At 47.0% G+C, this 71,021-nt stretch overlaps 2 protein-coding genes and 1 long non-coding RNA gene across 8 annotated transcripts in view; 2 read left to right on the forward strand and 1 right to left on the reverse strand.

Moving 5' to 3' along the window:
• Positions 1-4,744, reverse strand: part of LOC309360174 (TLC domain-containing protein 4-like) — a 21,168-nt gene extending 16,424 nt beyond the window's left edge. Inside the window, exon 1 of the mRNA XM_081894804.1 lies at positions 4,560-4,744. The gene's annotated coding sequence lies outside the window, so the exon portion shown is untranslated. The remainder of the gene's footprint in view (positions 1-4,559) is intronic.
• Positions 4,745-10,543: 5,799 nt separating this feature from the next.
• On the forward strand, positions 10,544-24,486 carry ECSIT (ECSIT signaling integrator). 4 transcript variants are annotated; one of them, XM_081894470.1, is made up of 8 exons: positions 10,544-10,614; positions 12,961-13,179; positions 14,300-14,709; positions 16,735-16,958; positions 18,153-18,210; positions 19,954-20,102; positions 21,806-21,908; positions 23,551-24,486. In XM_081894470.1, the coding sequence occupies exons 2-8, from the start codon at positions 12,974-12,976 to the stop codon at positions 23,772-23,774; spliced, it is 1,374 nt and encodes a 457-aa protein (XP_081750596.1). In that variant the 5' UTR covers positions 10,544-10,614; positions 12,961-12,973; the 3' UTR covers positions 23,775-24,486. The 4 variants fall into 4 exon arrangements, with proteins under 4 accessions (XP_081750596.1, XP_081750597.1, XP_081750598.1 ...); XM_081894471.1 differs by having other exon boundaries at positions 10,577-10,605; XM_081894472.1 differs by having other exon boundaries at positions 10,599-10,618; positions 12,927-13,171; positions 14,295-14,709.
• A 5,112-nt stretch (positions 24,487-29,598) lies between these two features.
• Positions 29,599-38,280, forward strand: LOC309360414. Of its 3 annotated transcripts, none has more exons than XR_014164120.1 (4): positions 29,599-29,644; positions 30,872-30,938; positions 34,241-34,457; positions 38,024-38,280. It is a non-coding gene; the product is annotated as an uncharacterized lncRNA (long non-coding RNA). The 3 variants fall into 3 exon arrangements; XR_014164121.1 differs by having other exon boundaries at positions 34,245-34,457; XR_014164122.1 differs by lacking the exon at positions 34,241-34,457.
• Positions 38,281-71,021: the final 32,741 nt, after the last annotated feature.

The raw sequence follows: 71,021 nt of genomic DNA on the forward strand, positions 1-71,021 counted from the left end.
GAGGAGTTCTGAGCTAGTCAGAACTAATGGTCTAAGGCAGCTCCCTATGTTCATATGGCAAGTGTATTTGAGAACAACAAAATACTTGCCAGGTGTTCAAAAACACATGTTCATGTTGGAAACCAGAGGAACATGAAACTGCCTTGAAACCAACATGTGTGTTGCAGAATGAGGAAATGGGCATCTGCTCTTAATTCGCAGACTTCCAATGGCTGCAGGATTTCTAAACACTCCCCCCACATCCACATATGCAGAAGTCACACAACTGCACCTGGTCTCTGCACAGTTCTCAAGGGCATCTTGCACAGAGATCTGGATGCAGAGCAGAAATGTGTTTGGCTGGCTTTATTTCTGTGTTTGCTGGTCTGGACTGAATTGTTTGATCAAGGTGCATCCTGTTCAAAGCCCAGATTCCAGGAAGGAGTTGTAAAGGCCTGCCACAGGACAGGGCAGCTGGAGATTAAGCCTGCAACCTTGTGCACATTTAAAGAGTGACTACTCCAAAGTCCCATTGATTTCACTGGCGTTTACTCCCATACTAGAGGATTGTACCCTTAGTTGTTAGCAACTCTCATTTAATTCAGTGGGGCTGACTTCTGAATAAACAGACCCAGGATTAGCTCATACAGTTAGGTAAAGGTAAAGGGAGCCCTGACCATTAGGTCCAGTCGTGGCTGACTCTGGGGTTGCGGCGCTCATCTCGCTTTATTGAATGAGGGAGCTGGTGTACAGCTTCCGGGTCACGTGGCCAGCATGACTAAGCCGCTTCTGGAGAACCAGAGCAGCGCACGGAAACGCCGTTTACCTTCCCACCGGAGCGGTACCTATTTATCTACTTGCGCATTGACGTGCTTTCGAACTGCTAGGTTGGCAGGGGCAGGGACCGAGCAACGGGAGCTCACCCCGTCGCGGAGATTTGAACCGTCGACCTTCTGATGTCAAGTCCTAGGCTCTGTGGTTTAACCCACGCGCCACCCGCGTCCCGCTCGTACAGTTACTTTACGACAAATTTGTGAGCGTGATCACAATAAAAAACAACCTTGAACTGGTTCTAAAACAGTACAACAAGGTGTGCTGTTAACTACCCAACACATGTCTGTTCAATCTTTCTCTGGCTGTCCCTTCCTTGAAAAAAATTCAAGCAAGACCAACAGCTTCTCTAGGATATCTGTTCTGAACTGAACCCAAACCAACCTCCTTGTGATTCATGGCCATTGCTGCTGTTCACATAGGGAATGGCTGTTCCCTCTCTTCTTTCTGAAATCCTTTAAAATATTTCTGAACCAAACAGCCTAATTTTGCTCTCCTAATCTTCTTTCCTCCAGGCTAAACATTTCAGAGTGCCTTTGGTCCTTCTTTCACAGCAGGGCAGGTAGCAAGGTTTGGAACTGCTGAACTCCCTCAAGAGGCTCATGCCTGGGCCAAGGCTTCACTGCCATTCCCAAGGTATTCCATCCTGCTGCTGTTGCTCCTTCTTGCTGCCCGTTCCCCTGCCCTCATTGAGTGAATAGGCAGTGATGGATGCGCAAAAGGTCCTTGCTTTAATCCCTGGCATATGAAAGTACAGCTGAAGTGATGGTATGGCTTCATATACAGTGGTACCTCGCAAGACGAATGCCTCGTAAGACGAAAAACTCGCAAGACGAAAGAGTTTTCCGTTTTTTGAGTTGCTTCGCAAGACGAATTTCCCTATGGGCTTGCTTCGCAAGACGAAAACGTCTTGCAAGTTTCTTTCCTTTTTCTTAAAACCGTTAATACCCAGGGAATCCGTGCTTCGCAAGACGAAAAAACTCGCAGAACGAATTAATTTCGTCTTGCGAGGTACCGCTGTAAGGCAGTTTCTTAACTACTAATTTGTCAGCATCCTGCTTTGAGTTGTGTTGCTAGTACTGAATTTTGCAATAGATTTGTTCTGCTTCTCAAATGATTGCAATGAGGCTTCTGTTCATACAAGCTGACCACCACCACCTACGCATCTCCCAAAAGGTTTTACAGTTTTCTCTCTTTAACTGACACCTTCTGCGTGCAAAACACCTCTTCTACCACTAAGCCATGTCCCCTTCCAGTAGGAGGTATCTATGAATTTGAGTGGAGGAAATTGGTGTAGTGCTATGGCAATCATTCCATCAACAGAAGCTTTTTCAGCTTGCCATACAAAATTCTCCTCACTATTAGCCCTGTGTGCTGTTTTTTTTTTTTTTTTTTTGAGGGGGGGGTCTCCCTAGCACACACCCCCAGGACAATTTAGAGGAGCACAAGGGGAGAAGAGGAGAGAAAGCCCCACTGTGCCAGCAGAAGTTCTTGCATGAGCTTAACAATGTTTCTTAAATTTGGGTCTCCAGCTGTTGTTGAACTACAACTCCCATCATGCCTAGCCAGCAGGACCAGTGGTCAGGGATGATGGGAGTTGTAGCCCAACAACCATTTCGGCAAGTGTGACACTAGTCAAGCCCAAGGGATATGACAGGGACATTCTTATGTATATTACACCACATATGCAGGTCCCTATATCCTGGGGTGGTTTTGCTGTGATCTATTGACATGCGGAGCCATGCAGTTCCAAGAGACAGGTGGGATTGCAAGCATGGCTCTATGCCATATCCAAACCCACATGCCTTCCAGCTGCTGCTCAGGTGTGCCATAAACCCCTGCATGAAGATTTTTACAGGTGAGGGCCGGCTCTGCATACCACCTTCCCATGAAATAAAATCTAGTTTTAACTGAAGTACTGGTCTAACTACTTAATTGTGTAAACTGCTGCTGGTTTTTTTGTTTTAAACTGTTTTATCTGAATTGCTCAGCTCGGCCATGTACTGTTCCTAGGTTGCCGTTGTGTTTTTTTTTAATGGTTTGCTTTCAGTTATATTTTATGGTTTTGAATGTTTATGTAAGCCACTGTGGGAGAGCTTTGCCATCAAAGGCTGCAGTCTATAGATATTGCAACAGAAATAAATAAATAAAAGCAAAGAGCACCTATTTTGGCTATGGCACTTCAACTGAGGAATTTCCTCCTTCAGTACCATGGCACATGCTAAGCCTGCGGTTCTCTAGTCAAAGAATCTCAGGAAGCAGGGTTGGGGAAAACGCATGTGCAAGGTTTCAGAGAGCTGCTGCCAATCAAGGTAGAATTCTTAGCATTATAGACAACTGCCTGACTCAGCAGAAGGTTTTTTTTTTATGTTCTTCGACACATCACAGTACCTATCACCTAATAACCTTTGGAATTTCTTCCAGTCTTACAGGTCTCAGATGGAAGTTTTAACCTATGAGATGAGCCTTCATATATACACTTCAACAGGTCAGCTTAAACTTGCTCAATCGTTGACATACAGTCCAATTCTGTGCATGCCAGCCCAGAAGTAAATCCCACTGAATTAAAAGGCTCTTACTCCCAGGAAAGTGTGTCTAGGACCACAGCTTAAAGCAGGCATGCTCAAAGTCTGTTCTGGGGGTCTAATCCAGACCACCGGCCCTAAAAACTTCAATCATAAAAAAAGCTCAACAACCTCAATCCTAAAAAAAAAGTCAACAACTTTGGTTGGCCCTTTGGATCTGGTCCTCTTTGAAAAAAGTTTGGACACCACTGGTTAAAGCTACCGTAAATATGTAGGCTTAAAACCACCTACACATGCTGCTGGCTGTGGCAAAGCAAGTGATCTCAGACTTATTTACATTTCCAAAGAATTCCACATACATAGTGAAAAGCATGTTCAACCGTACAACTGCAGCAGTTAAGTTATTTTGTCTAGAAAATATACTCCCTGTGCTTCTATAGGACTTTACTGGCTGGATTGCTCTATTAATGATGCTCTGAATCACACATGCAGGCAAAACATACTCTGGGCTTCTCCACCCTTTTTGAGGCTGCGGTTCCCTTTGCCATGGGGCGCGTCTCCCTCTTGCCACGTATTTGCCATAGTAATTCACCCCCAAGGTCCCAGTTTACCAGAAAGGTCGAGGAGCCAGTTCTCCGGCTTCTCTTCATTCAAACGGGATGGGGAGGTAGGAGATATTATCGCAGAACCAGAGAAATATGCCCCCGGGCCGGTGAAAGATCGTTAACTGGACTCCCTAAGAAGAGTGTGCTGGATGAGGCCAATGGCCCACCTAACCCACTGTTCTCACCGTGGCCAACCAAATGCCCGTTATGGGAAACCAGCGAACAGGATCCGAACCCGAGAGACCCTTCCCGCGGTTTCCAGCAACTGGTATTCAGACGCACAGCTGCCCGTGCGCCTCCAGCTGTGGAGGAGGCGGAGCGCACAGCCCCCCAACCAGCCACCGTGGCCACCGGGAGCCCCTCGACAGCCACGGAAACGCACAGCATGTCGCAGCAACGCTTTGCCTTCCTTGCGCAATAACGAGAAAACAAAATGTCCTTCGCTTTGGGGGAAAGGGGAGCTCCGCTTCAGCCTGGATTCCCCACTAAACGCTGCCCGTTCCAAGAGGGACCTTGGAGACGCTTCGTCCCCAAAGCAGGACGGTTGGCGACGGACAGAGCCTCTCCAAAAGCCGGTTCTGCTCGCGCCCCGCCGGGGCGAACAGCTCGCGGGACCCACCTGACACCCAGCCGAGCCCCTCCAGCTCCCGCTTGCCCGACGTCCGAGCTTCAGTCCGGCCGCTTGGAGGTCCCCGCCTGCCCGGGGTCTTGCGCCTCAGCCTCCGGCGCCGCCACGCGCAAAGGCGCACGCACCTCCCTCCGGCCGCGCCTGCTGCTTTGCGCAGGGACACCGAGACGCCCGCGACGCGGCGGGGGCCCCAGGCAGGCGACACTCCCCCCCTCCCGGGCTCCTCCTCCTCCTCCTCCAGCCGGACCACAGGAGGCCAGCACCGCCCGCTCCCCCGGCCTCCTCCAACCGGAGGCCTCCGCGCCGCCCTCGCTCCCGCCCAGATCCGCCCCGCGGACGCCGCGAAGGGGCGTGGGAAGCGGGCAGACCAAAGCGAGCGGGGGCGCGAGGTCGTTGCACCCGGCCGGGTGCGCGGTGCCACGAACCCGGAGGGAAAGCAGCTCCGAGGCCAGCCTAGTTAATCAGCTGAGGCTGGCGGTGTTTTATTTTACTTTACCAGCAAATAAGCCTCCCCACGCAGCTTGTTAGTAGTAAATCCACAGCATGAGTACCAATTATTATTATTATTATTATTATTATTATTATTATTATTATTATTATTATTATTATTAAATTTTATTTATACTTTTCAGATTTATACATTTCACTAATTTTACAGTCGTTTGAACATTTCAGAACTTCTGAAACAATTAACAGAAGTGGAATACAAAAAGGGAGGTGAGAGGAGGTCGATGAACCAAGGGAATGAAAGATAGAGTATTGAAATGGTATGATGTATGTTTTTAAACTGTTGTTGTTTTGTTTTGTTTAGTTTAATGTGTTAAGGTTGTGTTTTGTATTGTTTATATATTGTATTGTCTTTTTTTCTCTTTTGATTTTTCTTTTCGTCTTTTTTCTTCTCTTTTTTTCTTGTAAGCTTTAAAAGTAATAAATATTATTTTTTTAAAAAAATGAACATTTCAGAACTTCCAGTAGCACCTTAAAGACCAACTAAGTTAGTTCTTGGTATGAGCTTTCGTGTGCATGCACACTTCTTCAGATACACTGAAGTGTGCATGCACACGAAAGCTCATACCAAGAACTAACTTAGTTGGTCTTTAAGGTGCTACTGGAAGGAATTTTTTTTGTTTTGACTATGGCAGACCAACACGGCTACCTATCTGTAACTATTTCAGAACTTGACTTCCTTCCCCCTCTCTCTGCGGTTCCTTAAATTTATTTTTGATATCTTCTACATATCCAAGTTAACTTAATTTGTTCACTTATTCATCTACTTTCAAACTGCCGATAATCCTGCCCATGTTGTTATCTGCTTACAATTTATCTGTAAATATTTAATAAACCATTTCCATTCTTTTATATAAAAAAGTTTGTTATCTTGATTTCTTATTCTTCTGGTAAGTTTCGCCATTTCTGCATATTCTGTAAGTTTTTGTATCCATTCTTCCTTTGCTGGGACTTCTGCTTCTTTCCATTTTGGGGCAAGTAACATTCTTGCCACTGTACATGAATAAGTTTCTATACAGTTTCGGTAGTTCTGTCCCTATAATTCCCAAAAGAAAGGATTTTGGTTTGTTTTTCAAATGATAAAATGATATACAGTGGTACCTCGGGTTACATACGCTTCAGGTTACATACGCTTCAGGTTAAAGACTCTGCTAACCCAGAAATAGTGCTTCAGGTTAAGAACTTTGCTTCAGGATGAGAACAGAAATCGTGCTCCGGCAGCATGGCGCCGGCGGCAGGAGGCCCCATTAGCTAAAGTGGTGCTTCAGGTTAAGAACAGTTTCAGGTTGACTACGGACCTCGGGTACGAATTAAGTACTTAACCTGAGGTACCACTGTATAATGAATTGAAATGATAGATAATGAATGGGAAAGGATCTTTAAAATAGCATAAGTAGCAATTACAAGGAACGGGCTTAAGAAGTAAGGTAAACTGCTTAGTTCCCAACGAATCGTCTCCATTTGCTTTCATTGCATTGCATTGGCCTCTGATCTCATACGTAGACAATCTCCCTCAGGCATTTCTCTATTTATTTCATTACATACTGTACTAAATTACCTTTCCACCGAGAACCTCAAGGCGGCAGACATAGTCCTTCTCCTGCTCCTCCCCATTTTATCATCACGGCAACCTTGTGAGGGAGTTTGGGCTGGGAAGTGAGTGACAGGCCCAAGTTCACCCAGGAAGCTTCCCTGGGGCTGAGCAGATTTGAACCCGGGTCTCTCTCTCCCAGGCCCTAGTCCAACACTACACTGGCTCACCACACTGGCTGTTGTGGGGAATTTTATTATATATGCAGAGATTTATCAGCTGTCAGAACATGCTGACAAAGTGGGCCCCTGCTCCATGAAAGCTTGTGTCATTAAAACGTGCTTCTATTTCAAGGTAAAAGTTTAAGAAGTAGATGAGCAAGCCCCTTCGCATGCCAATTGCGCCCTCAGGCTCTCCCAAGCACCCCTGCTGCCTCAGCCCACGGGGCATAGGTGCTAACTCCCTGGGGACTTGGGTGCCTGAACACCCACAAAATTCCCCATGAAGGAGCTAAAGGTAAAGGGACCCCTGACCATTAGGTCCAGTCATGGCTGACTCTGGGGTTGCGGCGCTCATCTCGCTTTATTGGCCGGGTCATGTGGCCAGCATGACTAAGCTGCTTTTGGCGAACCAGAGCAGCGCACGAAAACACTGTTTACCTTCCCACCGGAGTGGTACTTATTTATCTACTTGCACTTTGATGTGCTTTCGAATTGCTAGGTTGGCAGGAGATGAAGGGGCTAGGCATCCACAAATTTTGGTGCAAGGGCCATGCAAACTGCATGGCACCCACGGCCCTGGGCACCCACGATCGCAGGGCCTAGTTGGCACTCTTGCCATGAGGGAATGAAGGCACTGATGCCCGGCCATATAAGCAGCTCAGCTATAGCTGCTCACTTCCCCCAAGGGCACCTGGCTTGCTGGGGTGGTGGAGAGGGAGATCATGTGCCCTGCATTACCCCTCCCTTCCTCTCTCCTTGGCATGGGCATAGCCAAGGCGGGGGGGGGCAAAGAGGGGCAGCTGTCCCCCATCAAGTAAAACGATAGAAATACTTAACTGACCAATCACAGTGGCTTTGCCCCCCACAAAGTCCTGATGATCCCCCCCCAAAAAAAATCCTGGTGACACCCCTACTCCCTGGGTGTCCTCACAGTGCCTTTGCAGCCTGGGAGCTGGTGGACACTGTGGAGGGGATCCCATTAACAGTGCACCCCTTTTTGAAGCATGACATTTAGACCAGGAATACACATGCAAAATAGATTTACACAAGCCATGTTTAATCATCATCATAATTTTTAATTTGTATACAGTACTGTCTTTCTAACTTACAATACTCAAGGCGGTTTACAAGCTGAAGAAACAAAAAATGTACATCTTGTAACAATCTAATGCAATACAAAAATGTGATAATAAAACATACAGTAACTTTAAAATAGGCAACCTACATAAAAAAGTAACAATCATTAGAATAGTATAAAATAATATCAACATATAAAAGTTAAACAGAAATCCACTCAACAGTTACAATAAATAATATCTAAACCATAATCAATAAAACAACGACAAGCCACAGTATATAAAACAATACAATACAATAGCTGGAGGACTAAAGCAGGAGTACTATTCCTAACAATAACACATTTTGAAAGCTTTCATTCTTCCTAAGAGCTAATGATAGCAAAACACTGGAGACAGGTAAACTGTAATTTAAGGGAAGAGTGGTGCGGACAACTTTGAGTGGTTGCCTTAATTACAGGGTCAGCAAAGCGAGGCCTTGGGCAGCTGGATCCACAGAGACAACAGATCTGGGCTGTAAGGAATTTATCTCCCACTGCCTCAGTTACTGCTACAGCCATAGAGACATCCACACAGTCTGTGGCACATTCAATGGAGGCTAGATCCACCTCCTCTTTGTAAGCGCCCCCCCCCCCGCACTTGCCATTGGCCTTTTGGCCAAGAGGAGCTGCTGCTGGTCTTTTCCCACCCTTATTCCCAATATAACAACAACAACAACAACAACATATTATTTATACCCCACCCAAGTGGCTGGGTTTCACCAGCCACTCTGGGCCGCTTCCAACGAAACACTAAAATACAATAACCTATTAAACATTAAAAGCTTCCCTAAACAAGGCTGCCTTCAGGTGTCTTCTAAAAATTTGGTAGTTATTTTTCTCTTTGACATCTGTTGGGAGGGCGTTCCACAGGGTGGATGCCACTACCGAGAAGGCCCTCTGCCTCGTTCCCTGTAACTTGGCTTCTCGCAGCGAGGGAACCGCCAGAAGGCCCTCAGAGCTGGATCTCAGTGTCTGGGCAGAACAATGGAGGTGGAGACGCTCCTTCAGGTATACTGGACTGAGGCCGAGTATAACTGTACTGCCCTTTATTCCTGGTGTAGATCTTCAGTCACCCCTTCTTCCCTGGTGGTGGGCCAACCTCAGGTGCCAAAATGTATTGGGCCAGCCCTGCCTCAATGGCCAAAATAACTTGACAAATGAGAGAAAGGAAAGGTCCATTTCTTTTTTTAAAGGACCCTTTTCCAAAGAAGTGTTTTATATCATACAAAGTTGGATTTGGGGTGTCAGCTTGTATTCCCAGTTTGAGTTATCCATTTATCAGTTGGGGGTTATAAAACTTACGTAAGCTCAACAATGTTGCCAAAGAGACCAGCTGGCTTGGAGAACTCGGAACATACCCTGGGAAGGAAGGAACACACCTGAAGGAATTGCTGACAAAATTTGCAAAGGGAAATGCCTGAAATCAGAACTTTTCAGAGACTTTACATTTTAACACTAACATTCGCAAGATTGTTCAAAACGTTTGCGCACGAAAACGTTTTCTTTTATAGTATTTGAGAAAGGCAGTCAAAGATAGTTGCATTACTTGTGATTGCAATTTAAAGTAAGTGGAGTGCTTTCCAGTTTTGTGATTGTCGTCTCCCCCCCCCTACAGGAAACCTGCTTTAGAAAGTGAAGTTAGCCATTTTGGGGGCTGAAGTTCATGTGCGTGCAAATAGTTAGCCTGGACTAGGGCGCAGTCACGAAATTAAAAGACTCCTGTTCCTTGCGAGAAAAGCAATGACAAACCTAGACCGCATCTTAAAAAGCAGAGACATCACCTTGCCAACAAAGGTCCGTATAGTTAAAACTATGGTTTTCCCAGTAGTGATGTACGGAAGTGAGAGATGGACCATAAAGAAGACTGATCGCCAAAGAATTGATGCTTTTGAATTCTGGTGCTGGAGGAGACTCTTGAGAGTCCCATGGACTGCAAAAAGATCAAACCTATCCATTCTTAAGGAAATCAGCCCTGAGTGCTCACTGGAAGGACAGATCCTGAAGCTGAGGCTCCAATACTTTGGGCACCTCATGAGAAGAGAAGACTCCCTGGAAAAGACCCTGATGTTGGGAAAGATGGAGGGCACAAGGAGAAGGGGACGACAGAGGACGAGATGGTTGGGCAGTGTTCTTGAAGCTACCAGCATGAGTTTGACCAAACTGCGGGAGGCAGTGGAAGACAGGAGTGCCTGGCGTGCTCTGGTCCAGGGGGTCACAAAGAGTCAGACACGACTAAACGACTAAACAACAACAGGATACCTGATTTTAGCCATTTTGAGGGGGAGAAGTTTGTGTGCGTGCAAATAGTTCGCCTGGACTGGGGCGCAAAATAGCGTGGGACCAGCACTGGGAGCGTCTTTCCTCCATCGCTAACCCGGCATCAGCGGCCGGCTTCCCGCCTTGCATGCACCTTGCGGGAAAGGCGAAGGGGTATCTTCCCGCAGCTGAATTGGGACCCCTTCGGATGCGGCGCGCGGGGCAGCACCGCCGACCGCGCAGGTCCTAAGGAACCCCAGATTTCGCCGCTCGCTCCCTCGCTCGCCTCGAACCAGCTGCTTCGTTCAGGGAGGAGCTTGAGGGCGGAGCCCCGCCCTCTCCCGCTGATTGGGCAGCTTGCGAAGTCTACGTCACGCGAAGAGCTTTTCAAGATGGCGCTGCCCGGTAAGGGAGGTCAGTTGTGGGTGAGCGGCTGCTGGGTAGGGGGGTGGCTCCGGGGAAGGAGAAAGCAGGAAGCTCCGAATAATTGACAGCCGTGGCGGTTATCCCCATAGATTGTGTCCTACCATGTCATTACCGGGTTGTTGGGGTTCGGTTTTTTTAAAGTAATGTGTGAATGTCAAACACGTGTTTGTGATCACGTGTGTTGCAGCGGCTTCGAATCCCCCTCGTATGTGGCAGCGCTTCTGCAGAAACTGATCTCAATACCCCGGTTTTAAAAATGAGAATAGTGGTCGATTGCCTTGCACAAGTGAAGACCAGCCTTTCTCAACCTTGGGGTCCTCCAAGTGGTTTTGGCTACCGACTCGCATCACCCCCAGATAGCAGGATAGTCAGGGATGGTGGGAGTTGTCATTCAATGATACGTGGGGAACCCAAAGTTGTGGGAGGCTGAGTTTATACAGACCTGTAAATGGATAAGTAATGATAACGGTGGGAGCTATTTAACTGTTTTTGAATATGCCTGTCTGCTTGGTTGCTTCCTCATATTATCTAACTTGGCCTGTGAATGCCCTGTGGCTCCACTCAGGAGGTAAGGGGAGGTAGGAAGGTAAATAAATGTTTGCCCCAGTTAGCTTTGTATAGTACACTAATGAATTCCAGCTGTCTTCTAGCAAGAAGAAAAACAATCTCTCAAAGGACCTGTTGATGGCATTTTCCCATTGTACTGTGGAGAGTGTATTAACTTATGGTCTGTGTGTGTGGTTTGGGAGCTGCATGGCCAGGGAAAAAACAACGCTGTCCAGGGTTGTAAAGACTGCGGAGAGAATAATTGGGTGCACTCTTCCCACCTTGGATCAAATCTGTGCTTCCAGGTGCCATAAGAAAGTTGCAGAGATAGCGCAGGATAGTGCACACCCCGGAAATTATCTTTTTCAGCTTCTGCCTTCTGGAAGAAGGTAAAGGTAAAGGTAAAGGTACCCCTGCCCGTACGGGCCAGTCTTGACAGACTCTGGGGTTGTGCGCCCATCTCACTTAAGAGGCCAGGGGCCAGCACTGTCCGAAGACACTTCCGGGTCACATGGCCAGTGTGACATCGCTGCTCTGGCGAGCCAGAGCTGCACACGGAAACGCCGTTTACCTTCCCGCTGGTAAGCGGTCCCTATTTATCTACTTGCACCCGGAGGTGCTTTCGAACTGCTAGGTTGGCAGGCGCTGGGACCGAGCAGCGGGAGCGCACCCCGCAGCAGGGATTCGAACCGCCGACCTTTCAGTCAGCAAGTCCTAGGCGCTGAGGCTTTAACCCACAGCGCCACCTGTGTCCCTTTCTGGAAGAAGGTAGAGGGTTATAAAGACTAGGACTATGCCGCCTGAGAAACAGTTTCTACCCAAATGCAATTCTGGCTTTAAATGCAGTATAAGGAGTCTCTGTAGGAGTATATTGTATTTTAAAATGGGGTTTCAGAGTTTTTAGGGGTTTTTGAATGTCTTATGTAGATTTTCAATTTCATTGTTCTGTATAGAACAATGACAATAAAGATATTGTATCGTATTGTAAGGTGCCTAACATATCAAGCTACCTACACGTGGCATGTTTAAAGAGGGGTGCATATCAGATGGGAAAGTTTTGTACATGTTGGGGGCTGGCATGCTGTCATAACATAATGTAGTCTAGCTCTAACTGTGGTTTGTTGTTTAGTCATGTCCGACTCTTTGTGACCCCATGGACCAGAGCACGCCAGGCACTTCTGTCTTCCACTGCCTCCCACAGTTTGGTCAAACTCATGCTGGTAGCTTCTTGCCATCTCATTTTTGACCACATCTAACTTACCCGGGTTCATGGTTCTTACATTCCAGGTTCCTATGCAATATTTTTCTTTACAGCATTACTTACATTCCAGGCATATCTGCAACTGAGCGTCCTTTCGGCTTTGACCCAGCCACTTCATCAGCTCTGAATCTACTTGTACTTGTCCTCCACTCTTCCTCAGTAGCATGTTGGACGCCTTCCGACCTGAGGGGCTCATCTTCCAGCGTCATAACTTTTATATGCCTGTTGTCTTTGTCCATGGAGTTTTCTTGGCAGGGATACTGGAGTGGTTTGCCGGTTCCTCCTCCAGGTGGATCACGTTTGGTCAAAACTCTCCACTATGACCTGTTCTTCTTGGGTGCCCTGCTCGGCATAGTTCATAGCTTCTCTGAGTTATTCAAGCCCCTTCGCCACGGCAAGGCAGTGATCCATGAAGGGGGTAACTGTGGTAGATGAGAGTAAAAGAAAGTTATTTTCCCAGTAATGTTTTTATCCTATGATCTCTGACACTGAGCAGATTCCTGTCCTTCCCAAACTCTGTGTTTCAGGTGTAGCTGATGGATGTGGGCTGTAGCTTTTTGCCAGAAGCAGCATTTTGCTGTATTTTGCTGCCCAGTTCAGGGAAGACAGGCTGCCGCCATGAACTGCTTGTGGACGTTATTGCTGGCCCAGAAGCTCTCTGCAGGAAGGGGCACTTTGCTGATGAAGGCTGCTTCTAAGAGGGATCTCCGACAGCTTCTGAGAAGCGACTGTCTCCAGGTAACAGTGTATCTAAGCAGTTCCCTTTTGCCTTCTTGACGGTATACTTCAGATTCACAGAAATCTGTGCCGCTTCCTAGGTTCTGGGTTAATTTGTTTGGGGTCTGATGCCTGTCATTCTGTGAAGTTTCCCGACTCATAATTCTTTGGCCTTATCCACACTTCCCTTTTGTCCTCGCTTTCTAGACACAGGTCTGCACTTTTAAGCTCAGTTTCTGAGTGCTCTTTTTTCTGCCTTGGAGGTTTCCCCACTAAAACCCGCTCTTTAAAGCTGAAGCACAACAAACAGCAATGCAGGTTTACTGCGGGTTGCTGCTTGCTCTGATTCAGGGGTAAAGAGGGGGTTTTCACAGGGAAGGTTTCAGAGCAAAAAAAACCCCAAACAAAGCACTCAGACATTGAAATTTTAAAGTGTGAATCGTGCCTGGAAAGCAGGGTGGATAAAAATCAATGCTTTTAAAAAAATAAATAAATAAATCAGATTTTTTTTTTTTAAATTTAAATTGGATTTTTAAAATAAAATGCTTTTGGAGGGAAAATCTTTCTAAAGATAGTTTTTAATTAAGTTAAATTATAGTCCAAAGCAATTCATCAGGAAATAATAATTTTTAAAAAGTTTTCCATGTGTGCTAAAAGTCTTAAGGTTTTTTTTTAAAATCATTTAACCACATCAGTTCACAAACATGGATACATATGCTATAATGTTATTGTTTTAGTTAAATAAATGTTTTAAATTATTATTAAGGAAATGATTAATTTTCTCCTTCCAATAAAATACAGCTGAGAAGTTGTCCAAATATAAACAGTTATTAAACCTCACAATAATTTCATAATTATCTGTCACTGGCTTTCTAATTGTATAACCAAATCAATAATTTTTGATATAACTGTAAAAACTACTCTGAAAATTTATTATTCCAAAAATGAAACCTTCGTCATATTAAGATTATACCAGCAAGAATGAGTCTTCCTGTTAAAAAAGAAGAAGATTTCAATCAAATCTTACTGACTAGTGATTTAAATCGTGATTTAAAACGATTTGGTTTAAATCAAATCCACTCTGCTAGAAAGCATGGAGGAAAGGTAAGTGTGGCTAAGCCCTTTGTTTGTTTCTCTTTCTTAGAACAGGTTGGGTACTGTGAGGAGCATTCAGGTAAGCACAGCACTTTGCACTACCACCCCTTCAAAGGGCGATGGAGACAATGACAAAGAATCCACCCAACGAGCCTTGGTGACTGTTGAAGATATCTTTGAGAGCACCACTGAAACTGCAAAGACTAAAGCCACGTTTCAGGAAGCTGTGGACATCTTCTGCAAGCGGGACATTCGCCACAGGGGGCACGTGGAATTCATCTATGCAGCGCTGAAGAAGATGCCAGAGTATGGGGTAGAGAAGGACATTAATGTCTACAACAAAATCTTGGATGTCTTCCCCAAGGAAGTATTTGTGCCTCGCAATTTCATCCAGAGGATGTTCAATCACTACCCTCGACAACAGGAGTGTGGTGTCCAGGTGCTTGAGCAGATGGAGACCTATGGTAGGCATGCAAGAGCATCAGTAGTTTCCAAGGGGTGTGTTAATAATAATAATGTGGTTGTTTAGTCGTGTCCAACTCTTCGTGACCCCATGAACCAGAGCCCGCCAGGCACTCCTGTCTCCCACTGCCTCCCACAGTTTGGTCAAACTCATGCTGGTAGCTTCGAGAACACTATCCAACCATCTCGTCCTCTGTCGTCCCCTTCTCCTTGTGCCCTCCATCTTTCCCAACATAAGGGTCTTTTCCAGGGAGTCTTCTCTTCTCATGAGGTGACCAAAGTATTGGAGCCTCAGCTTCAGGATCTGTCCTTCCAGTGAGCACTCAGGGCTAATTTCCTTAAGAATGGATAGGTTTGATCTTCTTGCAGTCCATGGGACTCTCAAGAGTCTCCTCCAGCACCATAATTCAAAAGCATCAATTCTTCGGCGATCAGCCTTCTTAATGGACCAGCTCTCACTTCCATACATCACTACTGGGAAAATCATAGCTTTAACTATATGGACCTATTATTATTATTATTATTATTATTATTATTATTATTATTATTATTAATTATTTATACCCCACCCATCTGGCTGAGTTTCCCCAGCCACCCCATTGAGTGTTAAAAACAATACAGCATTAAATATTAAAAACTTCCCTAAACAGGGCTGCCTTCAGATGTCTTTTAAAGATAGAATAGCTGTTTGTGATGTGATCAGCGTTTGAGACTCCTACGAGTTGGCTGAAGAACTTGGCAATAGTTTTGTGTTGCATGAATCTCAAATATTGTCAACACGTTGTAGGAAGGGAGCTATTAGTGAAGGGATATACATTTTAAGTTATGTATACATTCTGTATTTATGATGAATAATCATGCACATCTCAAAGCTATCTTTTACTAGTCCTATAAAAGAAACAGTTATCTCCTCATCTAGTTTCTTCTTGTTACTCCTGACAATTATTGGTTAGCAAATCAGTATTATTTTTGGTAGTACTTGGAATTTATTTCTGTTTGATACTCTGAATGACTTTGAGGGCAATGGAATACAAATGGAAAAGTTAGGGATAGTGAGGACATTTAAGTCCCTTAAATAATGAAAGCATGGACCTTTCCATCAGCTTAGGGTGATCATAAATATTTTCAAAATGCCGCATAGGTTTTCTACATAATCAGCAGAGCCTGCTGAACTAGTGTCAAACACTGCCATCCGAACAAACATAGCTGGAGAACTTAGCAGAGAGATTTTCCTTCACTTGAAGGAGTCCCGTCTTTTTACTTTGGAGGGATTGTGGACAACATAGTGTGATGGTATGGGAACCACACATGGCCCAGTGGGTCTACTCTGAGTAGATAATTTATTACGGTCAAAGACCAGCTCACATAACATAACGCAATAAAAACAGTGTTCATAAAGATAAAATATACAATTGGAGCAGATTGCAGCAATAGCTCATGAGTTAAAATTATACATACACCCATACAACTGAGATTTGGGCTACCATAAAAAATTGATCCTTAGGTGCCCCAAAGGGCAACTTCAGCATTTCCCTAGTAAGCTATTTTATTCCAGAGGATGATCTGTGCCTACAAATCTGGGCGCAGAATCTGACTACCAGCCAGATCGTCTTATGATCTTTGCCTAAGAGGAGAGAATTAAATTTAGACTTGTCCGAAAGATCGGCGAGCCTCTTCAGCAAAGGATCAATGGTGTCTCTAAGAATCTCAACATAAAAAGGACAGCTAAGGTGCAAAGTCTCCATAGCCCAGTGTAATTCTTTATACTGTTAATGTGTGGAACTGGAACATTATGGGGCGAGACTGGTGGGGAAGTGGCGCTTGTGTCTCATAGTGAGCTCTGAAGGACCAAGCAGTATAGATCATGTGCCCTTAAGTTGCAGCTTCAGCAATTAAAATGGTCCCCCACTGAATCGCTAAGTACAGCCTCCAGTCCGGGGTCCAGACACTTGGAGTCATATTTCGTGAGTGGGGAAAGGAGTTCCTGCCACACTCACCCCAGGCTTGTCATTCCTCTTGCTCTGAAGGTATCATGCCGAACAAGGAGACAAAGCTTCTGCTCCTCCGGATCTTTGGGGACAAGAGCCACCCGGTGAGGAAATACCAGAGGATCATGTACTGGTTTCCTAAATTCAAGCACATCAACCCTCACCCAGTTCCAGATCCTCTGCCAAAGGACCCCGTAGACCTGGCAAGGCTGGGCCTGCAGAGAATTGCAGCTGACTTGGATGGCAAGGTTACCGTATATCAGGTAGGTTGAGGCACTCGGAGATCCTGGCAGTGCAAGAGACCCTCTGCTCTGCAGCCTGAAATGATGATAGCATTGCGAGGGAAGAACGGAAAGCTGTATCACCTCATCTCATTCCAGCACTGGTGCCTTTGGATGAGGTGTCCCTATAATTGTGTGCCAGTGCTTCCGAATTTTGTAATAGGAAAACACAGAATCTTGCGAGTAGGGATCTTGGCGTTTTGTAATAACTACATCCCCATCTCTTTCTGTGCAGCTGGATTCCTCAAACTCGGGCAGACCTTTGGCATTTGTGGTCTGTCAGGCTAATAGTGCAGGTCCAGTCCTTTGGGCACTAAATTTGAAAAAAAATATTCAGGAAGCATTTGCAAAAAGTAACTTGGCGAAGGAGTCTATGTCTTGTTTCTCCCTCCTGGGGAAAAAATATGCTGTGTGTTTGCATCACATTGAAACCAGTGAGACTTGAACACGTTATTTCAAAAGGGTTGGTTAGGCTTTCTCTAGTTGACACCTTTTATTTGAAGCACGTTCCTCTTAATGTTTTGAACAGATTCTTAAAGGAGTTGTGTGAGAATGTTTGTGGTTTTGGTTTTTAAAAAAAGTTTGTCAGTCTGCTTACAAAGGGGTAAGGAAAGCCATGCAGCCAGTATTCCTCTTCCCCTGGTTTCTTAGTAAGAAATAAACCTGCTCCATTCAATGAGTGTCAAGAAACTGAAGTCTTAGGCACTGATTTTTTTAAAACAATGTTAAATTTAATTATATATCTCTGTATTTTATTCTGTGAACCACCCTGGGATCTCTTGATGTATATAAATTAAATTAATATTTTATTTTATTTTTAAACACATTGGATGACTTGTGTTTTTAGGTTTTCCTGTTTCGTACTCACTTTGAAGCCTCACTATAGTGTATGCTTAACCCACTCTGCTGATATTTCCACATCCCTAACCACAAAATACCTGGCTGTATTTCTGCTGGCTAGGCAGTGGAATTCCCACCCTCCTCTTCACTGCAGAATTAGAAGATTTAAAAATGTCTCTGTTAATTTAGAGCTCGTAAACTTGGGGTTTGGCTGTTAAAGACTTAATTTGTTAGAGCAGTGAGGGCAGACTGTTTGTATAATTCCTGGTTTGGGGAGGGTTCTTGCCTGGGGGAGGAAATGGCCAATTAATAATAAAGCTATCTTAATGTTTTCAGCTGCCTCATTCGGAGATTTTGGACTCTGGAAAAACAATTGACCACCCGCATATTGTAGGTACTTAACCCCTTTCCATTATTCCTTTATGTTGAGTGGATAATCGCTGTGTTCTGGAGCTGAAGGGAGCAGGCAAGCTATAAAGGAGGCAGAAATGGATGCACTCATAGGGCTATGGTATGCTTCAGTTGAACAGGGTTGTGAAGAGCAGGTGTTTCTGGTGTGAATTATGCTACCTTAATATTTAACTCAGAATTGAACAAAGGGTGGACCAGCCAAAGTGTTGCCCGTTGTCTTCATATAGACCATCACTTGACTCCTTGGGGCTGTGTGATATGCTTTTATGCACTGAGTGACTTCTGTATCTTGAAGGGCATGAAATTCCAAAGCTTGGGAGGGTAATAAATCAACCTTAGAATCATCACCGTTTATTTCATTTCTATATCACTTTATAGTTTTTTAAAAAATCTCAGAGCAGTTTGCAACCTACATTAAAACATCAAATAAAAAAAATCCAGAATAAAACATTACTGAAGAAAGTCAAGTGCACATTCAAAGCAACATAATTTAACAGGAGACTAAAATATTATCTTAAAGATTTGAAAATAAAACATTACAAAAGAGGTCAGCTACAGAATGCACATTTAATGCTGCAAAGTTAGCAATGAATTTTATCTTAAACATTTCAAAAGAAAACATTATCAAAAGAAATCAGATATAAAATGCACATTTAAAACAGCATAATTAGCAAGAGAATAAAGTATTATAAGCATAGAACATAGCTGCTGATGCTGATGTTGCTGCCATTCCTGCCAGTGGAGGCTCCATGATCTGAGAGACCGTCAAAAGGGTCTCTGGCCTCTTCAGCAATCTCAGCTTTTGTAGTTGGAGTCAGAGCCACTTCCTCCCAGACCAGGTGGGAAAAGGCCAGCAAGGCAGGGAGCAGGCATTCCAAGTCTCACAGCCAAGATGGTCATCATAGAATATTATCGTCATTTACATGCATCCCATGTCTCCACTTCTTACTGCTATGACATTAGACAACTTAACACTTGGGGAAATCCTTCTAAGCTTTCTAGCTATCTCAGCGACTTCTCTTCTCCCACTGAACTAGGAACAAAAACCCAAGTGAATACAACATTTTGTGTGATGGCAAAAGTGCTGTGTGTTTTTTAAATTAGTTTTTATTGGGGGGTTTTGTGTTACAAAGCAAACAGGTAAACAGGGAACGGTGCCTCTGTTGTCTCCACTTTCAATTCATAGCTTTTTTCGCAGTTCGTTTACGTTTGGTGTGACACATTTTTGTCATAGACAGTTGGGGGGGGGAGAGAGATGGGGGTATTATTCTTTCATTCTATTGCAAAAGTGCTGTATTAAGGAGGGGAAAAAATAAGTTTACAAAATTTCTTCAAACTATAATACTTGGCCTGCTAGAATACTTTAGTAACAGTAAGCATGGTAAAGAACCACAAAGGGAGGGATGGGCCCAGCGTTTTGTTATTGGTGGAAATGGTTTTAAGAGTCCTGGGTCTAGAAATCCCACCCTTTGACCTGTAGGAGTCCTGCCTAAGTTCCTTGGCTTCTGCCTCCATCTCCCTGCTTTCCATTCTTCATCAGAAACAACACCAAAAAAAGCCATGCGGTGACTTTTTGCTATTGTTTAGTTCATAACAGATGAGCATATCAGACCCACCTTTCCCTCCAGTGAAACCATGTCCTTTTCAAGCATTATTTTTGATATGGCTGTGATACCTAACCACTGGTTTATAACCTTTTCCTTTATCTATACTTTTCCCCTTTTAGGAATCCAGAGCCCTGACCAGCAATCGCTCCTGGCTCACCACAATACAGACAGGCCTGTTTTTGTTGAAGGCCCCTTCCGCTTGTGGCTGAAGGAGACGTGTGTTTATTACTATGTGCTCAGGGCAGAGCTGTTGCCTCGAGAAGAAAGGGTAAATGGCCTGTCCTTTCTCCCAACTCCCCTTTGTAGGCCTGTTGGAGGACCTGTAAGATCACTATGCTGAAGTGCTTCAGCAGAAAAGGAACTTGCCTTGGGAAAACTGAGAGTTGGGATAGTACTGTTTGTATTTTGTTTTTGGGGGAGAGATGGTGATATGTCTGTGGGTTGGGGAGGTTGGTGATTCAGAACATTTAAAATAATAATAATAATAATTAATAATTAAAAAAAAAATTATACCCCGCTCTCCCCAGCCAAGACCGGGCTGAGGGCGGCTAACAACCTGTAATAAAAATAAGTTGATTAAAATACAATTTAAAAGATTAAGATACAACATTAAAATATTAGGGTGCAATCTCTTCATAGGAGGAGAAAGGGAAAAGAAAGTGGGGGAGGGAAGCAAACTGATTCTAAGCCAAAGGCCAGGTGAAACAACTCTGTCTTACAGGCCCTGCGGAAAGAGATCAGCTCCCGCAGGGCCCTGGTCTCAAGAGACAGAGCATTCCACCAGGCTGGAGCCAGTGTTGAGAAGGCCCTGGCTCTGGTAGAGGCTAATCTAACTTCCTTAGGGCCCGGGACCTCTAGGGTGTTGCTAAGGTCCTTAAGGTCCTCCATGGGGCATACCAGGAGAGGCGGTCCCGTAGGTACGAGGATAATGGATAAAATGGATAATATATTCCTAGTGCTTTAGACTTTCTGCAGCTTAGAAAGGATTTAAGAAATGGTTGTAATCTCACTTGAGGCATCTTTAAAGGAAATTGAGTATTGGGTGCTTTTTGCTGAATTTAAGGAACCAGACAAGATCGTCAATGGGACTTTTCAGAAATTGAACACATTAAACAAATACTGTATTATTAAGTCTATCCCTGTTTAATCAGCCATCTCTCCATTTGTGTTCACTGCATGGTGGAATGTGCATTGAATATGCACTGGAGCAAGTACAGCCAAAAGTGTTAGTGCATATGGCAGCAGGAAGGAACAGAAAGAGACAGAGAAGTCTTGGCTGTGTGTGGAAAGGAGGGTTTCCACTTGCAGGAGCAGAAGAGGAACAAGGAGCCTGACTTTGCAAACTTAGTTTAACAAGGGAAAGTCTTGTGAACTAGTTAAAACAAATGGGGAGTTGCTGCTTGCTTAATGCAGGAAGATTGCCTCCCCTCATAATACAGAATAAGGTGGTACCTCGGGTTAAGTACTTAATTTGTTCTGGAGGTCCGTTCTTAACCTGAAACTGTTCTTAACCTGAAGCACCACTTTATCCAATGGAGCCTCCCGCTGCTGCCGCACCGCGGAAGCACGATTTCTGTTCTCCTCCTGAAGCAAAGTTCTTAACCCGAGGTACTATTTCTGGGTTAGCGGAGTCTGTAACCTGAAGCGTCTGTAACCCGAGGTACCACTGTACTGAGAGAGTTTATTTGAGGAGTTATACAGGCTTTAGCAAGGACAGTTCAAGCACTGCCAGTCAGTAAGGTTTGGGCTGGGCAAGTTGACCATTGGAAGTGAATGAGAAAGAAACACATCACTGCACTGTAGTAGATATGGTATACACAAGTAGGCCTGATCCTGCTCTTCTATGGAATATGTCTTGTTGGGGTGTGGGTGCTAATTCGAAATGCCAGGGCTAGTGTTCTTTGCAGCTAGGTTAATTTGTTGGCTATGAAAGTAATACAGTTTCTCTCCCCCTGCTTCTTTTCACAAAAGGAAGAAGTGATTGACCCAGAAAGGAATTTCTACTACCCTATGCACCTGGATATTGATCTGGAACGGGATCTTTGGGATGATTACGAATTTGACATAGATGAAGGTAGTTGCCGTTCCTGTCGATTTATTCTTTTTTATCATTAATGTGGTAGAAGCGCTCCAGGGTGACAGGAGACAATCCGGGCCATTCCATAAGAATTTGCCCTGCTGGATCAGACCAGAAGTGACTTAATGAGATGCTTACTGGAAGCCTGCAAGCAGGCATGAGTGCAGCACCACTCTTCCTACTTGTGAGTCCTTGCAACTGGTATTCAGTGTCATACTACCTGCAACACCATCACAGCTAGCTTTCCATGAATTTGTCTAATGGGCACCTTTAGCTTATGTTGCCGATATTTTCTTTTTTCTTTCCCCCCCCAATTTTTTTATTGATTTTCAAAATTTCAGAACAGACATACAGACATACATACATCCTGTTTAAATCTTGGTAACATTATTAAGTGACTTCCTCAAATCCCCTTGGTTGAATTTCATTCTATATCAACATAACAGTTTTCCAAAATCTATTTTCTCAAAAAATTAACTTGATCACTTAACATCTTTCATTCATTCTAATTTGACTTTAAACATCTTAAATCTTATCCTTACATATTTAAATCCTAAGCCTACCTATTATTTGCAAGCTTTTCCAATTATGTTATCTTAACATATTTAGCTAAATAGTCTTTAAATTTCATCTAGTCTTCCTGATACTCCTCCTCCTTCTGGTCGCGGACTCTTCCAGTCAGGTCAGCCAGCTCTGAAAAGTCCATCATCTTCATCTGCCAATCTTCCTTATGATGCCGACATTTTCTGAGATTATCTTGGAACATGGTGTGGATTGGGAGGTGGTGGACTTGAAAACAGGAGCTACTGCTAGCCGTGCAAATTCCTCCCTTTTGTATTCTGTTGAAGTTGCTCAACTGCTCATCTTATGTTGGCTCTGATGAAAACATGGGGTCAAATTCTGCACAGACTCCCATGCATGTGGCACTGCAGGAGTCTACAGTCTCATTACAGTCTTTGATTGGGCAGGGCTATAAATAATTTGGCAGTCAGCGACCAGCAAGTAGTCTATATAGTGGTACCTCGGGTACTTAATTCGTTCCGGAGGTCTGTTCTTAACCTGAAACTGTTCTTAACCTGAAGCACCACTTTAGTTAATGGGGCCTCCTGCTGCTGCTGCGCCGCCAGAGCATGATTTCTGTTCTTAACCTAAAGCAAAGTTCTGAACCTGAAGCACTTTCTGGGTTAGCGGAGTCTGTAACCTGAAGCGTATGTAACCTGAAGCATATGTACCCCAAGGTACCACTGTATAAGGAATAAGAAAACTGCCAAAGAAATGTGGGGCAGTCTTGCAGCAGTACATATTAGAAAAGAGTTGGCATCTGCATTGACGTTTTTCAAGCAGCTGTACCAGACGAATTTGCAGCCTGGTGGTGACCTGGCTGCACACTTGAGACATCTGGAGGCGATACGTGGCGAATTAATTCAAAGGGTAGGTGCTCAGATAGGAAAGTAACTAAGCCATTTGGGCTGGATAAAGAACAGAGCTAGGGATGTTTGGAGTCTCACATCTGGTTGTTGAGCAGGGCTTCTCGTTCTACACAACGTATGCAAGATCACTGCTCAGATTCTTTGCTTTCACTTCTTTTTTCTTTTCCTGTTTCAAAATAATGACGCTGTTCTTTGTGCTTTCCCCGTAGTTGAAGAGGGCCCTGTATTTGCCATGTGTATGGCAGGGGCAGGAGACCAGGCCACCTTGGCCAAGTGGATTGTGGGTCTTCAGAAAACAAACCCAGTTTTGCGTCAGACGCCGGTTGTCTTCCGTCTCACCCCTGGGCCCCAGGAGCTACAGTCAGGCACCAACCTGGATGACGATAGTGAAGAGGAGATGGCTGAAGCTCAACGCCTCAACAGAGATCTTTGAAAACATGTTTTAGTTTTCAACAGAGGTCTTTAATTTATTAATTCATTTAACTTCATGCTCGTGCTTTAAATCCCAGGATGCCAGTGCAATCATTCCTACAAATGATCGGAGGAATTTTGGGTTCAGCCTTGATTGCTTGGTGTATTGAGGACACCTGTTCTTCAATAAAGCATCTCTCCTCTCCGCTGCAACACTTAACATTGAACACCTGTGGACAGAGTTGACACCTTTGCTATAACAGCAGCAGAGGAATGTTGCATCCCCTTTTGGAAAAGTTTTTCCCCAGATAAACTTTCAGATCAAAAGTTGATACCTTTAAAAATCGCTGCTGTTCTTTCAATTGTCTGAGAGGCTGCAGTGAACTTCCCTGTGTTCCCTTCTGTGGCGTTTTGTTTTTAGAAATCCACTTTCCTTGAGTTCTTCCTGATGGTTTCGTAACAGCGTTTTAAGTGACAGAGCCTCCATTCTTTGACTACAATTCTTCACTTCCTTATCACTGCAGCCCTGGCAGTTAGATGAACTGAGCTTTTCTTCCTCTCATTGACCTGATGCTGGAATTAGAAGGTTTGGTACTCTATGAGTATTTGTCAGTGGTAAGGATAAAAAGTCTGTGGGTTGTTTTTCCTGATCTGATGATGCTTTTGTACCTCCCTCCCAGCACCACTGTCTTTGTGTAATATATGCTAGCATTAAAAAAGAAAGTCAAATCTCATGTGTGTGTAGAATTTAATTTAAAGCTTTAATACAGGCTGGTTATGTTTATTTTATTTTATTATTTCCTAGCACCTCGTGTACACGTGGTCGGGCATAAGTGGAACGTGTGTAAATGCCTGTACAGTTGTACCTTGGAAGTTGAACAGAATCCGTTCCAGAAGTCCGTTTGACTTCCAAAACGTTTGGAAACCAAAGCACGGCTTCTGATTGGCTGCAGGAAGCTTCTGCGGCCAATCAGAAGCCACGCTGGACATCCAGCTTCCGAAAATCGTTCGAAACCCAAAACACTCACTTCTAGGTTTCATTCGTTTGATAGCCAATTTGTTCGGGAGCCAAGGCATTCGAGATCCAAGGTACGACTGTAGTTGTTGGTTTGAGCAAGGCTTTTGACCACAAGCAAGTGACCCTAATACAGAATCACTTCCATTTCACTTTCATTTTTCAGAAAACTCTACAATATGGAGTAAGAATAGTGGAAGAGACCCTAGGGATCAATGAACAAGAAGCCACACAAGTTAAAACCCTGTTGTAAAGCAACAGCTCCAGCCCCAGGAGAAGAAAGGACAAGTGTTTCCCAACCTTGTGCCTCCAGATGTTTTTGGCCTACAACTCCCATCATCCCTAGCTAGCAAGACCAGTGGTCAGGGATGATGGGAATTGTAGTTCAAAAACAGCTGGAGGCACAAGGTTGGGAAACACTGAGATAAAAGTCAGATGTAGACTATAAGTCACGGCTTTTATATGAGCATGGATGTGAATTGTGATTCATTACTTTATTTAATAAAATGTATACATCGCTTGATTGTAGAAAAACCTCCAAGATGTTTACAAAAAGAATAAAACAAGAATATTTTCAGTAAAAACAGTTTAAAATAGCTATTTACAACATTCATAAATGGATAATTTGTGGATCCTGTGGACTGAGGCAGTTGTCTCACTTTACCCCATGGGTAGGCGTCTCCTCGGCAGCCCCATCTCCCTCATGCCCCCTCTACATAGGTAAAGGTAAAGGGACCCCTGACCATTAGATCCAGTCGTGACCAACTCTGGGGTTGCGGTGCTCATCTCACTTTATTGGCTGAGGGAGTCGGCGTACAGCTTCCAGGTCATGTGGCCAGCATGACTAAGCCGCTTCTGGCGAACCAGAGCAGCGCACGGAAACGCAGTTTACCTTCCCGCCGGAGTGGTCCCTGTTTATCTACTTGCACTTTAACATGCTTTCGAACTGCTGGGTTGGCAGGAGCAGGGACTCAACGGGAGCTCACCTCGTCGCGGGGATTCGAACCGCCGACCTTCTGATCGGCAAGTCCTAGGCTCCACAGCGCCACCTGCATCCCGATTGCAAACATACTATAGTTTAATTGTTTGGAAATATCATTAAAAACACAAATTTCTCAGGAAAATGAGACCCAGCAAAACTCCTCTTTTTGCAGGCACTGGGGGGGGGCAAGTAGAGGGGGGGAGAGAATCACACCTGTTGCATAATCACACCCTAAATGCAGTGGTTCTCCTAAGGATGTGGCGTTGCCACACTGGTGTGGCAGGAGAGGAGAGGGCAATTATAAAGTAGCAGTGTTGATTTAAAACCCCAGATACAATTACAAGGAAATACTTGGATACAATTATAGAGATAGGGTAAATTCAGGAAATGGGGTAATGGGCATTGCAAGGAAGAAAGAAAAATGCTTTATTTGACAGTAAGCAAAGAAGGGATTCGAAGGAGGGGAATAACGGGAGAAACGAATTAAAAGGAGAGCAGACTAAAAGGCAAAATTGAGAAGGTTCGTATAACACGCCCCAATGTATAAGACACCCCTTATTTTTAAGAAATCCTCACCATTCACTATATGGGTATAAGATGACTCACAGTTTTTCACATAATGTTAAAGTAAAAAAAACAGTCTTATACACAGAAAAATACGGTAATAATTTTTATTTATTTTCAATTACAGTCCAATAATATCCTCATTATAACAATACCAAATTATAATACAGTTACTAATGCCAATCGTTCAAATACCAAATTATATAATTTAGGTGCCCCCTCCCACATGCTACATTTGATGTCTTGATGATTTTATTTATTTCTGCGTTCCAAAATCTTATTCATTTCAGTTACATTCCAGTCAAAATAATAATCCCTTATACAACTGATGCAATATTAATAACTTCTATTCGTGTGGACACATTAAATGATTTATAGAGGGAAGGTGGCTGGTCTCAGTCTGCTCCGAGGAGCTCATCCTTTCTCTCTCATACACACATTCTTTCCGAAGGGAGGACTGTGGGTATTTATTTAGATATTTATTTCACCTCACATTCTACACAAGGGGAGAAATCTGAGCCTGCCTTTTCTTTCCTTGATGCGGGACTCGAGTCGGCATACAGGTTAAAATAAGAACAGGTAGAATGGCAAATGAAACTGATGGACTACATGGAAATGGCGGAAATGACTGGCAGAATCCGAGACCAGGGAGAAGAGTCGATGGAAGAAGATTGGAAAAAATTTAAAGTACCCGTATTTTTCGCTCTATAACACGCACCCGACCATAACATGCACGTAGTTTTTAGAGGAGGAAAATCCGTAGGCATGCCACCCGTAGGCATTTCCTCCATAACATGCACAGACATTTCCCCTTACTTTCTAGGAGGAAAAAAGTGAGTGTTATGGTGCAAAAAATACGGTATATTTAAAAAAGTATTGTAAAATTAATGAATGTTAGAAAGATGCTGGAATGAACCTACATGGTCTTAGCAGAAAGGTTATAAAGAATTAAGTTAAAATGGATTGTTAATGGGTTAAAGTGTAAAATTTAAGGTTAAATTGCGTTAAGATAAATTATGGAATAAAATCTGAGAAAGAGGGAAAGGACTTGCTGAAACAATTATGAATTAAGAATACAAAAAGGGAGGCGTGAGGAAGTCATGGAAATAAGTAAATGAAAGACAAAGATATGAAAATATTGGATGTTATTGTTTTTAAATGTTATTGTTTAACTGTATTGTTTTTGGGTTTTCTCTTTTTTCCTTTTCTTTTTTTCTCTTTTTTTCTTTTTTTAGCATTGTATTTTTGAAGTATTGTAATCTTTTTTATTGTTATTGTCTGTTTTTCTTTCTTTGTAATTGTTAAACTTTAATAAATATCTTATATATAAAAAAAAGAACAGGTAAAACATAGAAAAATAGCCACCTAACTTTTTTTTAAAAAAACAACACATTAATATATCCATGAGATCTATTAAATCATCAAATTGGGGGGTTTGGGGAGGGATAGTAAACAGTGGGGGGGGCACACACGTCATGCTCCTTCTGCGGTAGTTTGTCCACCTTTGGTCCCCACCTTCCACTTGGCTCTCACCTGTGGCTGCCAGAAGCTGTCAGCATGTGACAGCAGCCACACTGTAGGAAATGGCTTCAACTGGCCGGCTAAACCAGGTGAGGGTAGCCAATGGGCCTCAAACCCTGTGTTATGCAGTCCCACTGCATGTGAAGGCAGCTCCAGCAGATGGAGCGGATGAAACCAAGAGTGGGGCCCGTGCTCAAAAAGGTGGCTTCTGCACATGCTGTATAGGGGCATGACGGAAAGATGGGACTCGTCAACCCAGGAAGGTAGCCCATCTGGGGGAAAAGAAAACTCTGATCCCAAGGCTCCACTGCCTTGCGAGATGTCTTCGAGAGAAGGAAAGGCTAAGGTGTGAACCCAGAGTGGAGTCCCTAAGACAGTTGGCTGGTGCCTTGTATGTCTACTTCTGGTAACTTCTGCCAACTGGTGCTAAGCATATTGCTCTGCTTTCCTTTGGACCACATCAGCAAGGCCAAGAGGGAGCCCAGGACCTCCATACACACTCCCCTGGTCACTTTGGTGTCGCTAACGCCACTCCCCGCACCCAGGTGCACTCCATTGTCTCTCAAGACAGATGGATACCAACAAGAACAATTAAAACCTTGCAGACAATCACAACAAAAACAGGAGTAAGCCCCTTCAGAGATTGTATTTCTGATTAAATGTGCATATAATCATAGTCTTGCACCTTTGAAGGGTCAGGCAAAGGAGATATATGGAAGGGTTACTCTTCTTGCTACTCAAAACTAGGTCTATTGATATCAAACTCCCTTTTAACCATAGCTAGTGACTTCATATATACTGGACAGATGGTGAGGATAAGATGAAACTCAGGAATGGTCTTGGAGTGAAGGGTGAGCATTTGTCCATCACAGTGTTCTGTGAACTTCTGAAGTGATGAGGGGCAGCTTTTTCAATATCCGTTTGGTTCCACAGCCAAGTTATCACAATAGCGAGTTGGTCACGACTGGACCTAATGGTCAGGGGTCCCTTTACCTTTACTGTGGTGAACACTATTACAGAAAGATTTAACAGAATCAACACAGGCAATTGCCTAATGTAAAACTTTTTTTAAAAACCCTCAAGATTTTCGGAAATCTCAAACAGAAAGCTTGAGACAGTCGCTGTATTTCTCTGCATTAAGAGACCAGAAATCACATTTCATAGTATCCATCTGAGCTTAGATGTTAAGAGGTCATAATTATGATTAAGAAATCTATGCATTTGTTGGTGTTCTTGATGGGATCCTCAGTTTCCCAGTGGTAGTGATTTCTGTGGCTGAGGAAACATGATTAAGATGATTGAATTTTGTGGTACTTTAGCTCTTGACTTCCTGAGAGGGACTGAAGAGCAAACTGACTCTTATGTGTTAGGGAGGGGTGTTACTGGTTTGTTTTTAGTTTATTGTGTATTTTGTGTTCTCATTTTGTATTTTTATGTTGTAAACTGCCTTGTGGCCTTTGGATGAAGGGCAATATATATCTATATAGATATAGGTAGTTTATTTAGTAATTAAATTGGTAAATTTAATTAATAAACTATATCTATCCATATCTATCTATTTATCTCTATCATCTATCTATCTAATCATCTATCTATCTAGATAGATATCTATCTATCTAATCTTCAGAGTCTCAGTTATTTATCTTGCTTGGGACCATTTGAAAATCATCTTCTTTGGATTAGGCTTTCTTTTAACAAACAAATAATGGTATCCACTTCTAAGATTCTGAGTGCATGTTGTGATAGGCTATTATCTTTTCTTCCAGGAAGCTTTGGGAGCAGATGCCTTATGAGCCACAAAGGAAGAAAAGTATGTAAATATGTTTGTAGTGGTGTGTTTTGCTTGCTCTGTTACATTGGCTGAATTGTTTTTTGAGCAAAGAACAGAAATGAATGACTGCAGGAATGTCTAGCCCACTGTTTGGAGCCCGTGCTCCTTGCTGGTCAAGGGTGTCTGGTGACAGGTTGAGACTTGAGGATTACAATGCTTGGAAGTTCTGAGCAGGGAAAATGCAGCTTGTTGAGCACAAGTGTGTGCCAATGTCAGAAGCTAGTGAATTGCAATGAGTTCTTACTTTCAGTTACTTGTTACTGCAGTAAACTCTGCAAATGACAGATACAATATTCTGTTATGTACGGAAGTTCTCACCCTGGGCTAGCAGGGGGATACTGTAGATAGTTTTCACTCAGGTCCACATATGCAAATAAGGGATTGAAAGTGATGTTCACTGATTGGATAGTTACAGAAAATGGTTACTGTTGCATTCTAGTGGAGCTCTATATAAGCAGGCTGGCTGAATCCTTCAGTTCAGTTCTGTTCTGGCCTGTGAATAAACAAGAGCTGTTTGAAGAATCGCTGTGTCGTCTGATATGTTCACCCACAACTTAACATATTCCAAAAAGAAATCAAAGAAATGAATTCTGATATTATTTCTTAACAGAGTAAATTTCACTGAACCAGCATAGAATCATGCTTTACATGCGCTTGCAGATTCCTCTACTGGCTGGCGCTCAATGAAATTTTACTCGCCCATTGAAATTAATGAACATGAGTGAGTAGGTTCACTAATTTCAGTAGGTAGGTCTACATAGAATATTTCCCATTGATAGATGGCTTCCAGTTTTCAAAAATAAAATGAAAATTCAGAATTTCCCCACTTTGAACCAAACTGCATTTGTTAATTTTGTTAAGCGATGCTGTTTATATTTCCCATAGTGTTATATTTTTGTTGGGATGTTAGCATTTCCCATAATCTCTGTTTTTGCTCACTGAACTCAAAACCCCAAACATGTATCCTTCTTGGCTATAAGGTCCTTTACATGATCCAATAAAAGAAGCCAAGGAGTTGGGTGGTACCTGTATTATAATCAATAATCGTCTTTGCTCTATAACATTTGTCCACCTCTGTTTAATAGCATGAAGTTGACACTGAGATAGAAATATGGTAGCTACATTTTCAGGGTGTAATGCCCCCTTCTGTTTAACTATTTCTGCTTGTAGGCTTATAATTTATTAATAAAATATATTTATATACAGTGGTACCTTGGTTCCTGAACAGTTTAGTTGATGAACAAATCAGCTCCTGGACGCTGCAAACCCAGAAGTAAGTGTTCCGGTTTGTGAACGTTTTTTGGAAGCTGAACATCTATTTTGGCTGTTGGCATTGTTTCTGGGGCCAATCAGAAGCAGCCCCTTGTTTTTCGAATGTTTTGGAAATCGAACGGACTTCCAGAATGGATTGCATTTGAGAACCAAGGTGCCACTGTATTGCTATTCATAGAAGAAATCAGAGCAGTTCACAACAATTGTATGTAAAGTCATAGAATAAAAACCACGTAAAAATGTTAAAATCAGAAATCAGCCAACTATTGCGGAAAGATATATTTAACAGTAGGCCTACATTGGCCTGACAGATTGGAAAGGTTTTCTGCCGACATTTAAAAATTGAAACAGAATGTGCCTGCTTTGAGTCTTCTCTGATTATAGTAGATGATGGCTATATACAAATTTCAAAAATAATTTGAGGCGAGTATGCTTGACAAATACCTCTTTATATTTTACATTAATTATGATGCCTAATGTTAAAGAGGTAAACGCCAAGCTGAAATAGATAGAAAATGTGGCACATTAGCTGATGTTCTAATCCTAAAATTGTCTGGTTCCTCTTTCTTTAAAAACAAATTTTTTTAAAAAATGTTCTAATGCCATGAATTGGCCTTAGCAAATTGTGTGGTTTGAGAAATGCTGCATTAGACCTTTTATTTGCCCTAAAGATAGCTTGGCACATTGTTCTCATGCTTCAAAATTACCATGGAAACCAAAAGGAGTAGGTAATTCCTTTATTCATTTATGAAAGCTTGAAGTCTGTATTCTAGAGTTGCTTGCCAATAGTTGCTTGCCAATAGTTAACTGTGGGGTGGTAGATAGCATCTAGTTCTCTGTATAATATTTTGGGTTATTATTGGAAGAAGTGCTGATATACAGAGTTTGGCAGGATGATGAAGTACAGTGGTACCTCGGTACTTAATTCGTTCCGGAGGTCTGTTCTTAACCTGAAACTGTTCTTAACCTGAAGCACCACTTTAGTTAATGGGGCCTCCTGCTGCCGCTGCGCTGCCGAAGCACAATTTCTGTTCTTATCCTGAAGCAAAGTTCTTAACCTGAAGCACTATTTCTGGGTTAGCGGAGTCTGTAACCCGAAGCGTCTGTAAACTGAAGCGTATGTAACCCAAGGTACGGGACCCGGAATGGATCCCGGTCGCAAAACAAGGTACGCTGTACCTTGGTTTTCGAACAGTTTAGTTCCTGAATGTTTTGTGGAGGTTTTACTGTATGACCTAACCTGGGGAGATAACAGTACAGACCTGATGAAGAGAGCACAGCAGAGGTTATATTTTCCGAGAACCCTCTGGAAAAATAATCTCTCAAAGGACCTGTTGATGGCATTTTACCATTGTACTGTTGAGAGTGTATTAACTTGCGGTCTCTGTGTGTGATTTGGGAGCTGCACGGTCAGGTAAAAAACAACGCTGTCCAGGGTTGTAAAGACTGTGAAGAGAATAATTGGGTGCACTCTTCCCACCTTGGATCAAATCTATGCTTCCAGTGCCATAAGAAAGCTGCAGAGATAGTGCAGGATAGTGCGCACCCCGGAAATTATCTCTTTCAGCTTCTGCCTTCTGGAAGAAGGTAGAGGGTTATTAAGACTAGGACTAGCCGCCTGAGAAACAGTTTCTACCCAAATGCAATTCTGGCTTTAAATGCAGTATAAGGTAGTCTCTGTGGGAGTATATTGTATTTAATTATGGGGTATCAGAGTTTTTGGGGTTAACCAGGCTGGGATAGCTGGGATAGGAGGCTTGTTGGCTTTTGAATGTCTGATGTAGATGTTTTCAATTTCGTTGTTCTGTATGGGACAATGACAATAAAGATTATCGTTTCATATCGTGTCATTTTGGCTCCCGAATGTCACAAACCCAGAAATGACTGTTCCTTCCGGTTTGCAACTATTTTTGGAAGCTGAACGTCCGACAGGGCTTCCACAGCTTCCTGCAGCCAATCAGAAGCTGCAATTTGGTTTTCGAACGTTTTGGAAGTTGAGCGGACTTCCAGAACGGATTCCATTCAACTTTCAATGTACGACTATACATGTTGCTCCAAGACTACCAATGTTGCAAGGGAGAGCAAGGAGTGTGTCTTGGCTTAGCTGCTATTGCTGCCTGTGATATGGAAATATCTCACAGAGATGCCTGTAGGCACCCCACATTTGATTGTCATTAGCAGTGCAGCCTGTGGTTTGGTAATAAACTGGTATTTTGATGTGGTGTTCAGTTATATTATTTTAAAAGCTTCATGTTCGATGCTGGTGGTGGTTGCTCGTGAGTAACCACACAGGACTCTGACCTGTTTTTTACAGGTTTTATTGTGCAAACTATTTACAGTGCAGATCTACCAAGTTCATGACCGTCTCAGTCACTTGCAGAATCCGGGAGTGGCCCCTTCCGGCTTCTCCCCCAACATAATCTTCGGCACCCCAAGCCTCCTCCTCCCCTCCTTGCATTTCACGCCTCTGTGTAAGCTGGGTGACGGAAGGGGCGTGCGTCCCTCCTGGCCAGCCTGGCAAGGTGAGGCGCTAGGGCTCTCAGCAGCATCTTCAAGCCCTCTCCTCACTTGGCTGGCCCCTTCCCTCTCTTCTCCACTGGAGGTGTGGCTTTTTCCACCGCTGGAAGAGGAACTGCTCCTCAGGAGTTTTGGAGGCTCTCTGTATCCCAGCGGTCTCCCTGCCTCCCTCCCCTGTTCTGATGGCAGTCCCCTGACAGGTGAACATGTAAGTCCCAGCATCTTTGAAGTTAATTTATTTGAATTAAAATGACTTTCTTAGGGCTCCTTATAGCCTTCCTTGCATATAAAATGAATGAGTATTTAACAAATATTACGTGGGTGACTGCTGGAGTCTTTCTTCAGGGGTTGGTGTCGTATGCTTTTTATTTCAATTGTTTGAAGGGACCTTCTGTTCTCTGCTTCTCAAACTGCTATGTACTGAGTTGAATAGGATCCAAAATGCAGCAGTCTGATTGGTCCTAGAGCAATAGGATTCAGAATGCAGTAGTCTGATTGGTCCTAGAACAATGCAGCAGTATGATTGGTCTGCAGGAGCCACCCAATCCAGCTTCAGATGGAAGTGAATCCACAACCTGATTGGCCTACAGGAGAATTCCAGAATTAGCCAATCACGTGCAGCCCATTGTGTAAATAATGTATATAAAGCAGATACTTTGAGGGGACTTTCATTCCTCCTCACCACTATGAGCTGAATGAAGAGCATAAAATCCACTCTCGACTCTGAGTGTATTTCACAAACTTATGTTCTTCTTCTCCTCCCTAACCCGCTTCCCATGTCACAAGGAAGAAGGCGGAATGTGAACTGCTTGAACAACATAGTAATCTGGTATGAAGACCACAAAAACGCTGTCCCTGTGAGCCCCATCTCTCAGAGCTGGACCCCACCTTTGAGATGTACACAACAGCTGTGTGGCAGTGTGAAGCAGGGCGTCGCTGTTTCCAGGAACACTGCGCTCGCCTCTTAAGCCGCTCAGTGACTCTGAGAATGAGTGTGACGTTGGTGAGTGTTGGGAGATCTGACACCTCCTTTTGTGACCTAAAGGCTACTAGCTGTACCCATGAAAAGAAATAAATTTCTACTAATCACTGCCACATGCAGCCAACTGTTTTTAATTGTGGAATTCCAAAAGTATTTCAAATGTGGCAGCACTCGGGGGGTTTTTATTTCAGTGAATTTTCCATCAAGATTGCGAAAAGTGTTGGCTGCTTTGTTAGCTATACAGTGTTACCTCGGTTTAAGTACTTAATTTGTTCCGGAGGTCCGTTCTTAACCTGAAACTGTTCTTAACCTGAAGCACCACTTTAGCTAATGGGGCCTTCTCGGGAGTGGCGCGCGCCCTGTGGAACGCCCTCGCACCAGATGTCAAGGAAATAAACAATTATCTGACTTTTAGAAGACATTTGAAGGCAGTCCTGTTTAGGGAAGTTTTTAATGACTGATGCCCAGAGTGGCTGGGGAAACCAAGCCAGATGGGCAGGGTATAAATAAATTATTATTATTATTATTATTATTATTATTATTATTATTATTATTATTAATATGTGTGTCTTATCCCTGTGAGGTGATGGAGGCGAGTAGCACCACAAGTGCGTGAAGGGCCAGAGTAAATCCCAACAAGGTGGAGAATGGGGCATTGTTGCAAGATGGGTTTGAGTTTCTGGTCCCTTGTCCTATTCATGAGATTTTTTATTAAAAAATATTACAGTTGTGCCTTGGTTCGCGAACGCCTTGCAACTTGAACATTTTGGCTCCTGAACACCGCAAACCTGGAAGTGAGTGTTCTGGTTTGTGAACGTCCTTTGGAACCCAAACATCCAATGCTGCTTCCGACTGAGTGCAGGAAGCTCCTGCATCCAATTGGAAGCCGTGGCTTGGTCTTTGAACATTTTGAAAAGTCAAACAGAGTTCCAGAATGGATTCTGTTTGAGAACCAAGGTACAGGGGCGTAGGAAGGGAGGCAGGGATGTGTGCCCTGGGTGCCATCATAGAGGGGGTAACAAATTATCAAGGAACAATTACTGCCCTACTAGGGCAGTTCATAAAAAACCTTTTTTTTTAAAATGCCTGCTCCAAAGGTCTTATCTTACTACACTAGGGATTATATAGCTATATCTGAAATTTCATGCATATCAGTTAATATATTGACACCTCCATGAAAATAACTGTTTACTTGGCCGTTTTCATATGTCGTGAAGGCTGAAATTTCAATTCAGTGGAGCCAAAACACAATCCATCCTGTAGATTTAAGTATCTGTCCACAGTCGCCTACTTGTTATCAGAGGCCCAGAATCCACATTCCTTTGTAAGAAAATATGAAATAACCTAAAACCATTTTTCCAGCATCTTAAAAAGTAGAGACATCACCTTGCCAACAAAGGTCTGTATAGTAAAAGCTATGGTTTTCCCAGTAGTGATGTATGGAAGTGAAAGCTGGACCATAAAGAAGGCTGATCACTGAAGAATTGATGCTTTTGAATTATGGTGCTGGAGGAGACTCTTGAAAGTCCCATGGACTGCAAGAAGATCAAACCTCTCCATTCTTAAAGGAAATCAGACCTGAGTGCTCACTGGAAGGACAGATCCTGAAGCTGAGGCTCTAATACTTTGGCCACCTCATGAGAAGAGAAGACTCCCTGGAAAAGACCCTGATGTTGGGAAAGATGGAGGGCACAAGGAGAAGGGGACGACAGAGGATGAGATGGTTGGACAGTGTTCTCGAAGCTACCAGCATGAGTTTGACCAAACTGCGGGAGGCAGTGGAAGACAGAAGTGCCTGGCGTGCTCTGGTCCGTGGGGTCACGAAGAGTTGGACATGACTAAACAATAACAAAAACCATTTTTGCAGGCAAAAAAAAATCAATGTGTGTGTGGGGGGTGACAAGAAATTTTCCACACTGGGTACCACCTGACCTTCTCACGTCTCTGCCAAGGTACGACTGTACTGCTAAATGAAACCTGAGCAAACCACATAATCATTATTACAGTATCTTTTGGTATTAATAATTTATTGAAAGAATTTCAATTATAAAGAAATAAGGTGATACAGAGAAAAGAAAAGAAGTGGGGGAGGGATGTACAAAAATGTGTAGAAAGAAGCAATATACAAAGATAAAATGTAATATAGTCCCATACATTCTTGCATAAATAGACATGATGTTATTATCCTAATACATATGTAGATATTAATAGCCTACTATATTTTTTAAAAATTCATTCCAAATGTTGTCATATTTACACAAACGAAGTCTGCATCTATACATAGTTTGTTCATAAGTTGTGAGTGTTGTCGTATTGTCAATCCATTGACTGAAGGGGATCATATCTTTATTCTTCCAATTCATCAGTATCAGTCTCCTGGCCACCATTAGGGCATATAGAATCTATTTTTGTTGTCCTGTTCTTAATTTCCATACAATAGGTGTATAGTTCAAACAAATATTCTACGCTGAAAGTTTTAGCTTTTTCTGCACAGTCATAGTTATACAGTTCAGTATTTTCTTAGTAAGTATAGAACACGTTACAGTCGTACCTTGGTTGTCAAACAGAATCCGTTCCGGAAGTCCTTTCGACTTCTGAAAATGTTCAATAACCAAGGCATGGCTTCCGATTGATTGCAAGAGCTTCCTGTATGCAGTCGGAAGCCGCAATGGAGGTTTGGCTTCCAAAGAACGTTCGCAAACCGGAACATTCACTTCCAGGTTTGCGGCGTTCGGGAGCCAAAATGTTCGACTCCCAAGGTATGACTGCACAAGCATATATTTCATGGAGGCATTGTCCTTACCACATCTGTAGCAAAGATATATACAAGCATAATGGAGTCCAATAAGGTAAAGGGACCCCTGACCATTAGGTCCAGTTGTGGCCGCTCTGGGGTTGCGGCGCTCATCTTGCTTTATTAGCCAAGGGAGCCGGCGTACAGCTTCTGGGTCATGTGGCCAGCAGGACTAAGCCGCTTCTGGTGAACCAGAGCAGAGCACGGAAATGCCATTTACCTTCCCGCCAGAGCGGTACCTATTTATCTACTTGCACTTTGACATGCTTTCGAACTGCTAGGTTGGCAGGAGCAGGGACCGATCAACGGGAGCTCACCCCGTCGCAGGGATTCGAACCGCCAACCTTCTGCTTGGCAAGTCCTAGGCTCTGTGGTTTAACCCACAGCACCACCCGCATCCCTCTACAAAGGGCAGCGCTAGCTAAAATCTGGGGCTGGATTTAAGCAATGAATTAACCTGAATGGCTGTTTCCTTTCAACCTTGTTAAGAACGTAATGTTAAAGGTGCCTTGGAGAGGTAGCACAGAACGGTCTCTGGGTATGATAACAGTCCCACCTCTTGATGGAAACTGCTGGCAAAAGCTCCCTCTTGTGGACACAGCTCCCTCTTTGGCTACACCTGAAGTCAGACACAGTAACTGGTTGGCACCCAGTCTCTGATTTTCAAGGGTGCTATGTGCATGCAGTGTGAAAGGTTGGCAGCAAGCGGTGATGGCATATTGCCTTGCCTGTGGGCTCTCTGCTGCTGCCATGTTCTTGAATGCAGCGAGGTGATGACGGCTTCTCTCTACAGGTGTGAGATCTGTGGATACCAATGCCGGCTGCAAGCTTCTCTCAACTGGCACATGAAGAAGCATACGTCAAAAGCCCAGTACAACTTCACCTGTGAGCACTGCGGAAAGCGCTTTGAGAAACTGGACAGTGTCAAGTTCCACAAGCTAAAGAGCCACCCAGATCACAAAGCTGCCTGATCCTGACTATGAACCTCTTTACTGAATGCCCCATTACAGGTTCCTTTTTTAAAAAAAAAAATTCATTAGGAATTTCAACAATTAACAATTTATCAAAAATATTTTTTTTGAAAAAACAAACAATTTATAAAAAATACATCATCCTCATCCCCCCCATTTCCCCCTCCCCCTCCCCCAAAAAGAAGAAAAAAACCCCACCCTCCCACCCACCCCCAGACTTCCCTTAGCTCCTCTCTCTGGTTTTTCAACACATATTATTCTCTCCATGTTATAGCGTTGTAAAGGTAAAGGTAAAGGTACCCCTGCCCGTACGGGCCAGTCTTGACAGACTCTGGGGTTGTGCGCCCATCTCACTTAAGAGGCCAGGGGCCAGCGCTGTCCGGAGACACTTCCGGGTCACGTGGCCAGCGTGACATCGCTGCTCTGGCGAGCCAGAGCCGCACACGGAAACGCCGTTTACCTTCCCGCCAGTAAGCGGTCCCTATTTATCTACTTGCACCTGGAGGTGCTTTCGAACTGCTAGGTTGGCAGGCGCTGGGACCGAGCAGCGGGAGCGCACCCCGCCGCAGGGATTCGAACCGCCGACCTTTCGATCGGCAAGTCCTAGGCGCTGAGGCTTTAACCCACAGCGCCACCTGCGTCCCTATAGCGTTGTAAAGATCCTCAATTTATCTATCGGTATATTACCAATAAAGAGTTTGTGAATGTTTATTCAAAACCTGCCAAGAAGCCCAGTTCATTTTGTTGTTTCTTTAAGGACTTCGTAAAAGGTTCCCATTCTTCTTTAAAGTCACACTTATCCTTGTCACGTAGTTTATGTGTCAATTTTGCCAATTCCGCATAATCCATCAGTTTTTCTTGCCACAGTTCTTTAGTCGGGATTTCCTCATTCTTCCATCCTTGTCCTATTAAGACTCTTGCCACCATTGTTGCATACATGAAAATGTTTTTTCATTTCCTTGGCAGGTCTTTTCCTACAGTCCCTAACAAGAAAGCTTCAGGCTTTTTTTTACAAATGTTAACTGGAACATTTTCTTCAACTCATTATATATCATTTCCCATTTTTTAAAAAAAAAATTACTACAATCCCACCACATATGATAAAAAGTCGCTCCATTACAGGTTCCTAACCAATGGTATGCAACTACAGCATCAAGCATACTTGTCGCTAAGCATTGGAAAACTCAAGATTTGCCCACACTGGAAGAATGGCAGATGCAACTGATAGACTATATGGAACTGGCAGAAATGACCGGCAGAATCCGAGACCTGGGAGAAGAGGCCGTGGAGGAGGACTGGAAAAAATTTAAGGATTATTTACAAAAGTATTGTAAATTGTATGAATGTTAAGAAGGATGTAAGATCAATAATAATATGGTTCCATTAAACTAGTTAAAGGGACATATGAAGATAAATGGAAAAATTGGGTAAGATAAATTTTGGATAAACATGAAGTTAAAGTTTAAATTTTTAAGGTCTGGGTAAAATTATCTGAAATTAGGGATATAACATTGGGAAACTTTAATATAAGAGTTGATACAAGCTAACAATTTGCTGGGTAAAGCTTGAGAAATTTGGAACGCAGAAACGAGAGATGTGAGGAAGTCCAAAGAAGTGAAGAAAATATGTTTTTGTAAAAGTATGTTATTTTGTTTGTTCTTTACAATCTATTGAAAAAATTCTTAATAATTTTTTTTTTTAAAAAAAATACAGGTCCCTAACCAACGAAGGGCACTACTTGCACATTCACAGCTGGAGTTGTGATGTGTGCTGTCTGCAGCAGAGGGTTGCAGCCCTTCATCGGTGTGTTGTGCACCAGCTTTTTAAGAGCAGATGGTGACAGACTTCAACAAGTTTTAGTTCAGTTGTGCAGGTGTTCTCAGGTATCAGGGCGGAGCGGTGGGGAATTGTTCAAAACAGCATCAAATCAGCTCATCTTGTAACTGGAGACTGTGGTGCTACAGCTGTCCATCTCTCCAAGGGAAGGGGAATGATGCTGTATTAATAGACAAAAAGACTCTTAGCCAATTACCTAAACCAGTGTTTCCCAACCGGTGTTCCGCGGCACACTGGTGTGCCGTGAGACCTTGCCTGGTGTGCCGTGGGAGGGAGGCGGGAGAGGCGGGGCGGCGGCGGCATCTCCTGCTGGATGCAAATCCAAACATGGCGGGCGCCTCCCTCGCTCCTTTGTAGGCGGACCATCGAGAGAGAAAGAAAAGGAGGCGAAAGAGCGAGAGAAGGCGCCTGCGTGGAAAGAGGAGCGAGCAGTGCGCCTGCACGCCGCGGCGCCCGAGATCGCTTCTCCCCACCGCCCCTTGCTTCAAAAGAGGTCCGGGGACAGCGGGAAGCGCTGCCCCCGGACCTCTTTTGAAGCAAGGCTTTGCGGGGAGAAGCGATCTCCCCGCAGCCCCTTGCTTCAAAAGAGGTCCGGGGGCAGCGGGAAGCGCAGCACTTCTTCCCCGCTGCCCCCGGACCTCTTTTGAAGCAAGGGGCTGCGGGGAGATCGCTTCTCCCGGTGCTCCGAAGCGGGGCGGGGGGGCGGGAACACCTGCCCCAGCCGCCCCGCTTCTCCCGGTGCTCCGAAGCGGGGCGGGGGGGCGGGAACACCTGCCCCAGCCGCCCCGCTTCGGAACGCTGCTCCGAAGCGGGGCGGGGGGGCGGGAACACCTGCCCCAGCCGCCCTGCTTCGGAGCGCTGCTCCGAAGCGGGGCGGTGGGGCGGGAACCTCGCACCCCGCCGCCGGGCATCGGAACGATGTCCCGATGCCGGGCGGTGGGGCGGGAACCTCTCCCCCCGCCGCCAGGCATCGGAACGATGCCCCGATGCCGGGCGGTGGGGCGGGAACCTCTCCCCCCGCCGCCAGGCATCGGAACGATGCCCCGATGCCGGGCGGTGGGGCGGGAACCTCTCCCCCCGCCGCCAGGCATCGGAACGATGCCCCGATGCCGGGCGGTGGGGCGGGAACCTCTCCCCCCGCCGCCAGGCATCGGAACGATGCCCCGATGCCGGGCGGTGGGGCGGGAACCTCTCCCCCCGCCGCCAGGCATCGGAACGATGCCCCGATGCTGGGCGGTGGGGCGGGAACCTCTCCCCCCGCCGCCAGGCATCGGAACGATGCCCCGATGCCGGGCGGTGGGGCGGGAACCTCGCACCCCGCCGCCCGGCATCGGAACGATGCCCCGATGCCGGGCGGTGGGGCGGGAACCTCGCACCCCGCCGCCCGGCATCGGAACGAGGTCCTGGACCTCTTCTGAAGGCAGGCGGGGGCAAAAGTCTTTGCTCCCCCCGCCTGCCTTCCCGGGACAGCGGAGACTTCTCCGCTGCCCCGGGCGATCTTAAAATGCTGGCGGGCGGGAGCGAAGCATTCGCTGCCGACCCCCAGCATTTTAAAATCTCCTCGGGGCAGCGGAGACTTCGCTCCCGCCCGCCAGCATTTTAAAATCGCCCCGGGACAGCAGGGGCTTTTAAAATGCTGGCGGTCGGCAGCAAAGCCCTCCTGTCCCCGGAGCTTGCGGGGCGGGAGGTGGGAAGAAGGGCTTTTCTTCCCACCGCCAGCCTTCAGAACAGCCTTCTTAAGGCTGGCAGTGGGAAGAAAAGCCCTTGTCCCCGTCCCCCCCAGCCTTCAGAAGAGGTCGGGGGACAGACTGTCCCCGGACCTGGTCTGAAGGCGGTTTCCCTAGGAACGCATTAATTGATTTTCAATGCATTCCTATGGGAAACCGTGCATTGCAAGACGAAAAACTCGCAAGACGAAGAGACTTGCGGAACGAATTAATTTCGTCTTGCGAGGCACCACTGTACTTTTTATATAGTCAATATAGGCACAGAAATAAATTTTTTAACATTTTCTAATGGTGGTGTGCCTCGAGATTTTTTTCATGAAAGAAGTGTGCCTTTGCCCAAAAAAGGTTGGGAAACACTGACCTAAACTACCAGTACTTTGTTTACTCCTAAACAGCACCTTTGCTTGTCTGGCAATTTGATGCTTGGTTTGAGGGTCCATTCGCCTACCACTACTTACAGAGAGACTGACTTCAGTGGGAAAACTATATCGGATTAACATGACCGGTTTGTATCTATTGACTACAATTCAAGATGACTCTTCGGCTGATCTGCATGTTTTGATCCATTCTCGTGAAAGGTCATATCTTACCAAAAGTGGGTTGATAAAAAGAGTCATAAATCTGCTGTTGGAGACTGCCTCTTCCTTATCCTTCAGGGCTCTTGCATTGGAAGGCAAGACAGATTTGGCCTTTTTCTGGAATTGTAGCACCCACTAAAGCACAGGTTTTTGCTGGTGGATAGGCTGGTGGATATGCTTCAGCTTTTCACAAGACAGACCCTTGACTTGTGGGCCTCTGTACCCATCCACTGTGAGTTGCTATATCCAGAGTCTCCTTTGTGAATAGGAGCTGTAGGAATTTGCATGTACTGAGAATCTCAGCCATCGTTTTTTGGAAAATCCACTTTTAACCCTCAGTAAAAATATGAAAAAGGTGGAAAGGTTGGTGATAGGTTTTTAAGCAATAAAGCTTGTTAGGGGTCTCTCTCAAGGTCTGGTATTCACATGGAGAAACTCTTTAGTAGAGACATCACCTTGCCAACAAAGATCCATATAGTAAAAGCTATGGTTTTCCCAGCAGTGATGTATGGAAGTGAGAGCTGGACCATAAAGAAGGCTGATCCCCGAAGAATTGATACTTTTGAATTCTGGTGCTGGAAGATACTCTTGAGAGTCCCATGGACTGCAAGAAGATCAAACCTCTCCATTCTTAAGAAAATCAGCCCTGAGTGCTCACTGGAAGGACAGATCCTGAAGCTGAGGCTCCAATATTTTGGCCACCTCATGAGAAGAGAAGACTCCCTGGAAAAGACCCTGATGTTGGGAAGGATGGAGGACACAAGAGGAAGGGGACGACAGATGACGAGATGGTTGGACAGTGTTCTTGAAGCTACCAGCATGAGTTTGACCAAACTGCAGGAGGCAGTGGAAGACAGGAGTGCCTGGTGTGCTCTGATCCATGGGGTTACGAAGGGTTGGACACGACTAAACAACAACAACATTTGTATGTACTCATGAGCATGGCAGAGTGTCTGGAAAGGTTGTTCCTGGTGTGTTGGACAACAACTCCTATCATTCCCAACCTTTAGCCATACTGGCTGGGGTTGATGGGAGGTCCCCAACTCTTCCTTTACCAAAACACAGACTCTCACATGTTTGATTAAAAACCCTATATTTTGGAGGCAGACTAAGTGCCATAAAATATATTTCCATAGTGTCCCAGTTCTGGTCCTTGGCTATAGATGGAAAAGCCTGCTTCTGGAGGAAATAAAACTGCCTGGCTGGTGGTCATTTTCACACCACCCTGTTCATGACAGTACTGCAACTCCACTTTGCTATCTGTGACTCAGGTATCATTTCTCCCTGTGTTTTCCTGCACATACAGCTGTGTATGTTATCTAGTATGTTATCCCGATTGTTATCTAGTCCAGCCCCCTGCATGGGTGGCGCTGTGGGTTAAACCACAGAGCCTAGGACTTGCCGATCAGAAGGTCAGCGGGTTCGAATCCGCACGATGGGGTGAGCTCGGTCCCTGCTCCTGCCAACCTAGCAGTTCGAAAGCATGTCAAAGTGCAAGTAGATAAATATGTACTGCTCCGGCGGGAAGGTAAACGGTGTTTCTGTGTGCTGCTCTGGTTCGCCAGAAGCGGCTCAGTCATGCTGGCCACATGACCCGGAAGCTGTACACCGGCTCCCTCGGCCAGTAAAGCGAGATGAGTGCTGCAACCCCAGAGTTGTCCGCTACTGGACCTAATGGTCAGGAGACCCTTTACCTTTTACCAGCCCCCTGCAATGCAGGAGTCTCAACTGAAACATTAATAACAGGTGGCCCTCCAAGCTGTGCTTAAAAACTTCCGAGGACGGAGAGTCCACCACCTTCCAAGGGAGTCCATTCCACTGTCAAACAGAAACTTTCTTGCTTTCAGAAAGTTCTTCTTGATGTTTAGTCAGAATCTCCTTTTTTGTACCTTGAATCCAATGGTTCAGGGCCTTGATTGGTTGCCCTTCAGGTTTTCCCCACCCCCAGTTTCCAGCAGGAGAAAAGTAACCTTGCCAGACTAGGCCTTTTTGCTCTGTTGAATTCTCAAAGCTACCAACTTTATACAGGCAACTCCCTATTTGTGCAGGGGTTGCATTCTGGGTCTCTGTGTGTGTAAGTCTGTTCTGCCCCCTTCCGGGGCTGCAAGTCAGCGGTCCTGAAAGATGTTCATTGGCTCCCAGTACGTTTCCAAGCACAATTCAAAGTGTTGGTGCTGACCTTTAAAGCCCTAAACGGCCTCGGTCCAGTATACCTGAAGGAGCATCTCCACCCCCATCGTTCTGCCCAAACATTGAGGTCCAGTGCCAAGGTCCCTCTGGTGGTTTCCTCACTGTGAGAAGCCAATTTACAGGGAACCAGGCAGAGGGCCTTCTCGGTAGTGGCACCCACCTTGTGGAACACCCTCCCATCATCTGTCAAGGGAATAAATAACTATTTTACTTTCAAAAGACAACTGAAGGCGGCCCTGTTTAGGGAAGTTTTTAATGTCTGATGCTGTATTGTTTTTAATATTTGGTTGGAAGCCACCCAGAGTGGCTGGGGAAACCCAGCCAGATGGGCAAGGTATAAATAATAATAAAAAATTATTATTAGTCAATTGAACATTCGTGTCAGCGGTCGCAGTCTGCATTTATATCCTGCCTTCTCCCCCCAATTCTGGAAGTCAAGTTCGTATCCCCGTAGTTTTCAGCAGTCTCCATCCTACTTTCAGTCAAGGAGGACAGCAAGCGGCTCTTCCTGTGTAATTCAAGTCTTGTCCAGCTGGGGGAGTCAGAGCAACAGCTGCATTGCTAAGAAAAGATGCTAGCAAGAGAAGTGGAGGAAGGAATTCCACTATCCCCAGTTACCCACCCATCCTGCCTGGGGCTTGTGGATTGAGCACTGCTGTGCTCTTTAGGCATGGGTTCTGATTTTGTTTGCATAGCTTCCTCCTTTTCCTTTGGTGCAGAGCTTTTCTATGACGGAACCTTGACACCCAGAACAAGGAATCTGGGCCCTCCAGATATTGCAGGACTACACCTCCCATCATTGCCTGAGGCCAGGTGGACCTGGAGACCTAGCACAGGTTTCCCCGTCTCTCGCCACAATTTTTTTTAAGTGTTCTTTGCATGTGTTCCCCACCCCTTTCTAAAACCCATTCAGCATGTAAGGCCCTCTGCCACCTTCCTGCCTTTTTGGTGTTGCAGATGACCTTGGGGTATTTAGAGAGCCAGTGTGGTGTAGTGGACTCGTAATCTGGTGAACCAGGTTCGCGTCTCCGCTCCTCCACATGCAGCTGCTGGGTGACCTTGGGCTACTCACACTTCTCTGAAGTCTATCAGCTTCACTCGCCTCACAGAGTGTTTGTTGTGGGGGAGGAAGGGAAAGGAGAATGTTAGCCACTTTGCAACTCCTTCAGATAGTGATAAAGTGGGATATCAAGTCCAAACTCCTCCTCCTCTTCCTCCTCCTCCTCCTCTTCTTCAGTCTCCTCATTCTGCTCCCTTTGGGGTAAGGTTCCAAACTTTTGGAAGCCCTGAGCTGTAGCAAATGATTGTTCTTTGGTGAAACCCCTACGTCTGCAAAGGAAAGCATCCCTGTCTTTAGACCCCAGTAACTTTCATATAGGGCAATACTTGGATATGGCCCGTTTCGCTGCCCTTCAAATCCCCTTACTTGAGTGTTTGTCTAGACCAGCCTGGGTGATCATGGTGCTTCTCTACTCCAAACCTGGCCACAGCCCTGAGCCTGTTCTCAACTGGAATGGAGGAACAGAGTGGTTTCTATGAATAATAAACTTTACACAGCATTTCCCCCTAAGTCCTCTCAGCACTTTGTATTCATTATCTCAGCAACATTAACAACAGTCCCGAGGCAGGCTCGTATTATTAACCCTCATGTTACAAAGCTGAGGTCACCCCGCAACTCCATAGATGAGCTGTGGCATGTAGTGTGTGCCTGCTGGGCTGTACCAACTTCATTCCACTTCCAGGCTAAGAGGGCATTTCTGCACATTTAACTGTCCTTTCAGCAAGCAACCTGTATAAATCCTTTCACCTGATGGGCTGGGCAAGAGAGGCTTCCTGGTATGCTGTTGATAAGTGAGCTCATGAGACATATTTTGTCCCTTATAGCAGGCTTTATAAGGCCTGTTGTGGAGACTAACCACTAGGTATTGCTCCTTCCAATGTGCCACTGTTCCAGGACTGCTAGCAGTTTGCTTTCTGAGTTTCGTGCTTGCCAGCTATACTCTCATCCTCTCTGCAGTGGTCCTGAAAGTTAACCAGTTCCATCCTACTACTCGCCTCCTGCGCAGTGTCTTCCTGCAGGGATGGGGTTAATAGCCCATGCCATCCCTTCTCTCTCCCCTCCCACCCACTTTCTGCTTTAAAAGCACCTTGGTGCCTCTCACCACTCCCTGCAAATAGTGCTGAATAAATAATTCACTACCCTACAAGGCCACATGAATAATGCAGGCTCAGGGAACTGCTGCTCTCAGCACCAAGGGCACCTCAAAAGCTGCTCTCCTTTGGCCGCAACCTGGATTCTCTCCCTCTTGCAGAGTGTCAAGCTCTGCCTCCAGTTCACAGCACCTGCCCCCTTTTCCATGAACCAAGATGCAATTGCAGCTTTGATTCACGCTTGGGAAAGAAGTCCAGTTCTGGTGTTTGGACGCCGCAAGCATCACATCCAAAAAAATATGTGCTAAAAAGCAACATGTGTCCTGCATGTTTTATGGTAGCAAGCTGAATGATGCAAAAGGGAGGGGGAACATGTGGAAATGCCCCATCTCTAACCGCACTGGCTTATGGTTCCATTGCCCCAATGCCTAAGCTGTTTCCTCCCTGGTAACACCAGCCTTCTTGCCAACAAAAGTCCGTATAGTAAAAGCTATGGTTTTCCCAGTAGTCATGTATGGAAGTGAAAGCTGGACCATAAAGAAGGCTGATCGCTGAAGAATTGATGCTTTTGAATTATGGTGCTGGAGGAGACTCTTGAAAGGCCCATGGACTGCAAGAAGATCAAACGCATCCATTCTGAAGGAAATCAGCCCTGAGTGCTCACTGGAAGGACAAATCGTTAAGCTGAGGCTCCAATACTTTGGCCACCTCATGAGAAGAGAAGACTCCCTGGAAAAGACCCTGATGTTGGGAAAGATGGAGGGCACAAGGAGAAGGGGATGGCAGAGATGGTTGGACAGTGTTATCGAAGCTACCAGCATGAGTTTGACCCAAAATGCGGGAGGCAGTGGAAGACGGGAGTGCCTGATGTGCTCTGCTCCATGGGGTCACGAAAAGTCGGACACGACTAAACGACTAAACAACAGCAACAACACCAGCCTTACCCTTGTGTCGATGGGTATCTTTGGAGTTTTTCAGCTGCAGTCTCTGAGCGGCTTGGCAGTAGTGACTGTTGGCATTCTGTAGCCAAATGGAGAAGGCACTTCAGCTCAGTTGAAACAGCGCCCAGATTTGCGTTGGTATTCATTATAGGAAGGTTTGGGGATGCAGTGATGAGCAGAATAGTGTGCAATTATTGCAGTTGGAGGGGCTGGTATGCTGCATCCTAGTTAAAGAGCTTTTTAGCAGCCACTTACTCTTCCAAAGCTATTAACACCTTGTTAGCAACTCAAAAGCAGTACTTTTCCTTGGAGACTTTAAATGGAAGGCCTGGTAGACACTTCCTTACTCCCCTTCTAGACTTCATGGCTTCATTCAATGTACATTAGAGTTAATTGCATGTGCTAGCCTACATATTTTGTTGCCAGCCAGCAGGTGGGGCTGTTGGTTTTATTCTTCCTGAAGGAAAGCTCTGGTTGAAGATGCAGCCACACCAACTCCCACAGCATTGTGGAATCCCGACTGCAAGGGCTCTGTGTTGCCCCTGGTGAGACTATCCCAATGAGGGTGAAGTGAAACAAAGGAGACAGTAGTTACAAAGGAAATGCCAAATACATTGTCAGCTCGCTAGCAGGTACAATAGAGCAAGTACCCACCACGCTTTGTAGTGTGCTACCAGTAGGGGAACCCAGCACTGATTCTGAGGTCCAGCGCCGAGGGCCTTCTGGCGGTTCCCTCATTGCGAGAAGCAAGTCTACAGGGAACCAGGCAGAGGGCCTTCTCAGTAGTGGCACCCGCCCTGTGGAACGCCCTTCCAGCAGATGTCAAAGAGATAAACAACTACCTGACATTCAGAATTCATCTTAAGGCAGCCCTGTTCAGGGAAGTTTTTAATGTGTGACATCTTAGTGTATTTTTGGTCTTTGTGGAAGCCGCCCAGAGTGGCTGGGGAAACCCAGCCAGATGGGCGGGGTACAAATATATTATTATTATTATTATTATTATTATTATTATTATTATTATTATTATTATCCTCTGTGGTTGAGCCTTTATAGCAATCAAAGGGGAAGCAGGAACCTGTTGCAAGCGAACACTCACCTCCCTGGTGAACAAAAAGAAATCTAAACTCGTAGCTTTCTGGTTTGAACAAAGAGAGAACCCAAGCTACACAAGCATCTCATACGTACATACACTAGTGTATGAACAAACAGTGCTGTATTGGAACTGTGTTTGGTGGACCACGTTGACTGGAAATCAGATCAGTATTTTGTAGCTTTTGAAGATGCCCCCCCTTCAAGTTGGGGGCCAGCTAGGTTAGAAAGGTTATCCATTCCAAATAAGAGCTTGACTTTTTCTTCTGCTGGGGCCAGGAGACTTTGGAGCATGTCCAGAGTTTGTTTGTTCTCACTGAGATCATTGGGGGGGGGGCAGGAGACAGAATTTTGCAGTGTGCAGAGAAAATTTATAGAATGCAGGGTCACCGCCCCCCAAGATAGCTGGTAGTAAATTCTGGGCACTTAGAAGAAAGGTCTTTTTCAAATGAAACACAGTATGTGGAATGCACTACCATAGACTGTGTTGGCAGTTGGCTTGGACAGCTAAGTAGACACCTTCGTGGAGGGACAACCCTGCCAGTGGCTAGCTCCTATGGCAACCAAATGGAATCTCTTAGGTTTGGATGCAGGATACGTCCAAATAATAATTGCTGGAGGTAAGCAGCGGAAGAGAGCTGTTGTCTCCATGGCCTGCTTGTGGGATTCCCAGAAGTATATGACTGGCTGTTACTGGTCTCGCTGTGATCCACCAGGGCTCCTTTTACACTCTTGCAATGCCTCATCCCATAGTGTGGTACGGTAGCGTCACTTTGAAGCTGCCTTTCCCTCCCCACATTCACAGCCTCTCCTCCAAATTACTGGCCAGCCTCATCCTGTTCAGGCTTCTGTCAAGGAGAAAGTAAATCTGTTAAGGGAACAAAGAACAGGCAGGTGCTGCCCTCGCCTATTCATTCATAAACGCAGAACACAAATTCCAGCCGGCAATGGGCAAGGAACTCTCCTTTGTCTCCCTCTTTTATGAAGGGAGAGCTGCACGCTCCCCTCCCCTCGCTGGTTCCCCTCCCCTTTAGCTAATTAAGATGGATTGGGCCATTAGTGAATACCAGACGCTGCCTCTTCTGGGAGGAAATTGGATCAGAGGATGAGAAAATGGAGATGATTTCCACCTCCCAGCGGATGTTTCTGCTCCCCACCTTCCGATCTGCTGGATGCTTTCAAGAGGCTGAGAAGGGGAAATGGACCAGGCCGGAAGGTAGAGGCATCTGCTCCTCTGGCTTGTGGATGACCTCACTGTTGCTGCTCCATGTACAGAGCTGGGATTTGAGGCTCCAGAATCCCAACTGGAAGAGGACATCTTCTGGGCTTGGGCTGGACCCTGCAGTTCTCTTTGACACACTGCATGCAGTGACCCAGAGCATTAATCTTCCCGGAGGCTTTGAAAGCACAGCTGATGAATGGGACACACATGTGGATAATGCAGGGTTCCTGTCCAGAGACATTGACCACACTAGCCCTATCTGTGACGGTCTGCACTAGAGAATGGAATTAGCTGCAGTCGTGGGGCAGAGACACATCTTTACTGAGGCACTCTTTCCATCCATGTGCTTTCCATGCTCCCGGCTGCGCAGAACGAACGGCTGAGCTCCATAGGGTTTGAGGCCTACGGGCAAAGATGTGGGTCTCGCTTTCCCATGTCCCATAGGGTGGAGAGGCTTCCGAGTTGTTGCTGCCGCTGCCGCCTAGCCAAGAGGCTCTCCTTGGTTATAAAACATTCCCCTGATTGAATTTACTCCCAGTGCTGCAGGCTCAGAGATTAGAGGCAGTGGGTGGGTGAGTTTGAATAAATCACAATTGTAATTTCCTTTGCAGGGAAGAGCGAGGAGGGAAGGGGAGGAGGCAGTGAGCAAGAGAGTAGAGACGTGGCAGCGGGCGAATGAAGGGCATTCGATCACCTCCTGATTCAGCCTGGCAGCTTTGTGGATGCTGAGCAATAGGATGGACCAGGGTGGGGAGATGCCTCATCGTTCCCAGAGGAGGAGCATCAGAATCGACTGGCTCTGAGTGCCAGGCCAGGAGAAAGCAGGCCACCAGCCCCTTATGATCTTACCCCAGCTGGAGGCAACTGGAGGCAAGCTGAGTGAGTCTCTGGAGTGTTGCATACTAGGGAAGTCTCTTCAGACGGGAGCAGAATATTGCTTTGGGTTCATTGACAAAGAAACCTGCTAGGAGTGGCCATTGCAAAGTCTTCACCACGTTGCCCCAGACCCCAGGCTAAGGCCTGTGTCTGCCCTAGTCAAAGACCCAGTTCATTGTAATTCATGCTGTTCTGTGATAGTTGGGGTCCATTGGGCCAGAAGGAATAAATCTCCATGCATGAAGGAGTTTTTCTCTTTCCCCTGGAGCTATCAGGGCAGAGCTCTGGGTGTGAAATAGATGCGTGCCCTCCAGACAGTTCTTCTTAAGAACCAGTTCTGCGGCTTGGGAAATCTCCTGGACCCAGCGCTGGTCTTTGGTGCTCGAGTGGTTGCTGTGTCCTGGAGTGCTTTTACCCACCTTAATCGGCTGGCTGCGCTGCTTCCTGAATAAATGTTGCAAATAGCTTGGTCACAGGCACACTGCATTACTGCAGGGCAGTCCAAGGGCAATCCCACATCACGATAATTCCAGGTGCTGCAGAATTAGACGGCTAAGGTAAAGGGACCTCTGACCATTAGGTCCAGTCATGGCTGACTCTGGGGTTGTGGCGCTCATCTCGCTTTATTGGCCAAGGAAGCCGGTGTAAAGTTTCCGGGTCATGTGGCCAGCAGGACTAAGCCGCTTCTGCCAAACCAGAGCAGTGCACGGAAATGCCGTTTACCTTCCCGCCAGAGCGGTACCTGTTTATCTACTTGCACTTTGATGTGCTTTCGAACTGCTAGGTTGGCAGTAGCAGGGACCGAGCAATGGGAGCTCACCCCGTCTCGGGGATTTGAACCGCCAACCTTCCGATTGGCAAACCCTAGGCTCTGTGGTTTAACCCACAGCGCCACCCGCGTCCCAGTTAGACGGCTAGAGGGGTCTAAAACCAGGCCAAACCACCAAATTCTCTCTGTTCTATTTGATGGGCTCGTTTTCCAAATTCTGTTACTCTGATCTTGTACAATTTGTTGTTTTTGACTCTTAAAGCCCCCAAACAGTGTTGAGGCTGGAACATTTAAAGACTATTCTCCTATATGAACCTACCTTATCACTTGGGTCCCCTTAACGGAGCCCCGCTCTGTGCCCTACCACCAACATTTGGGCAAGAGAGTCCCAAGATTCCTTGGATGTGGCACCTAGAAGGTTGTGGAACTTTCTCCTCCAGGAGCATAAGAAAAGACCCGAGGCCTGCCTAGTCTTGCACCTTATTTTCACAGCGACCAACCGGATGCCGATCAGAACTTCACAAGCAGGACACGAATGCAGCGCAACTCTCCGATTCCTGAACCTCAGCGACAGGTACAGGGGCACACTGTCTCTGATGATGGAGATGAAATGGCCATCATGACTACCAGCCTTTGATAATATTATCCTTCACAAAGTTGTCTTTTAAAGTACCTGAGTTGGTGGTCATCCCCACCACCTGCGGTAGTGAATTTCATAGAATCATAGAAGAATCATAGAATCATAGAGTTGGAAGAGACCACAAGGGCCATCGAGTCCAACCCCCTGCCAAGCAGGAAACACCATCAGAGCACTCCTGACATATGGTTGTCAAGCCTCTGCTTAAAGGCCTCCAAAGAAGGAGACTCCACCACACTCCTTGGCAGCAAATTCCACTGTCGAACAGCTCTTACTGTCAGCTCTTCCTAATGTTTAGGTGGAATCTTCTTTCTTGTAGTTTGGCTCCATTGCTCCATGTCCGCTTCTCTGGAGCAGCATTGATGAACTATGGACTGTGAACTATGGACTGTATTTCATTGATGAACTATGGACTGTGTGAATAAGTGCCTCCGTTTGTCTGTCCTGAACCTCACCCAACTTTCATTGGATGACCCTGAGTTCTAATACAGTGGTACCTCTGGTTACGAACTTAATTCATTCTGGAGGTCTGTTCTTAACCCGAAACCGTTCTTAACCTGAGGCACGCTTTCGCTAGTGGGGCTTCCCGCTGCCGCCAGCGCACGATTTCCGTTCTCATTCTGAAGCAAAGTTCTGAACCCGAGGTACTACTTCCGGGTTAGCAGAGTTTGTAACCCGAAGTGTTTGTAACCTGAGGTACCACTGTACTATGAAAGATTGGGGATAACCTTTTCTCTTTTCACGGTGCAGCATCTACGTCGTGCATAATTTTACAAGCCTCTTGTCACATCTCCAATTGCAGTTTTTCTAAACTAAAAAGCCCCAAATGCCATAACCTTTCCTCAGAGGGAAGTTGCTCCAGCAGCTGGATCATTTGGATCGTCTTTTTCTGAACATTATCTAGGTCTACAGTATATTTGTTTGAGGTGTGGCAGCCATAATTCCACAAGGTATCCTGAAGCGGCATTACAGTACAGTGGTACCTTGGGTTACATACGCTTCAGGTTACAGACTCCGCTAACCCAGAAATAGTGCTTCAAGTTAAGAACTTTGCTTCAGGATGAGAACAGAAATCGTGCTCCGGCAGCGCGGCAGCAGCAGGAGGCCCCATTAGCTAAAGTGGTGCTTCAGGTTAAGAACAGTTTCAGGTTAAGAACGGACCTCCAGAACAAATTAAGTACTTAACCTGAGGTACCACTGTATTGGCGGTTTTATTTTAAATCCCTTCCCTAAATACCCCAAACATGGAAATAACCTTTTTTCCCCCATAGCTGCTACTGCCTGCAATAACATTTTCATCAAGCATATCCAGCAGCTATCCTGGTCAGCTACCACCCATTCAGGCCCCATTCATTACATTAGAAATTGGGGGTTGCCCCACTGTGCATCAAATGATACTCGCTTACACTGAATCACATTTGCCATGTTAAGAGCTGAAGAGATCCTTTGGCAGTGTTTTACAATCCCTTTTTGCTTTTGCCACACTGAACAATCTGGTGTCATCAGAAAACTTCCTCTCCAGCCCCACTTAGTCCCCTCATCCCTGAGGGGGAATCTCATTTCAGGTGCCAGGTCAAAAAGCTGCTACCTCAGTGTTCTTGTGACACAAACAAGAGAGAGAAAGAGAGAGAGATGTCTCCTTTTGCTTTCTGTCAGCTGCTGTTGAGTTATGACTGTTGTCTTCCATTTAAAGTCTGTTCTTTATTTTATTGTGATGCTGTCTTTATTGTTTCAATTACGATTGCCTACACACACACACACACACACACACTCAGTGATACCTCGGGTTACATACGCTTCAGGTTACAGATGCTTCAGGTTATAGACTCTGCTAACCCAGAAATATTACCTCGGGTTAAGAACTTTGCTTCAGGATGAGAACAGAAATCGTGCTTCAGCGGTGCGGTGGCAGCAGGAGACCCCATTAGCTAAAGTGGTGCTTCAGGTTAAGAACAGTTTCAGGTTAAGAACAGACCTCCAGAACGAATTAAGTTCTTAACCGGAGGTACCACTGTGTGTGTGTGTGTGTGTTTTCACATATCAGTTTCAAACAAGTACTTTTACATCTTATACAATGTACATCAATCACATCTAAAAATTTTCCAATCTAATCACTTAATATACATTTCTTACTTTCACTATTACCTTTAAATCTCGTAACCAATCTCTCTTCTTTCTCTATTTTGCAATATTTCATATATTTTTCCTTACAAAACTTCTTGTAGTCCTACTAACGTAATTTGTTGATTACATTTGCTTTTCAAATAGTTCATACAGTATATTTTTTCCAATCTTCTGCAAATCTCTGGTCCTGCAGGTTTCGAATCCTTCCTGTCATTTTATCCAGTTCTGCATACTCCATTAATTTTGTCTGCCATTCTTCTTAGGCAGGAGGGTTCTTTATATGGTCGGAGAAAGCGGGGTAGAAATCTTTTAATAAATAAAAGGGATTGAGCGGTTTCCTTTTTAAGTTACTCCGTTGTTGGATTTTGGACAAAAGTATACAAATAGTCCCTAGGCTAGGTTGACACATGACAGTGGGATTGCTTAGGGTTGTCCCAAGAGCAGGGTTGATTTTTGGTGATTTACCTGAAGAATAACTATGGATGGAGGCTCGCAACATTATACAAGAGGACTGCAAGAAGATCAAACCTATCCATTCTTAAGGAAATCAGCCCTGAGTGCTCACTGGAAGGACAGATCGTGAAGCTGAGGCTCCAATACTTTGGCCACCTCATGAGAGGAGAAGACTCCCTGGAAAAGACCCTGATGTTGGGAAAGATGGAGGGCACAAGGAGAAGGGGATGACAGAGGATGAGATGGTTGGATGGTGTTCTCGAAGCTACCAGCATGAGTTTGACCAAACTGCGGGAGGCAGTGGAAGACAAGAGGGTCTGGCGTGCTCTGGTCCATGGGGTCACGAACAGTCGGACACGACTAAATGACTAAACAACAACAACCTGAAGAATAGATCGAAATCGTCAGGGTTTTTTTTAGTGACTTTGCCAAAAAAGCTCAACAACTTTTGTGCCCAGAATTTGAAATATGGCAACCCTACCAAAGTCTAGACACTTTGTTTGTTGGAACAGCAAATGCCTCTGCTCTCTCACACACACATTGCTCCTCTCAGTAAGGTGCACCCAGGGGCAGTCAAGTTATTTTGTTATCTGCAGTAGAGAATCTCACAAGGTCCCAAAAAATACAGTCAAAAATACAACCGTAAGTAATTAAACGCAGTAACATTAACAAAGGCAATCATGATAAATTAAATACAGTAAACAAAACAAGCATAATAAATCAAATAAGTAGCAATTAGCTGCTGTCAGGGGTTCAGGAGCAGAGGGACAGGGAAGGGAGGAATTAGAGACCGAGGGAGAGGAATCCGAGGGAGAAGTCAGCGATGATAGCCGTCCGAGGTCTCTAAGTCTCTCCAGCGAATCAGAGGATTCACAGAAAGGGGCTCCCGTGATCAGAGCAAGGGGGTTGCCAAGGGGAACACCCCAGGAGGGAGGGGCCAGAGAGGGCTCAGAGAGCAGCAGCTGGAAATCGGGACCAGCTTCCCCACCGGAGAGCAGTAGGGGGGAGGAGCCCCAGGCATCGGGAGCAGGCAGCTCTCCGTCAGCGGAAGGACAGGAGTCAGGGTTAGCCACGCCTGCATCAGAGAGCGAGGAAACGGTCAAAAGGAAGGTCAGGGGCAGCGCGCGCGCGCCAAGTTCAAATGTACAAGAGGGTGGCGCCATAAGCAGCCCGGAGAGGGAGCCGGGTCCCAAAGCCCGCCGAAGAGAGGGGGAGGAGTCCGAGGGGTCCGCATCCGAAGCGTCCAGGAAGGAAGGCACCCAGGGGGGTAGTAGGACCCAGAGGCGGAAGGAGAAACGCAGAAGGTGGAGTAAGGCTAGAGTGTTGAACTGGTGTACAGGGGGCGGAGACTCAGATGAGGCTTCGCTGGTCTAGGGTCTAGACGTAGAGATGCACGCTAGGGTTTGAAAATGGGAACTAAACTTCAATAAAGACTTTGTACAGTTCCGCTGGCTAGCGTTGGTCTTCTGTGAGCTGGGACCTGGAGGCAGTCTCTGACAGTAAGCCTCATCTCAAATTTTCACCGGTTTTCTTCGCCTCAAGCATCGCTACGGGAGCGAGGCAGGGAGGGCAGAAGACTGGTGCCTTGCGAGCTCACAAAAGTCAGGCGAGATGACTACAGAACAGAAAATAGCTTCCCTGCAAGAAGCGGTGACACAACTCAGCGCTGAAATAATCGCATCCAGGAAGAGAGAGGAAGAAGCGGCGGCTGCCTGCAGAGATCTTCAAGCCAGGTTAGAGGGGCTTGCGAAGCAGGGGCTACCGGGACCCAGATCCGAGGGGATTGGGTTGGGGAAAAGAGGAGCCAGCATTGTATCTCATTTTGATGGGAATTTGCAGCAGTACCCCAATTTCCGAGCAGACGTGCTGTTTGCGCTGCAGCTGTTGGAGAGAGACTTTAGAGATGAGCAAGAGAAAGTGGGGTTCATCCTGTCCCATTTGCATGGGGACGCGAAAGCATGGCTGCGAAATCTGTGGAGGGACAAGGATCCAGCGCTCCAAAGCGCAGATGCATTCATTAAGGCGATGGATTCCTGTTTCTTATCAAACATAGACATTGATATTGCCAGAAAGGACATATTTGGGCTAAGACAAGGGAAAGCCAGCGTCAGGCAGTATCATTCCAGGTTTTTTGCATTGGTCAACGCGCTGAATTGGGATAAGGATTCTCCGCCAGTTAGAGACCTTTTTTTGGAGGGATTGAGCCCACAGATCAAAGATGAGATGGCACGGGGAGAGAGACCCACAACCACTCAGCAAGTGGTGGAAAGAGCGCTGTCGATTGGGGTGAGGCAGGAAGAACGGCCATGGAGCAAAGAAGAAGGACGTTGGGGACGCACACCAGGGAGGGTGCCCCCCCTCTTGTCGAGAGAGACAGCGCGTGCGCAGTCCACGCCTCCACAGGGAGGGGGCGAAGAGCAGATGGAGATTGGAGGTGCTAGGGCTCTTTCAGCTAATAGAGCCTTAACACCGGGAGCAGTAAAACCGAAGCTGCCTAGAAGGAACAGGAAGTGCTATATATGTGAGAGTGAGGAGCATCTGGCGAAAGAGTGTCCCCAGAGGCTCCGCAAGCAAACTGCAGCCTCAGTGACAGTATTGGAAACAACTCAGCAGAGAGAACCACAGCAGGGAAACGACGAAGTCTGGCTGGAATAGGAGGCACTGGGGCCCAGCCAGACAAGTCAGTGAAGAAGTCCCCGGAGATTTTGCAGCCCACAGACCCCCTCCCGCCCAAACCAGTGGTGCAGCTCACCGCATCGCTCCAGCTGCCCACTGGACTCACCTTAGAAGTGCCTATCACAATTGACTCTGGCAGTAATGCAGACTTTATAGGACTGGAGTTCATTCAACGACACAACATAGCTTTACTGCCAGCCACGCTGCCCCTGAAGGTTGTCACGGTGGATGGCAGGGAACTGCTAGGGGGGCAGGTGGTGCAGCAGACGCCGCCGATGGTGATGCAAATTGGGAATCACCGGGAGGTCATCAGCTTCAATGTCACCCAACTGTCAGACACGCCTGTAGTATTAGGCATGAGTTGGCTGCACAGGCACAGCCCAGCGTTGGCTTGGTACCAGCGCCAACTAACGTTTGGATCCTCCTACTGTGCAGAACACTGCATCATACCCAGCCCAGAGGAGGAAGAGGAGGACCCGCAGTTACAGTTGGGCACGCTGCAAGCAGTACCCCACAAGTATGCGGAGTTTTTGGAGGTTTTCTGCGAGAAGGAGGCGGACAAGCTACCTCCTCACAGACCCTATGATTGCAAGATTGACCTCCTGCCGGGGGCGACGCTGCCAACGGGGAAACTGTACTCCATGTCTGAGGATGAACTGCAGGAACTCAGGGAGTTCATAGATCACAATTTGCAGCGTGGGTTCATCCGGGAGTCGAAAGCGGTGGGAGGCAGTCCAGTATTCTTTGTGAAGAAGCGGGACACGCCCCAACGGAGGCTGGTGGTGGATTTCAGGATCTTAAACTCGAAAACCAAGCCCTCAGCTTTCCCCATGCCCAAGATAGACGACCTGCTCGCGACGGTGCGGAAAGGACGCGTTTTCACCAAGTTGGATCTACGTGGGGCGTACAACCTGATTCGCATGCGCGAGGGCGACGAGTGGAAGACGGCCATGTTCACGCCACTGGGCACCTACGAATACAGAGTTATGCCCTTCGGATTGCAAAATGGCTCTCACACTTTCCAAGCCTTTATGCATCATGTGCTGGCGGGGCTCCTTTACAAGAAGTGCGTATGCTTCCTGGACGACATCCTGATTTTTTCAGAATCGCGCGAGGCGCACGAGAGGGATGTCAGGGAAGTTCTGCAGAGACTGAAGGAGCACAGGCTGTACGCCAAGCTGGAGAAGTGCCAGTTTGACGTGACGGAGGTGGATTTCCTGGGCTACAAGCTGTCAGACAAGGGGCTCGCCATGGACAGCGCCAAGGTTAGCGCAGTTTTGGACTGGAAAAGCCCACGCAATCGGAAGGAAGTCCAGCGGTTTGTCGGCTTTGCCAACTTTTACCGCAAGTTCATCAAGGGATTTGCCATGCAGACAGCGGCCATCACCGACACGCTCAGCTCCAAGAAGAAGAAATTCATCTGGACGGAGCAAGCGGAGCAGTCCTTTCAGAGACTCAAGCGGCTCTTCGCGTCAGAGGAGCAGCTGCTGCATGTGAATCCCAGCAGACCCATGAGGGTGGAGACAGACGCCTCAGACAGAGCCGTGGGAGCTGTCCTGTTGCAACAAGACCAGCAGGGGGACTGGAGGCCGTGCGCCTTCTACTCGAGGAAGCTCAGCAAGTCGGAGCAGAATTATACCATCTGGGACAGGGAGTTGCTAGCCATCCATGCAGCGTTCAAGGCATGGCGGCACTTCCTTATCGGAGCCAGACACACAGTGCAGGTCCACACGGACCACAAGAATCTGGAGTACTGGCGCACGGCTAGGTTCCTCAACCAGCGACACATTAGATGGGCGGAGTTCTTCGCGGACTTCGACTTTAAGATAGAGTACATTCCGGGCGACAACAACGTGATGGCGGATGCTTTGTCCAGAAAGCCGCAATACCTGGAGGAGGCGGCACCGCCGGCGGCCAAGCACATTTTCGCACCGGAAGCGTGGGCATGCGCGTCGGCAACCGTGGACCTGGAGGCCGTCCGTCGAGCGCTGCGGGAAGACCCCTTCGCACAGGCCAGGATGGAGGAGGTGCACAGGGGCACAGCGAGGGCCGACGAGTTCCAGATACGCGATGGGTTGCTCCTCCACAAGGGAGCACTCTACGTGCCGGGAGACGACCTCCGCGCAAGGGTTCTGCAGCAGCTACACGACGCTCCCACAGCCGGGCACTTTGGCAAAGAAAAGACTGTCGAACTAGTAGCCAGAGACTTTTGGTGGCCCAAGATGCGGGGGGAAGTCGCGGATTACGTCGCGAGATGTGACACCTGCCAAAGGGCCAAGTCAGTTCACAAACCGCCGGCGGGATTGCTGGAACCGCTGCAAACACCGGCTGAACCGTGGGAGAGGGTGGCCCTGGACTTCGTCACGGATCTGCCCAGTTCGAGGGGAAAGACAGCAGTGCTAGTGGTGGTGGACATGTTTACTAAAATGGCACACTTCATTCCGTGTGCGAAGGTAGCCACGGCAGAGCAGACCGCCAAACTGTTCATTGACCACGTGTTCAAGGTTCACGGTCTGCCACGATCTATTCTCTCCGACAGGGGGCGACAGTTCATCTCGAACTTCTGGCAGAAGCTGATGGGCATTCTGAACGTCAAAGTCAATTTGGCGTCGGCGAGACACCCACAGACCAACGGACAAGCGGAGAGGGTCAACGCCATCATGCAGCAGTACCTGAGATGCTACGCCAATCAGCAGCCCACGACATGGGTGGACTACCTGCCACTCGCTGAGTTCGCTTACAACAATACGAAGCACGTGTCGACGGGGGTGACGCCGTTCTTTGCCAACAACGGGAGGCATCCCAGAACCTTCCCGAGTTTAGAGAGAGTGGGGGAGGGGGAGCCACAGGCAGCGGAAGCCTTAGCGTCGGAGTTGCAGGAAGTCCACGAACAGCTCAGGAGGCAGTTAGAACTCGCAAAACACGCATACAAAGTGCAGGCAGACAGACACAGAAGAGTTGGGGAAGACATACAGGTGGGAGACTGGGTCTGGTTAGCAGCGCAAGCAGTGCCGACCAGATCGTTAGCGAAGAAGAAGCTAGGACATAAGCAGCTAGGACCTTACCAAGTCCAGGCACAGGTCAATCCAGTGGCCTTCCGGTTAGCGCTTCCGGAGGGTTCCAGGATGCATCCGGTGTTCCATAGATCAGTGCTCACGCCCTACAAAGCACCTCATAGATTTCAGGAGCCAGACACAGCACCGGACCCGCCCAGAGAAGGGCCCAGACAGGGGGGGTCGCCAAGGAGGGGGCACATCAACGAGGTCACAGAGATTTTAGACTCGAGATGGGGGGAAGAAGGAGTAGAATATCTCCTAGCCAGAGAGGGTACCCCGGCCACTGCGAACAGCTGGGTTCCGGACTATGCTTTGGAGGAGCCTCTGCTCAAAGAGGAGTTTCATGCCCTCTTCCCACACAGGCCCATGCCAGCCGAGTATTTCGACGACTGGCTCTTCACAACCACTCTTTCGGCCAGCACATTCCAGGGGTTCGACTCGGACGAAGAACAGGCCCCAGTCCCGAGCTCCCGGGTGGGTTCGCCACCGGGGTCTGCCTCAGACAGCTCTTATTGGTGGGACGATCGACCAGAGGAGCAGTGGCGCAGGAAGTGGCTGAGTGGTCCTTGGCTGGGATCACCCGAAGAGGGGGAGGGGGGCGAGACGGACATGGACGTGTTGGGGGAAGACGTGGGGTTCGAGCACGGAGACAGAGAGATGGAAGCAGAGGAGAGAGATGTCGACGAGTACATGGGGGACGAACTGTATCCTGCACGCACCCCCGCTACGACGGAGCACCCAGTACCCACACCGGAAGGAGGGGAGGGGGGAAGGGGGGGCTTCGAGGGGGGGATGGATGTCAGGGGTTCAGGAGCAGAGGGACAGGGAAGGGAGGAATTAGAGACCGAGGGAGAGGAATCCGAGGGAGAAGTCAGCGATGATAGCCGTCCGAGGTCTCTAAGTCTCTCCAGCGAATCAGAGGATTCACAGAAAGGGGCTCCCGTGATCAGAGCAAGGGGGTTGCCAAGGGGAACACCCCAGGAGGGAGGGGCCAGAGAGGGCTCAGAGAGCAGCAGCTGGAAATCGGGACCAGCTTCCCCACCGGAGAGCAGTAGGGGGGAGGAGCCCCAGGCATCGGGAGCAGGCAGCTCTCCGTCAGCGGAAGGACAGGAGTCAGGGTTAGCCACGCCTGCATCAGAGAGCGAGGAAACGGTCAAAAGGAAGGTCAGGGGCAGCGCGCGCACGCCAAGTTCAAATGTACAAGAGGGTGGCGCCATAAGCAGCCCGGAGAGGGAGCCGGGTCCCAAAGCCCGCCGAAGAGAGGGGGAGGAGTCCGAGGGGTCCGCATCCGAAGCGTCCAGGAAGGAAGGCACCCAGGGGGGTAGTAGGACCCAGAGGCGGAAGGAGAAACGCAGAAGGTGGAGTAAGGCTAGAGTGTTGAACTGGTGTACAGGGGGCGGAGACTCAGATGAGGCTTCGCTGGTCTAGGGTCTAGACGTAGAGATGCACGCTAGGGTTTGAAAATGGGAACTAAACTTCAATAAAGACTTTGTACAGTTCCGCTGGCTAGCGTTGGTCTTCTGTGAGCTGGGACCTGGAGGCAGTCTCTGACAGCTGCCTTTTTATTACACCCAAAATGAACTGCTTGTGCTGACTGTCTCATTGCCTAATGCTAGGGCCGGCCCATTCTGGTTCCCCATATCATGTGGGTCTTGCCTCACTCATGTCTGTGATCTCATGGGTTCCATCTTGTTTCCATATGTGGAACACCCCTCTCTGTGGTGCTCAGAGGAGGCTGAACTTCCTTTGGAGGCTGTGGTGAGCACAGGTTTATCGTCCTACAATTCTATAGGCACAAAAAAAATTGTAGTCTATTGTGCGCACACGCAGACGTGAAGTTTCAAAGCTGGCACAAGCATTTTGCGATCTCTCCTCCCCTGCAAGTGGTTGCTCTGGTCAACCTGAAAGGCGGGCTTTGGTATTTTTGTAGTCTTGTAGAGGATGCAGCTGATTCACTGATGTCTCTGACAATACTACAGCCCAAAGCAACCATGTGAATTGCTTGTGCAGTTGGGGCAGTTGTGTCCCTGACATACTCTGACCTTTGAAGCAGTCCTGTGTTAGGCTGGGTGAGTCCAGGGAGTGAAGAATGTTTTGTTGGAGGATGAGAAGGAACCACGCACCTTGAAGGAGGTGGCGGTGGTGTCCCTTGCTCCTTAAGGCAATGGTTTTCAACCACTGTGCCGTGGCACCCTGGGGTGCCTTGAATGATGGTCAAGGGTGCCGGGGGCAACACTGGCCTCTGTCCCTCTTTCCTTCCCTCCCTCCTCTGATGCCCTCTCACATCTTTGCCTCACTGTCATGGTCCGGTTCATGGGTGATCAAAGTCCCAGCTGGGGACGTCGGGACTGGGGGCAAGATGGCGGGGTGGGAGCAGGAATGGGAGTCGGGAAGCCAGGACTCCGAGGGTCAGAGAGCTGGGAGTCAAGAAGCCAAGGGTCCGAGGGTCAGGAAGCAAGGAGTCACGAGTCAAGGGTCCGAGGAGCAAGGAGTCAAGGAATCAAACGCAGCAAGGCAGGGAACGTGTTGCTGTGGGAAAGAGCTGAAGGGAAATGCTGACCTTATATCTCTTCCCAGCTCTTGCCACTAGGTGCTATGAGTTACCAATTGGCCTCACCTGTGAGGCTGCACCTTGCCTCTTCAGAACAAACTTAGGAAAGCTCCAGTCCTAGTCACAACGCCTGGCTCCTGCACGCACACCTGACACTCACAAAGGCTTACACAGTTTTGTTGCAACCCTGACTACAAGCTCTGCAGGCAAATGGTGCCTCTGGGGCTGGCCAGGAGGTGCCAGAAGCTGAGGCGGACTTGGAGTAAGCAAGCAAGCAAGCAAGCAAGCAAGCAAGCAGGTGAGCAAGCCCAGCCAGCCAGCCAGTCCACCAGTGCTTGCTGTTGGGAGTGGACAGACAAGTGGGAGGCCAGGCAGGCAGGCAGGCAGGCACGGTGCTGGCCTTTCTTGGGCTTGCTGTGTGCAAGGCCTGCCTGGGAGCTGAGTGCCCAGTGCTGAAGGCTAGTCTTTCCACCATATAGGCCTGGCAGTGCCCACTGTTGCCTCCGTAGGAAAGTTGCTGGCCTCATGTTCATCTTTGGCAAGTCTCCGTTGGGCCACTAAGGCTGGGGGCATCCTCTTCCTAGCTTCCCAGGCCCCTGTGGGGCAGTGTGAGGAAGCACTTCTCTTTGGGGCAGGGTGGGGCAGCTCAGAGACCAGCAGCTGCCTGGAGGACCCCAAGGAGAGGAGAGAGGAAAGGAAGCTGAGGGAACCCTCCACAAGGGAGGGTGTTCGAAAAACAGTGCGGGGCTGCTGACAAGGGGTGACATAACTGGGCTCCTGAGCCCCACAGGGGTGCTGCAGAAAGAACGGAGTTGGTCAAGGGAGACATGGACTCAAAAAGGTTGAAAACCTCTGCCTTAGGGGGATCCAGATGTAGTAGGCTACTATAGCTCAGTGGGTGAACATCTAATTTGAGGGCAAAGTGTATGAGAGGGTGGTGGCACTCTAGGTATGCTGGGAGAACAAACACTGATTATCTGGACCCATTCTAGTCTGGCTTCAGGCATGGCTATGGCTCTGAAGTATCAAGGAGCACCTCTCCCCATATGAGCCAACCCAAACCCTGCAATCATCTTCTGAAGCCCTTCTTCATGTGCCTCCTCCACAAGAGGTGGACAACAGAAGGTGACAACAGGCCTTTTCTGCACCAACTCCCTGCTTGTGGAATGCTCTCTCCAGAGAGACTTGCCTGGCACCTTCATTACTTACATATCTTTAGGTGCCAGGCCAAAACATTTCTCTTCTCCTAGGCCTTTGGCTAATCAAACTTTGTTGTTTAGTCATTTAGTCATGTCCGACTCTTCGTGACCCCATGGACCAGAGCACGTCAGGCTCTCCTGTCTTCCACTGCTTCCCACAGTTTGGTCAAACTCATGCTGGTAGCTTCGAGAACACTTTCCAACCATCTCATCCTCTGTCGTCCCTTCTCCTTGTGCCCTCCATCTTTCCCAACATAAGGGTCTTTCCCAGGGAGTCTTCTCTTCTCGTGAGGTGCCCAAAGTACTGGAGCCTCAGCTTCCGGATCTGTCCTTCCAGTGAGCACTCAGGGCTGATTTCCTTCAGAATGGAAATCAAACTATCTGTGGCCTTTTAAACTGGGGCAGGGGCTTTAGTTTTTGTTTGCTACCATGTTAGGTATTTTTGTTTTGTTTTTATATTGTGAATGGCAGATGGGCATCTCTTGCCTCCTGGAGAGAGGTTAGGCTAGATGGCTTTCCTGGCTCCTCTAAGGTGATCATCGGCTGGTGCTAAGCGCCAAAGTCCATCTTCCTCGCCCTCTCAATCCCAGCTGCCCACTCCCCCATGTATAATTGATACCTGCTGCTCTCGGCTCAGCCTCAATTACCCGGTCATTAGCCACTATCAATAATTCACCCACCGCGACAGCTGCGGAGAGTTAGCCCTCCTCTGGCCATCTCCGCCTTCCGCTTCCTTGAGATTGGGAGCAGTCTGGAGTGTTTCAGAACCTGAGGTTGAAAGCCCAGCTCCCTGCCCCAAAATCTTATTTGCACAAGCCTCTGGAAAGCTCTCTGGTACAAGCCCCATTGAAATGTATGGAAGCTGTAAGGAAACCTTGCAAACTCTCCCTTTGACACAAGCTGCCAAGTCTTGGTTGTTTGTGCTCCACATAGGAACCAATGCCTATTATTATTATTAAATTTTATTTATACACCGCCCTCCCCAGCCAAAACCAGGCTCAGGGCGGCTAACACTGGTATAAAACAATCAATTGAAATACAACTTAAAAACAAAATTAAAATACAATGGTACGTAGGGATGCGAACGGGATCCGTTCCAGAGCCCCATTCGCATCCTGAATAGAACGTAAGACGCGACTGCATGGGTTGCGTTTTGCTGCTTCCGCACATGCGCGTGATGTCATTTTGAGTGTCTGAGCATGCGCAAGCGGCGAAATCCAGAAGTAACATGCTCCGTAACTTCTGGGTTGCCATGGAGTGTGACTTGAAAAATCTCAACCTGAAGCACATTCAACCCGAGGTATGACTGTACAACATTAAAATGCAGCCTCATTTCAGTAGGAACTCAAATCAAAAACTTTTGGGGGGGGATAAAAATTCAAGTCTTCACCAAGGCCAACTATCCAGACTGGTCCTACGTGGGCCAGAAGAAAGCCAGGGAAGTCCCCAAATAGGAGTTCCATCACAGAAGGAGAAAGGAAAAAGGAAGAGGGGGAGGGGATCAATTTGATACCAAGCCAAAGGCCTAGGGGCTGAGGTCCCTTCAGGCCCCCCCTAAAATATTTGAGGGAGCTGTCGCTCCCCCCCAAAGATGATGCGTACTGCCATTCAAATAGTATGCATGTGCCATATTTTGTGATGGATTATGTGGGGTGTGGCTTACCTGAGTCCCCCAATATTTTATTCAAGTTGGAACCCCCAGTGCTGCATCAGGCTAACACAGCTCTGGAATCTGGGACAGGCACCAGGTGGGTCTTGTCTTCAGCAGGAGGTGCCTTTGATCCTTAACTGGGTCCACGTAGGACCCTCGTACCTACGGGACCGCCTCTCCTAGTATGTCCCACAGAGGACCTTGCAGTCTTCAAATAAAAACATCTTGGAGATTCTGGGCCACAGGGAGGTTAGGCTGGCCTTAACCAGAGCCAGGGCTTTTTCGGCTGTGGCCCCGATCTGGAGGAACGCTCTGTCAAAAGAGACTAGGACCCTGCAGGACTTGATATCTTTCCGCAGGGCCTGCAAGACAGAGCTGTTCCACCAGGCCTTTGGCCAAGGCACAGTCTGACCCCCTCTCTCCTTCTGTAATCTTCATAGAACTCTAGCCCAGTGGTTGCCATTAATTTGATTCTGAACTGATTTTAGAATGTACAGTGGTACCTCGGGTTAAGAACTTAATTCGTTCTGGAGGTCTGTTCTTAACCTGAAACTGTTCTTAAGCTGAGACTTTGTTGTAGCCCCTCCTCTCCCGCAGCACTCTCACGACTCGGTGCCCAGTGCGGGTGAACACTGCGGCCTCCCGCTGCTGCCACCACACGATTTCTGTTCTCATCCTGAAGCAACGTTCTTAACATGAGGTACTATTTCTGGGTTAGCAGAGTCTGTAACCTGAAGCGTCTTCAACCCGAGGTACCATTGTATTTCAATTAATTGGCTGCGATTTTATGTAAACTGTGCTATTTTTACTGTTGTTAGCTGCTCTGAGCCTGGCTTTGGCTGGGGAGGGCAGGATATAAATATTTTATTTTATTTTATTTATTTATTTATTTGGGCAGGTTACAGCAAAGGGAAACGATACGATGTAGTGGTTAGAGCCATGGACTAGGATCTGGGAGACTAGGGCTGAAATCCTGATTTAGCCCTGAAACTCACAGGGGGACCTGGGGCCAGTCTCTAGCTCAGTCTAGCTTTCAGTGGGCAGAGGTGGATTTAGGGGAGTGCAACTGGTTCACCTGCACTGGGCACCGAGTCGTGAGAGTGCTGCGGGAGAGGAGGGGCTACAACAACGAAGGGCGAGAGGTTGCGGAGGTGCTGGATTTTGGCATCGCACAAGGCACCGCTGAAAATTGAAAGCCCCAAGTCTGCCGCTGGAATGTGAGAGCCATGTAGTTCACCATGAGCTCCTTGGAGGGAAAGTGAGATATAAATGTGGCAATACAGAAAAGAAATTGTCTTAGTTATTCCCTGTGTTGCATGGGGGGGGGGGAAGCCACATCCCCCGTCCTGCTCAGTTTCCAGATGAGCTTTAGCTCCTGAGACAACTCAAACTAAGAGGACTCTTTGGGCTCCATGTCGGTGACCATAGCACAGAGCCTACGACTGTCAGGACAGGATTGGCCCAATTGCTGTCCCCACCCCTCCTCCCTGCAGATGTGCTGTGGAATCATTCTTACAGAAGATATGCATTGAGATGTACAATAGGGTGGGGTAATGTCTTGGTCCCAAGGGTTAACCGTGCGGCGAGGTCTGAGTCCAGTCTAAGGTCGAGGATGCGGTATGGAGACTGTCTGTCAAAGCTGAAGTGGGGTCCAAGGCAGGGAGTCAGGTGAGGTCAGGAACTCTGGCAGGACAGGGTTCAGGCAGGAACTGGCTACCAACAATGTTGATCCCTCAACCTGGGACTGGGGCTGGCTGGCTTTTACCAGCCCGAGGCATAGGGCGGCCCCGATCCTCAGGTGACTCGCCTCTCCTGGCCTGGAGGCGAGCACTCCTCCTGCGGGAACTTAGTTCCCTCCGCCTCTCTGCCCTGAGCCTCTGCAGCTCAGGAGAGGATGGAGGGTTACCGGACCCAGAGGCAACCTCAGCTTCCCCTGACGGGGCTGAGAGTGGAGCACCTGCAGGCAATGGGTCCTCCACCACCTCAGGAGCCAGAGCAGACTCAGCTGGTGCCTGCACCTGAGGATCCAGCACAGGTGAGGACCCTTCAGGCTCAAGCCCAAGCCCTGGCTCAGCTGGTTCTGGAGGCGGGGACTCCTGTGCAGGCTGGGATTCCTCAGGTTCAGCCTCCGAGTCTGAATCCCAGGCCATCACAGGTAGATTGAGTGGGGCAGGATTCTGGACTGATCCACTTCATGCTGCATTGTGTGAGGGGGTGTAATCTTCTCCATGCAAAGAGTTCCTTGCCTGCAGCAGCTCAGTACATCAGGGAGAAGATTATGCGTCTCCCTCAATCTCCCCCAATCTATGTGATGTGTAGAAAGCCCCTAAATATATTGATTTTACAAGACTGCTTGGTAGACAACAGCATTTTATGAACACGCAGTTTGAAATATGTACATAGCTCACTCTGAACTGCTGGGCTCAGCTACAGAGATCAAAACAAAAGCATGAAAACATCCCCTTGGCCCTAATCCCATCCTCTCCCTTACCTACTTCTTTTCCAGCCCCACCAGCAGGTGCTCCAGAACCACTTGCCCTTGGCTGGTACAGACCTCCCTTAATCCTGATTGATAGCCCTAAGTAGCCAGCAACCATTCACAGCAGAGCTTGGGAAGGCCTGTTCAGCCCTCAATGGGGTTTTGAACCAGCAAAGTGGCTCTTTGAAGTGGAAATGAAGAGCTGGATGGGGGATGGAATGACAACTGAGACACTGTATTGGAAGACGGTTGCTTCTCTCAGCCCAGAAGAGGAATGACATCTTTGCAAGGTGGGAGCAGGGCGTGGATGAAGAAGAAGAAGAGTTTGGATTAGATATCCTGCTTTATCACTACCCGAAGGAGTCTCAAAGCGGCTAACATTCTCCTTTCCCTTCCTCCCCCACAACAAACACTCTGTGAGGTGAGTGGGGCTGAGAGACTTCAAAAAAGTGTGACTGGCCCAAGGTCACCCAGCAGCTGCACGTGGAAGAGTGGAGACGCGAACCCGGTTCACCAGATTACGAGTCCACCGCTCTTAACCACTACACCACACTGGCTCTCAGTGGGTGAGAGGGTGGGGCTCATTTCCTGCCTTGCCCATGCTCACAAAATGAGCATCAGATCCACAGATTCCTGCATTGCAGGACTAGGTGAAACCTCAGGGTCACTTCCAATTCTGCAAGTCTCTGATTCTGCATGTGTGTAACAGAGACTCTTCCCTTCTAGAGTGAATGATTTGCTTCCTGAGCATGAGGGCCCAGGTGTCAGGCTGCTGGTTGGAAAAGGGACGCGGCGGAGGTGAGAGAAGGCCCGATCACCCCAGCTAGTTCTTCCATGAGGCAGCACAGACCTGCTGGACTCCCAACAGTCCCAACAAGCATGGCCAGTGGCCAAGGATTATGGGAGTTGTGTTGCAACAACATCACATGAGGCAATTTCCCCATCCGTGTCATGCAACATACAGTCGTACCTTGGAAGTCAAATGGAATCTGTTCCGCAAGTCCGTTTGACTTCCAAAATGTTCAGAAACCAAAGCACAGCTTCTGATTCGCTGCAGGAAGCCGCGGAGGCCCCGTCGGACGTTCAGGTTCCAAAGAACGTTTACAAACTTCACTTCTGGTTTTGCGGCATTCAGGAGCCAAAATGTCTGAGTACCAAGGCGTTCAGTATCCAAGGTCCAACTGTATTCTTTTTCTTAGGTGCAAATGTTCATTTGGGACCCTACCAGTACTGCATGCAGGCCACGTTGGACTCTGGACCTCATGGTCCTACCCACTTTTTAGATGCAATGTGTATTACTTACTCCCAAGATGTGCTATGCCTTGCTGCATTGGAGTCCCTCCTGATTCTGCTGATTTTGGCCCTGGGCTTCCGCCCCAAAGTCCTTCTCTGAACTGAAGGTGGCAAAGAGAAAGCATTTTCCCACCACACAGTGCTGTCCAGCAGAGCTCTTTAAGAGTGCTACACATTCTGCTTTATGTTGGCCCCCTGGGGTGATCTTAATGAACTGTTGGCAGCTTGCTGTGATCTACTTGCTTGGCACTTTGCAGATAAAATCGCTCGCATCCATTCCAGCTTGAGCACCACCTCAGTGACGGTACAATTGCTAGATGGCCCACGAGAGGCATCTCATCACTATTGCTCGAATTTCTTTCAGTTCTTCTGGCCTGAGGACAAAGACAATGTCCTTGGCGTGGTGCAGTCTACCACCTGCATGTCTGGAGATGAAAGTGGATATGGTCCCAGCAGCCTTGAATTAGGCATTTGCTAATTTGTTTATCGGATATTTTAAAACAAATACATAGCTTAGCAGTCCTTGAGTAAATCCAGCAGAGTTGAAATAGATAAGAGTTTTCAATAGATAACAAATTGGATGATTAAAACGATGTGGCTTACATGGAGTAGTAGAAAAGCAAAAGGAACCAGGAAAAGGGTGGAAGGGAAGTCGTATGGTATAAGTATATAGGCTGTATTTGGTACAAAGTTGTAAATGGGACAGGGAGAGGGGGGGTTAAATATGCTCTTTGTTCCTGTTTTTGAAGATGCAAATAAAAAAGGGGGGGTTAGATGTTTGCTAGGCCACTTCCAAGAAGCCCTCATTGGATCCAGATCGTTCTTCCAAATATCAGCCAGTGGTGAAAATCCATTAAGGCAAGGTGTGCAAGGAGGTGGGCTGGGATCAACTCCAGGCACACTTGGTTGACAGCCAGTGATTACTACCTTCACTGTTGGAGGCAGTATACTTTGGAATACCAGTTGCCCGAAACTATAAGAGGGCAGAATCCTGCTTCCCTGCTTCCCATATGCATCTAGCTGGCCATTGCGTGGCGAGTTCCCACCCCACCCCCAGTGGAAATAAAGACACATGACACAATTATTTAAGGTTAATGAGCTAAATATGGCCACAACTTTATTGGTTACAGGGGATGTGCGGTATTGACTTAGGCATTGGTCCTAACCTACTATCTGGCTTCAGCCCATCTGCTTGAAGTCCGGGAAGGGTTAACCACTAGTAGGGGGAGTCCTGCTGATGCACATCAACTAGGAACGCCCCAGGGGCGTGCCTTAGGCCCTCACCTCCATAGGCTTTGGACAGGGCCACGCCCCCTGGAATC

Source organism: Podarcis melisellensis (genome assembly GCF_964234715.1).
Source record: "Podarcis melisellensis genome assembly, chromosome: 17".
NCBI lineage: Eukaryota > Metazoa > Chordata > Lepidosauria > Squamata > Lacertidae > Podarcis > Podarcis melisellensis.

Coding starts and splice junctions, on each gene's coding strand:
- ECSIT (XM_081894470.1), top strand. CDS start 12,974: ATGTGGGCTGTAGCTTTTTGCCAGAAGCAGCATTTTGCTGTATTTTGC. Junction 14,710..16,734: donor TGAGCAGATGGAGACCTATG/GTAGGCATGCAA, acceptor CTTGCTCTGAAG/GTATCATGCCGAACAAGGAG. Junction 21,909..23,550: donor CGAATTTGACATAGATGAAG/GTAGTTGCCGTT, acceptor CTTTCCCCGTAG/TTGAAGAGGGCCCTGTATTT.